This window comes from Lepisma saccharinum, chromosome 12 (genome assembly GCF_977018435.1).
Source record: "Lepisma saccharinum chromosome 12, izLepSacc3.1, whole genome shotgun sequence".
Classification (NCBI taxonomy): Eukaryota; Metazoa; Arthropoda; class Insecta; order Zygentoma; family Lepismatidae; genus Lepisma; species Lepisma saccharinum.
In genome coordinates, this window is record NC_139240.1 from 64,396,277 (window position 1) to 64,468,365 (window position 72,089).

A 72,089-nucleotide genomic window follows, 5' to 3' on the forward strand; every position below is an offset into this window, starting at 1 on the left:
CGATTATAAGAACATTAATGACATAACCCACTAATTGAAACTTACGGGATGACATAACCCACTAATTGAAACTTACGGGAAGGGATTTACGTAATTAATATTGAATAGGGTTTATGAAAGTCGCAACACAGTGATATGTGCATATGTGTCACTTTCGTGTCATGTAGAATTGCTCATTAATGGAGTAAAGGTAGAGTTTTGTCCTGAGAAGTACCTTTCCATTATTCACGTATAATCTGTGACACAGTATACATAAATAAACATATACATATATATAATCTGTGAACTAGTCCGACCGAAGAAGACGATGTTTGTTTATGTCGGGAGTCTGTACCTTTTTGTAGGTTTTTGGGGTTGAAAGAAGTACTTGGTCGGATATCAATATGCATTCCAAAGGGAACGCAAGTGAAGTTTCAAATTATTATGATCTTTGTAGACTTTGCTTAAGTGATAATAGTTTAAAAATAAATTTATTCGACGAAGAAGCCAGAAAACGAGAGTTGATTCTGAAAATTGAGATCATCTTGTCTGTATTTGTAAGTGTTGTTTTTCTACGGTATTTATTATATTATTTTGGACAATTGGCAATTTGCACCTCTTATATATTATTTTAAAGTGTTACGGTGTGATTATTTTGGTACGTATTTTCATTTACTATGTTGATGGGCCAAGTTCCGAATGTTTAATTCCGAAGTAATCATGGGACACTGATATATTTTAAATGGCTCGAATTGTATTTATGCCTGATAACAAATAATTCTGAACCTTATTGAGTACTTTCTGCATTTTGATTGGAGAACGATTGGTAACAGTATGGTATGGTGAAAACACATTTCTTCAAATTTACAGGAGAAACTACTTACGGAACTGAGTTTCTGTAGACTTTTGGAAGCTCGTGGAAGTGTTTTCTCGGTACTACTTGACTATACCTGAGACACCTGGGAATGATTTCTTTCGCACTTTTTTATATTGCTAACAAACTATTCTGCATTCCGGAATACGTATTTAGGTGAAATAATGTAATTTGTAACGAAAATAATCTATATTTCTTACATTTACGAGTACTTACTGTTCTTGTTTATTTCCACACACAACATGGCGATAGCTTACCGTTGATCGTTCGTTGTGCCAGTGTTTTGTCGATTTGGAGTGTGCATGCAGTGTTGCAAGCTCCTTTACCGAAAAATACATACTTTCGGGCCGGATTTCAAAGTATGCTCAAATAAAAAAATAATTTTTTTTAAAAAAAAAACACCTCAGGAACAAACCATTGACGTTATGTTAGGTTAGGTAAGGTAAGCATAGTTTAAATTTTTTTTTAAAAATTGAAAGTACTTTAGGAATTTTAAATGAACTTTTTTACTTACTTACGGGGAATAAGTATGCCTACTAGGTTAGGTTAGGCCTGTTAGGTTAGGTTCCATTAGCACTCCTTTCGTTCAATTTAGCATATACGGACAACATCGGCTTGTAGCAGCAGCAATATCGCGTATTGTGCTCTCGTGCAGAAAGCAAATGACGGCAGCAGCAATAGCACGTCGGAAATAGATTTTCGTAGAAAACCACATGCATTCGCATTAAAATGGATCAAAACTACATTCCCGAACATCAACAACGCTACAGAAAATTATTTGCGTAAGTACTTTCTCCTGTAAATTTGAAGAAATCCGTCTCAGGTGTAGTAAAGTGTTACCGTTTTCTCCCTTCGTTCAACTTATTCGGCTGGTAAATCATGTATTTTTCGACATGAATGTATCTCCGATGCACGATAGCTCTTGCCACCATTACCGTCGACTACGTGAATCAAATGTTCCGTGCGTTCGATTATGTAACCCCCTGTTAGTGCAGCAACCACGCAGTAATAGTAAATTTCGTAAAATTCTGATATTCCCCAGACACCTATAACGGTAAATATGCGATAACGCCCGGACACCTTTCACTCATTTATTTCCTTAATTTTACCACTGGTACTTACTATTTTGCCTTGCGGAACATTCTTTAAGTTGAAGTTATGCCTTTCTCCATAAAATACTGTCTTTCTTGTTCCGCTTCTGTAATAGACAATATGGCGTGCACTCGTAATAGATCGTCGCACGTCTAGACGTGCCAGCTTGTGTTTTGTCGATTTTCAGTGCGCAAGCAGTGTTTCAAAGCTTCATGACGGAAAATTACGAACTACTTCGATTTTTTTTCCATGTTTACCTCCACAAACCATGCACGTTAGCCCCAAAAACCATCCACGGGCAGCCCCACAAACCAATGACGTTAGCCCCAAAATCCATCCATGGGTAGCCCCACAAACCATTCACACAAGGTTAGTTTAGGCCAGTTAGGTTGGGTTCCATTAGCACTCATTTCACCCCTAAATTCATCGAAAAAAGAAAGCACGGCAAAAATAGTTAAAAATAGAAATTTTCGTAAAAAGAAGGCACGTTTGGAAACACTGCAGAGATCGCGTGACTTTCAACGCTCTCGCCATCTGCACGCACACAATGGAAACAACGGCATAATGTGGCAGGCAATGCCAATTTCTTACGTAAAAAGTGATTAATTCTTGTTCAGCAGCATTAAACTACATAGTTTTTACTTTCCGTGAAAGAAAATACCTCCAAGAACGTCCAGAATGCTAAAGAAACTCATTTCAGTAAGTACTTTCTCCTGTAAATTTGAAGAAATCCGTCCGGGCTATATATTTACCCCTATAACTTCTTGGTTTTGTCAATTTTTGACGTTTCTACTTAACTATCTGCTTCATGGAACATTCTTTATGGTGTATTCACGTCAATATTCGTACTTACGTATTCTGCATTGAGAAACATTTTTGAAGGTGGCATTTCGCTTATTTCATGGAAATAAGCTCTATTTGCCTATCGAGTAAGTTTTCTTTTTTTTTTTCTTTTGGTAACATGCAAAATGCCAGTCACAGTTTCACTACCATACTCGGCATGCAGTGTTTCCACCCCACTGCACCCAAAAATACCTATGTAGCCCCACAAACCATTGACGCATAACCCCACGAACCATTTCCGGTAAGATAAGGTTAGGTTAAGTTGGATCACATTTAGGTTAGAATAGTTAAAAATTGGTTTAAGAAATATATGTGTAGCTCCATACGAACCATTCTCGCATAGTCCCACGAACCATTGACACATAGCTCTACAAACCATTTGCGGAAACGTACCTTCTTCAGTTACAAAAACACTTGTTTGAAAACACTGACCGGCATTGACCGTGATTACGTCATCACACACAGGCAACATCAGGCTGGAAGGAAATGGATGCAACAGCTTTCGTGCATCAGTCGCACATTTATAAATATCGAAAAATAGATGATTTACCGGCAAAATTCAATGAACGATGCGAGAAAACACTTCCACAACTGTAAAGAAACTGCATTCAGTAAGTAATTTCTCCTGTAAATTGGAAGAAATCCATCTTGCGGATATAAGAAATTTGCTGCGGTAGTTTTACAAGATGACGTGTGAAGGTTGCATTGTGATATTTATTTTTTTTCCAATTTAATTTTCTAACGTAACCTTCCGTGAATGGTTTGTGGATCAATTTTTGCTTAAAAACCTTCTGTAAATAGTTTGTGCGGCATTTTTCTGTTAATAAGTGAAGGTTGCATTGTGAAATTATTTTTTACCAATCTAATTTTCTATATTTGCCTAACCGGTACTAGTTAGATATAGCGAAAACACATTTAACTCGTTTATTTTCAAATTAATTTCATTTGTACTTACCTCATATGAATAGCAGAACATTTTTCAACTTGAGATTACTTTTTTTTTCAATGAAAAAAGCGTTATTTTTAACATTAAGTATTTATTGGTTGTTGCTAATTGGCGGCCAAATCTTGACTCGCGTTGTCTATCGTCAGCTGATATGCAGTGTCATCAGCTGACATGCAGTGTTACCAAACTTATGAACCGATAAATGCCGCACAAACTATTCACAGAAGGTTAGGTTAGGCAAACATAGAAAATTGAATTGGAAAAAAAAATTGCTCACACGTCATTTTGTAAAACTACCGCGTGGACACTAACACTTATTAACCGAAAAATGATGGTTTTTAGGCTAAAATTGATCCACAAAACATTCACGGAAGGTTATGTTAGGTTCAGTTAGGTTAGGCAAACAGAAAATTAAATTGAAAAAAAACAACTGCTCACACGTCATCTTGTAAAACAACCGCGTGGTTGCTACACTGACAGGGGGTTACATAATCGAACGCATGGAACATTTGATTCACGTAGTCGACGGTAATGGTGGCACGAGCTATCGTGCAACGGAGATACATGAATGTCGAAAATTACATTATTTACCAGCCAAATAAGTTGCACGAATGGAAAAAACACTATTCCCAGCTTCCAAAAGTTCACAGGAACTCAATTCTGTAAGTTCTTTCCCGTCTTTTCTCCTGTAAATTTGAAAAAATGTGTTTTTGCTATATCGAAGTGTTACCGCCTAACCTAACTGAACCTAACCTAACCTTCTGTGAATGGTTAGTGGATCAATTTTAGCTTAAAAACCTTTTGCGAATAATTTGTGCGGCATTTATCGGTTAATAAGTTTGGAAACACTGCACATCAGCTGACGATAGACAAAGTGAGTCAAGATTTGTCCTGCCATATTGTGTGTAATTAAAGCGAATTAGCAACGAACAATAAATACTTGTAATGTGAAAAGTTACGCTTTTTTCAGTGTAAAAAGCAAAATCCCATGTTCAAAAATGTTCCGCTATGCATAACAGGTAAGTAAAAATGTAAATAATTAGGAAATAAACTAGTGAAATGTGTTTTCACTATACCATACTGTTACCGAACTATTGTCCCTACATTTGCTTCTATGTGATTCTTTGCAAACAGTCATTCATTTACTGTTGTCTTGTGCTACCATATACTTCACGTGTGTGGATTGCAAAGGGATATTACGTCACTTAATGCTTCTGTTGTTTGGTTAGATGTGTAAGGTTTAAGGCTCTTAGCATTAATAAATCATCCCTATATGCTTTCATTGTTAGGTATGGTTTAGCCCTCTGAGCATTAAAATAACGTCTGTGAATGCTTCCAACACTTGATCACATAAGATCTGCATTAAACCTCCTTCGAACCATAGCATAAGAATCCGTGTCTGAGACAACCGGAAGCCAAGAATAACTGCTCACTCCAAAGCATTAACGCTTTCATAAGCTATTTTTCAAATCAGAATTTCTCCATTAAATAATACCCAGTGAAGCTTTTAACTGTGTTTCTTCAAGTTTCCAAATTACTTCCACAATTATTTCCTGTATTGTAAAGCACTTGCTAATACTCCTATAAAACTTGTATAAAATCGTCAAACATTCAGAACAGTTACCATTTTGATCTGCTGTTAAATTTTTCAAAAATTTAAACTTTCAATTCGCACGATCACCTGTTCTGTATTGAATGGGACTTGAAGGTGCCCTGGAGAGAGGTTGGTCTGATGCACTGTGCCACCATTTGGGATTGAACCTGGAACCCCCTTGATTACAAGGTTGCATCATTATTTTATGCCATCAGGGAGGCTCATTCTTTTGTATAGCAATGGTTTTAATATGCTTAAGAAAATACTGTATATTTACAAAGTGGCAAATATTTTTACATCATTACAACGGGTAAATGTTCCAATTTAAGAATGAAAGATTCTTTTGGGCTTGCAATAAGACTGTCATCTGTCGAACCTGTTTCTTCAAATTTCTTGATCAACTTTGCGAACTGTACTCTCACTAGGTGCACTTTCACATCCAAGGATTGCATGAAACTTCCTAACAGTCTCTGCATAACACTTGCCATTCTTATAATGAGTGTTCAGTATCAAAACTTGTTGTTCCTTTGTGAAACGCTCCATTTCAACTAAGCTTCAACAATCACTGATAAAGGAACTTGTAGCAACATGTTGCGTAAATCAAACGTGGGATTCTTAGATCGGAGCATTTACCTGTTGTAATGATGTAAAATTATTTGTCATTCTTTTTTAATAAAGTATTCTATTAAGCATATCAAATCTCTTGCTTTTGTTGGGACACCCTTTATATATCCGGCCATCTTCCAACAACAGTACTCGCAATTATAAGTAGTAAATGGGGTATATACGCATGTAGTTCTATGAATAGTAAAGATTTTAATTGACCTGAAACGCACAATAGTTTAACATTTGCTAAAATTTTTGTGGCATCAATGACACAAACATGTGAAAGTTTTTGCGTTCATTTTATGCTCAGTTAGTCTAATCAGAATTGGGCCTACAGTTTTACAATGAAATTAGACTATTTATGCAATATGTGTCCTTTGAGGATCAAACCTAGTATCCATTGGTTACAAGACAACAGTGTTACCACTATGCCACTGTAATAATTAGTTTCTTCAAGTTTTGGGTACAGGGTACCCAAAAAGTCACGCAACCAAGATTTTGACTGTACGTAACATTTGTACAAAAAGCGATAGAGACATGAATCTTACGTTGGGTATTAATTTTGTCCGGTAAATGTCTGTTATATCGGAGACACATTTCTAACGCATATTTTCAGTTTCAAATGGTTCGTACTTACCAACTATGTATTGCGGAACCTATTTCAAGGTGCCATTATGCTTTTTACACGAAAATAACTTCGATTTTTCACATTACGAGTAATTCTTTTGGGTCCTTTCTTCCGTTGCGGAACATAGAATATTTCGCGCACAGCTGTTGATCATCATGCGTCGTGCTTGTGTTTTGTCGATTTGGAGTGGGCATGCAGTGTTGCAAACTCCTTAACCGAAAAGTACCTACTTTCGTGTTCATTATGTCATCACAAACCATTGATGGATAGCTCCAAAAACCATTCACGAGTGCCCCAAAAACCATTCACGGATAGCCCCAAAAACCATTCACGGATAGCCCCAAAAACCATTCACAATAGCCCCAAAAACCATTTACGATAGCCCCAAAAACCATTCACGTTAGCCCTACGAACCATTTCCGGCAAGGTTAGGTTAGGTTAGGTAAGCATAGTTAAAAAAATAAAAATAAAAAAATTCTGGTAAAAAAAAGGCACGTTCGGAAACACTTCTTCCTCTCGCGAGATCGCGTGACTTTCGACACTCGTGCCATCTGCAGGTTCATAATGGAAACAACGGCATAATGTTGTCGCCTCGCACAAGAGGCTACTTTATTACATCAAAAGTGCTTATTTTCTGTTGTGAAGCATTCCATAGTGACAAAATACCTCCACGAAGTTTGATAAATGCAACAGAAACTCATTTCCGTAAGTAGTTTCTCCTGTAAATTTGAAGAAAAGTGTCTCCGATATAACAGACATTTACCTTTTGTCCATGTAGAGATATTTTTTAAACGTTAAACTAGAAAATCACATAAGGTTTTGCACATGAACGTTCAGTATGGAAGTATAGCAACACCTTGTTAATCCGGGCCCCAATAAGCCGGACTTCACTAAATCCGGACAGGCAAAGAAAAAAAAGGGGCAGAATGCAATTTTATAAATGTGGCTAGAAGTCAACAATTGTATTCGTCACATTGCTCCGTAACTGACTCCCCTTGCTTTATGCCAATGTACTTATGCGTGTGCCCTTTAAATGCACCATAATAAACATGTTTTGTTGCTGTAAACGGAGTTTTATTGCACTTTCTACTGTTCTTTTAAGTTATTTCAGTTAATCCTGACTTTCGTTAAACTGGTCAACTTATCCCTCCTCATTAGTCTGGATTAACGAGGTTTTACTGTAAATAAATTTTTGTACGGTAAATTTCAAACAAGTTCTTTCATCTGGTCACTGATTAAATAACATAGCCAGATGTCAGGCACACATGGTACTGCTCTCTGACACGACCAATGTTGCCAGTAGAACTTGTTGTAAAAATCATACTTTTTATTAGGGCTGAACCGATATCGATTCCCACTGATGAAAATTGCAAGAATTAAAATTTGTTCAAAATATTGAACAATATTGGTGTGTAAATATTCTTCGCCAATTATATGCATGAATTTATCAATAAATTTGCTTTAAAATATGTAAGAATTACATCAGAATATTGAGCTAGATGATATGTGGGTACAGGCCATTCAGTTTAGTTTGAGCTCTGGCCTTCAGTTGTGCAGAAGCATGCCGTCAGCGTGATGATGCGAGAGTTCCACTGAGACCAGAGTTGCTGACTGCCTTAACAAATTACCTATATCCATAGTCTGACTTCAGAGCTTATTGGTAGGTGTGTTCGGTACTTACTGCATTTATATATATATATATATATATATATATATATATATATATATATATATATGTATATATATTTAAAAAGCGACAGTTTGAGAAGGTGATAGTTCAAGGAAAAGAATAACAGAGGATTTGTTTTATTCAACGGAAGCTGAGGTGAAAACTGAAATGAATATGGACAAAGCAAAGTGATTCATAGTCAGAGTTGAGAAATTATTTAACGTGCATAAGTTTATGAAGAAAGAAGCTGACAGTGGGCTTGCGTTGAACGTGAAACAAGTGCAAAAGCATGTTCCCGCAGCTACTGATATGTCAGTGAGTACTTTGAAACGAAAATGATTGCTACAAAGTAACCGGGAAGGGATTAGTAACGTCTAACAAACCACGTAGAAAAAATAAATTTAAAAGTGATGTGGACGAATTTGACAAGTGTGTTATTCGTAGAACAATTGACGAATTTCACGATCGTGAAGGACAGCGTGCTACTTTAGATTCGTAAGTATTTTTTTTTTAATGAGACAACAGCTTATTGCCAGTTTTTTGTCTAGTAGAATTGTAACTTTCGCGTATTTCAACACTGCTCCTATGAGTCACGTGACGTCTTCTGCAGACGACGAACCTTTCCCGGTTTGCGCATGCCAGAGCTCAGGCTAAACCGAATGCACTGTAACTGTTCGATCTCCGGTCAATGGATTTCTTCATTTTTACAGAAGAAACTACTTAACGAAAATGAGTTTCTGTATAATTTTCAAAGTTAGTGGACGTATTTTCTTTCATCGTTGAATCTAGTGGACCAGGAATTCATGTATTTTTGAAGAGAAATATATCTCCGACGCACAAATGCTTTTACTTGCTTCCTGTACGTGTTCCGGATGTTGCATACGTTCGATGGCGTAACCCCCTGTCAGTGTTTTCAACCGTGCCGTTGTTTTGCAATAATATGAGAAAACGAAATATACATTCCTGATATTACTACGACCCCAAATTTTAACTATGTTTGCCTAACCTAACCTAACCTTACCATGAATGGTTTGTGGGGCTATGCATGAATGATATTTGGGGCTATGCGGGAATGGTTCGTGGGGCATTTTTCGATTAAGAAGGTTGGAAACACTGCATACCCACTCATGATCCACAGCTGTGCCCGCTTTATTGTGTGTTACGGATGCGAATAAAGCAAGAATAATAATTACTGTTAATGTGAAAAATTGAAATTATTAAACATTCTGTCGCAATGTAAAATTGATAAGTACGAATGTTAAAAATGACGAAATAAACGAGTGAGAGGTTTTGACTGGAGATCGAACGGGTAATGATATGTGGTTATAAAATACAGTTTTTCATGCAAAATTTTTGGAAAATAAAAGGAAGTTTAAATTTTTGCTTCATTTCCAGGGTAATTACACTCCGTGAAAGACCAATATGTCGGAAAAGTATCGGCTAGTATGGGTAGATGAATTCAAACTGATATTTTCCGATACATCGGAATCGGCTCAGCCCTACTTTTTATGAATATGCCAAAATTAACCCCCTGTAATGCATAAAATGCCCAAACATTTATCCTTCTTTTATCAATTCAGTAAATATCCACAGAGACCTTTGATGCATGTTGAAAATTTTTGCAAGCAACTCCACAGCTGTTTTCTATCCATGTTTGTTTTCACTTTGTACAGAAACACTTTAGTAACTTTTTGCCCATACTGAATGTTCATGTACAAAATGATTTTCGGTAACAGTTTCATACATCGGAGACACATTTCTTCAATTTTACACAAGAAACTACTTACGGAAATGAGTTTCTTCAAGGTTTACAACATTCGTCGAGGTATTTTCTTTCATCGTGGAATATATTTGACTGGGAAATCATGTATTTTTCAAGAGAAATATCTCACCGATGCACAATTGCCATTGCTTTAATTTGCTTGCCCTACGACAACTGGATGCTGCGTACGTTTGATGTCGTAAGCTCCTGTCAGTGTTTTTTTACTATGCTTGCCTAACGTAACGAAACCTACCCTAATCTTATCGGAGATGGTTTATGAGGCTATCCGTGAATGGTTCGTGGGGCTATCGGTCAGCTACCGTGCAAAATGGTTTGTGGGGCCATCGGTCAGCTACCATGCAAAATGGTTTGTGGGGCCATCGGTCAGCTACCATGCAAAATGGTTCGTGGGGCCATCAGTCAGCTACCGTGCATAATGGTTCGTGGGGCTATGCGTGAATGGTTTGTGGGGCTATCCGTGAATGGTTTGTGGGGCTATCCGTGTCTGGTTCGTGGTTTGTTATATAATGTATAATTTCCACTGGTGATGAACATGATAGTAGGTATTTTTCACTGAAGAAGGTTGAAACACTGCATACCCACAACGTGATTCACGATGTGCCCGCCATATTGTGTGTTCCGAAAGTGAAGAAAGGAATAAAAAAAGCATGCAGAATGTGAAAAATTGTGTTTGTTTTCGTGTAAAAAGCATAATGGCACCTTGAACTATGTTCCGCAATACACAATTGGTAAGTACAAACCATGCAAAACACAAAATATCCAATTTTAATGTGTCTTCGATCTATGAAACTGGTACCCAATTTTCTAGTTTAATGTTGAAAAAATAATCACATGAACAAAGTTAATACTCGTGGAAGATTTGGGTGTATCATTTTTCGTACAAAAGTTATGTACGTTCAAAGTCTCAGTTGCATGACTTTTTAGACACCCTGTAGAACAAATGGCAAATATGAGTCTTTTGGCTGCTACATGATGTAAAATTATTTAGCTAATTCTAAAATATGACATTACAAACGTCAAACTCTTAACTAACACTGCAAGTGAAATTGGTTCAGCTGCAATTTCCAGGTTTTTTTTCTTAATAAAGCCAGCTTTTTTTAAACTCTAGATCAAATTAGCCCCTACCCTTAGTGGCATGACGTAACAGAAATAACCTTGCTTGCTCTGAGATGCACGTGGCCATAGAAAAGCACTCTTTTACAATTAACATCAGTTGCCCAGACCTGATTTAAGGGATGGATGTTTGACTCAGAGTATGTGATGTTGATAAGCAATCTCGCAGGTATTTCTAACTATTATTCTGCCAATCTCTACTTTTGAATTTCCTGCCCCAGGTATCAATTTGTCTTTAGGTGCTGTTACAAAAACAAAAGACCCAAAGTCAAATACCAGGAATAGTTTCTAAAAATTATTCTGGAACAATTTTAGTGTTTTGCTATACTGTTGGGACTCTGTATTAATCAATTTGTACATTTGCAGGTAAGAGAAGATGATGGTCTTCCAAGATATCTATGTTATGGATGCATTACAAGAATTGAATCTTTCGAAGCATATAGAATCCGCTGTCTAAGAGCTGAGAAGATTTTGAAAACTCTAGCTCCTTCTGTTGTCAGGAAGGCAAGATGTCATAGAGAACATGGGGTAAGTATTCGGAATTGCTTGTTAATACATGCCCAAGTTCCAAGAGTTTAATTCAGAATTAGTCATGGTACATGGGCATTGTTTACACGGTTTAATTTCTATTGTGTCTTTTAACGCATACTTCAGAGTTTTAGTGATTACTTACTGCATCTTGTCTTGAGAATGTTTTTTTTTCCCTCCATACACTCCCATATGATCCTTTGTTTGGAAGCATCTATTCATTTACTCTCGTCTTGGATACAGACTGCTGGTGTCATCTACGAAGAGGTATTACATTGCTAAATGCTTTCATTGTTAGGTTAGGTGAGTGAGCTTTAGCACTCTTAGCATTAATAAAATGTCCGTAAATGTTTCCAATACCTAGTCTCAAGCATGAAACCTCCTTCGAACCTTCATGAAAATCTGCTAAAACTCTGTGTCTTATATAACCGAAAACCAAGAACGGCTGCTCACTGCAAAGCTCAGACGTACGCTGCATTTGAAATCATAACTTCTCCAGTAGATACTACTTAGTGAAGAATTTAACAGTGCTAATTTGTTTCTCCAAACTTCTAACTTACTTCCACAATTGTTTCCAGTATTCCAAAGTACTTTCTCTAACACTTCTGTAAAGCTAGCAAAAAATCATTGAACATTCGGAACCGTTACCCATGCCGACTAACATAAATTATAGTTGTGTTTTGCTGAAGTTCGTTTCTGCTAGGTCCCCGGATTGTGGGAATCAACAGGAATGAAGCAACTGGTGCTGCTGCGAAGTTTGTTGATGCATTTGATAGTGTCCTGGTCCATCAGTGACACAACTTGCAGGAACAGGTTTTATCTTTCTGTTTGTGACATGTAGCAGGACGAGTGTGATGAGGTAACACGGAACATGCTTCATGCTATAGAGCCCACCATTGGTCATGGCATTCCTCGAACCACTCCTCCCGTCAGGAAGAGGTCATTTTAACTCAGCTTTGCATTAAGCAGTCATCTTGCACATTGTCATTGGTACAAGGGCTGGTCCCTCCAATCTGTCATGTATGTAATGTTATTTAAGTGTTCTGAATACTCTTATCAAGTTTGTCGATTTTGATGTCCTCGGACAAATGTTTAACTAACCTTCCCAACTGTTTATCATCCATGTTGGGGAATGATGACATTATTTTAACTAGTTTTTAGTTTTCGAGAAGCACGGACCTTTTACACTCTCCCCGAGATAGTATTTAGTGTCTCCTTACCTTTTTAATGTGTTGTGTATTTCTTGTGCAGGTTCCTTTATAACATTCCACTTTTAGCCATTCTCAGTGGACTTTTTACACCCTTACACCCTTTCGTAAAACTTCCAGGTAAGGAATTTAGATAGATACTTTGATGGGTGTAAAATGGTCATATGTACCAACTAGGGATGGCCACACAATAAGGATAACGGATATCTGGATTTCAAATTATCCGAATATCTGTTACAGATGCAACAGATAATCCGAATATCTGGAGAATTCAGATCTCTGGAAAATCTGAATATGTAGATAATTCAAATATCCGGATAGAGCAGATTTGATTAAGGATTTGTAGAAAATCGGTACAGTTTAATACAAAAATGATGAATAAAAGAATATGTGAATACCCCATAAAATGGATAAATGATAAAGCCGTCCAGATAATTCACACATTCAGATATCCGGACATTTAGGATAATCTTGATATATCCATATAATTCAGATAATCGGAATAATTGATATCTCGATAATCTGAAAAATTTAGATAATCTGGATATTTGAAATCCAGATAGAAAATTATCCGATATCCAGATTTGGTCATTCCTAGTACCAACGCATCCAAGAATTTTAAGTTTTTCTTTATTTTTACCTGATATGTCTTTTTTAGGCTTAGCATTCATAAATTGCAAGATGCAAATGTAACATTAGATTTGACCCCCAGCTCAATCAATCACTTTGCCAATTTTGAAAAGTACATAATTTGACATGCATGCAAAGGTGATAAAATATAATAAGACGTTAATAAATTAACATTAAAAACTGTACTTACGTATGCGAGTATGTTGTTCCTATTTTCCTTTCTTTACAACTACGTTTCGGAGACTAACTATCCCCTTCTTCAGGTTCGTATGAAAAAACCTAGGTATTTAACATAGTACCACGTCGAAATGTAATAAAATGATTGTGGACAAGGGTTGGTGTGGATACATTTAAGATATTATATCCCCAGACTTATATAAAAAGCTCGACAGTCAAGCAGGAAAGGCGTACCTGCAAATTGTATATTGTGATACACACAGGTTTTTTAGTTTTTTAACGTTTTTTAACATGAGAATAGGTTAATTGTGCAAGATATTTTAGTGAACGACAAGCTTTTTATATACGTCTGGGGCGGGGATATAATATCTTAAATGTATCCACACCAACCCTTGTTCACAATCATTTTATTACATTTCAACGTGGTACTATGTTAAGTACCTAGTTTTTTCATATGAACCTGAAGAAGGGGATAGTTAGTCTCCGAAACGTAGTTCTAAAGAAAGGAAAATAGGAACAACATACTCGCATACATAAGTACAGTTTTCAACGTTAATTTTTTAACGTATTTTTTATATTCTGGAATTGTGAGTAATACGCACCAAACCTACAAAATGCCAAAGGTGATAAAAATTTGCATTTCATCTTGTATACTATTAATTCAGGAACCAGATAATGAATAGTTTCATTTTCATTTTGTTTGGACAATTAATTTGACCTGCACTGGATTGTATATTTGGATTTTGGATTTGAACCCAGCCACCTGGTGGTACAAGGTTTGAACTCAAACTTTGATATGTACTTAGGAATCGTTTTGTATCCAGTATAACAAAGGTTTGTAAAATTGTGTAAACAAAAATATTGATAATTTATCTACATATTTTAGGACGAACAATGTAAGATTGATAGAATCTAGATTTTTTTAAAGAGCATTTCTTCACTTTTGCTGTCCCACACATCTTGCAAGGTGATTTTTTTACAAAACGTCAAATGCAAATTAGTTATTTCTTTAGTTTTGGGAATTATTTGCATCATTGTCAAAGGTATACTTCTTGAATATCCTTCAGAAATATGAACCAAAAAAAGTAGTTGAAAATAAATTAATAGTGTTAGTTAATAATGTTGACTTACATGGACTGAAATATGTGTTAGATTATTGTACTGGCATACAGATCATTGAAACGTTACTGAAAATTTGAGCCTTGCCTGTGTGACCTTTCTATCTAACTTCTGTCCATACTTGTTTCTCTAAAGGTACCCACTTATTTAAAAAAAAATACATGAACATTTTTCCCTTCTGCCAAATATCTTCCCCCTCATAGCTCACTTGAGGCATAATTCCAGAAGTGGAGGAGCAAATAGAAAATTTGATTTGATGTTCTAAGAATCATAATATTGGGTTTCATGCATTGTTTTGGCATTTCAAATTGAAGCCAATTTGGCTCAAGTTAGGGGACACACACACCTGCACAGTAGGTCACTCAGAATTTTCTTTCATCTAATTTGTTTACAGAAAGTTTTGTGAAAAAATGTTTTTACCGATGTTTTGTTGTTTACAAGTAGTTGAGAGATTTTGTCCTAGAACTTGAAGATAGTCATGAGTTGGTTGGTACGCCTGTATTTCCTGGATAGTCATGAGTTGGTTGGTAGGCCTGTATTTGCTCAACCTCGCCCAGCAATAAAGCCAAGTAGATTGAAACAAAAGTTTTTGAAGCTACTCACTCACTTTCAACATTTTCATTTTGATATATTCTTATACGAGGGCTGGAGCATAAGTCATTGCAACTACATCTATATTTTCCTCAAAGTTAAATGGTAGTACCACAATATGATCGTATGTCCCAGAGAACATGCACCCTGTAGTATGGGGACACATCACTAGATGGCAGTGTGATGAACGGTTATTGTACAGAGGGCAGCTGTGTTCTTCATTGTTGAGTCAACTACCGTGCCATGGCATGTACAGCATTCATGTATTAAAATAGCCATTCTTATGGGGAGAAATGTCTGAGAATGCCCCAGGGAGCTGGAAAACACATGTGGCACGATGCTGTCTTTAAGGATGTTTGTTCGCTTCCCTATCCTACACCTGGTACACACGATCTGCATTGTTCATGCACTCCACGCTACAATACACTGCCCCCTTCCATTTGTTGTTGCCCTCATATATATCTCTACAAAGTATTGAAATCTCCATCCCTGCAATGTAAAAATGAGAAAAAACACAGAAAAACTTAAGTCTACCAATTAAAAATTGGGATCCTATTACATGTAATAGTAATAATAATAACTGACTGAGCCACAGTGTATTAGATTAAAGAAATACACTGTGTATCATGAAAGTCGCTTGTTGAATGATACAACAATGAGACATGGGATCATACCACAAAGCATCTCTCAAAGCTTCATTTGCATGGCATGAAACAGCATTATTTTCATACGAGGTTTAAGAATGATCCACCAGAGGGGAAGAGTATTCAGCAATGGTATGACAAAGTTGTGTATTAGCAAATCTCCTGGTGTCATTGTCAGAAGAGACAGTTGAGAACATGGCAAGCTTCTAGAGAAGCCCACAGAAGTCTACGTTCCAAGGTGGCACTTATGGGATTAGTAGACAAACTTTTGAAATGTGTGCACATTTTTTTTTCTGAACATATTATTGCCAAACAGACGGTCAGAGCATGAGTGGAACAACAGTCAACACCGTCTGTTCTGGCCTCCAGGTTCCCCAGACTTAACGCCATGTGATATTTACCTGTAATGTTTGGTGTAGATGTAATGAATATTTTAAGTTGCAAATAGTGAAAACAAACAAGCACAAAATGGAATATCACCTATATACTGTTAGTAGTTTGCAGCATAACCATTTGTATACATAGTATATATACACTGAGGTGCAAAAAAAACGCAACACTTGAAAATTTTATAGACAAGGTGATATATTTAATCCAAACTCTTTATGACATGCTTGTAATTATAAGTTTTGCAGAAAATTGTGTATTTTCTTCTTGCTACAATATTTCTAACACAGAAAGAGTAATTTCTTTAACCAACTCGCCATGAATAACGTAATGTAATGTAACGTAAACTGTACAGTCATTGTGTGCACTGAACATTTCCCATGATTTTGTGAAATTTTTCTTCCACTTTGATCTCAGGCATATTTTTCTGACTCCCTGTAGCACTTCACGAGATTATTTTTACTACTCCATTCATATTCAATAACGTGTGTTGTTCCCTCTGGCATCAATTACAGCATGCAACCTGTGAGGCATACTCCTTACGATGGTAGCGATGTCCTGCTGGTTGATTCGCTCCCATTCCTGTCTGAGGACTTCTCGCAGGTCTTGCAGGGTCTCTGGGGCACGATGGCGAACATTTCTCCCTAAAATGTCCCAAACGTGCTCGATAGGGTTGAGATCTGGACTACGTGCTGGCCACTGCATAACTTCAATTCCAACATCATTCAGGTAACAATTGACACATTGTGCTACATGAGGACGTGCATTGTCATGCATGAGCATGAAATTCTCACCAATGTAGTGAGCAATGGGAATAACATGATCTCCAAGGATTTCTTCAATGTAGCGGTGTGCCGTGAGTGATCCACCATCCACAAGAACCAGGTCTGTTCGTGCAGTCGAGCATATCCCTGCCCAAACCATCACAGAGCTACCGTTGAATGCTGTTCTTGACGAAAATGTGCACGGTAAATACCTTTCTCCTGTCCTTCTCCAAACCTTTTCTCTTCCATCTGGAGAACTAAGGCTAAATTGAGACTCATCAGAGAAGAGAACTGCTCGTCATTCCAGTCACTATGGTGTCTTGCAAAACGCAAGTGATCCTTTCGATGTTTTCTTGTCAGTTCTGGGCCAGTAGCAGGTCTCCTGGATAAGAGTTTGGCATCATGCAACCTTCTTCTCACAGTCCACTTGCTGACATTCACACCTCTCACATGTTCAAGCTTATTTCTGACTTCAACTGCAGTCATGTGGCGATTACGGAGAACCTTAAGGCGCAAAAACTGGTCATCTCTTGCAGATGTTGACCGCCGCCATCCAGAACCTGGCCGTCTAGAATATGTACCAAGCTCTCTGTATCTCTGGATGGTACGTGAAATTGTGGATGGTGTGGTACGCAATACTTGAGCAACATAACGCAAACTGCGCCCATCCTCTACCAATGCAACTGCTTTGGCAGCGTCCTCTGTACTTAATGGCATCTTACGTCCTTCAAGTGATGGATTTCACATGCAAAGAAAGAAGACACAATCAGTGTGTGGCAATAATGGCTTATTTGCTTTTGTTGTTGAAACAAACAAATTTTATTGCACAAGAATGCAGCTTAACATGTATGTCATTGTGCTTGCTTATACACTTTGTTACCATTGTTGGCCATTGTTGAGCTTATTCTGCTGATGAATTGTCTCTGTATACATTGTTGTCAATTAGAGTTATAAAAAACCTACATAGAAGCACAAAGTAACGGTTAAAATTGGCATGTCATCATATATATCAATATTTTTGAGGTGTTGCATTTTTTTTTGCACCTCAGTATATAATCTTCAAAATTCTATTTTTGTCTTTTCGCTCGAAAGCCAGGGAGGGTCACATGAACCGCTGAACCAATGGGCGTGGTGCAGTTGTTGTGGTGAGGGAAAGCTATCATGGTATTCTGCATTGCCAAATTTTATGTTTCGAGTCGTTTTCGAAACAGGTGGCACCCTGAACAAGGTCAAGGACGGCGAAGCCTAATGGATTGCAGCCACGTAGCAAGAGAATGCATCTCCAATTCCTTGCCTCTCCTTGAAATGTGAGCGAAGGGTTCATCTGGACTGCAAAAGGTCTCGTGTATGATTGGACAAAAATCAGGCATGTAGTAACACTGCTTTACCCCCCCCCCCCTTGAAACTACCACAACTGGCAGTGAGAAAGTCTGGGTTTCCTGAAGTTTATTCTGTGGCCAGTCCGGCTTTAGTTTTTTCTTTTACTTCCAATACTGATTAAAAAAGCAAGGAATCCAACTAACATAAAGTTACATATTATGAACTGTGACTAAAATATCTACTTAATTAATAAAATACTACTACTCCTATTAATTAATAAAATATTGTGTTAAAAATAATTAATTCATGCACTGGAGCAGCCTTCCTGAAGAAGGCGCAACTGATAACAGCATGAATAACTATGCAATACTGGGTGTCCCAAAAGTCTTTCCCTGATTACAAACTTTATTCATATCCGCTATATGCAATGTAGAGATGTGAAAGTGGTTCCAAAATGTTGGAAAACTAACCAAGTTTATTTGTTGCAGGTTTCAGTAATGTGGCTGTAGTGTAGCAGTGTCAGTGCCAAAGAATCCGGAATTAATGCTCTTGACATCTGGTGACATCTTTCCATACAATGTTTCTTGGACTTGACAGGATTTGGGAATGAAGATAAATTCCATTTTTTAAATACCAACTTATTGATGACAGATATTCTAGACGAAAGAATTCTGTACATTTGAAAGTTCCTCTGCACTGTTATTGGTGACCGGGTCTCGTGATACCAGAGGACATGCTGAGCTTTTTCCTGATTTGTGAACATTACCGGTTTTCTGGGCACTGACACTGCTACACTACAGCAACGTTACTGAAACCTGCAACAAATGAATTTGGTTAGTTTTCCAACATTTTGGCACCACTTTCACATCTCTACCTTGCGTATAGCGGATATGAATAAAGTTTGTAATCAGGGAAAGACATCTGGGACACCCAGTATATTCTAATAAATGTCTGACTCTACCATATCTGCAGATTTTAAAATTTAGCTAGCAACAGTGCAAAAATTAATGGCATGTTTATTATTCTGATTTAATGATACACATGATAATGAAAACCCATAAACATTCAAAAAATGCATACTTTATTCTTTATTTTTAAAAAAAAATGTAATGAAAATTTTCGTAAGCCAACTCGAAATATTTAAAAAGAAGGAAATTTAAAACTGAATTTAAAAATTCAGTCACCATGGTGACTATTTTTCTACCCGTGCGTAGTATCTATGTCTGTATTTTGGGGGGGGGGGGTTAGAAATAATATTTGTTGTTACAACAAAATTCATCTCATTATATTCTTCTGTAACATGAAAGTGTATGTAAGAGACATTGTTTTTTCAATGCAGAATCTTTTATTAATGCTATACCATGAGCACTATGGCCATTCGGTCTAAGGCATCATGCTTTGGACTCTCACTACGGGACGCGTGCAGGTTCGAGTCTCCTGAAGGAAGCGTAACAACTTTCCTCCTTGAGATTTTGGCCTGTGTATGGGACCAATGGCCACCCACCATCATGAGGAAATTGAGGAGCTACGAATTAGTAGCGTAACCTGGTCATAGAAACCTACAACATCGACTGGCTGTTGTGCAAGAGGTTATTTTACATGTACCGTGAGACAAGTGATAAGCAAAGTGGGTGGAGGACCCTGAGAAAAAAGTGCAGGATGTGAGCAAGGGTTGATAGTGTATATATATTGGATATAGTAGTGGCAATAAAACAGGTTACACACTTTCGTTGTCAACTTATTTGCTTAACAAAAGACAGTTTTAAGGAAAACTGCACACTGGTATTCCCTCTCTTTAGCTCCCTCTTCACTACACCCTTGGGCCTCCCCCATGGCGCAGTGGTAGCGTCTTTGCCTTGTAATCAAGGGGTCCTGGGTTCGATAACCGGTGGAGGCACAAGTGGTTCGGATCCCACTTTAAACTGTAGGTCCAGTCCCGATTAGCCTTACTGTGCATAAAGTGGACTTAAAACAGCAACTCAAATCACAAATTCACTACACCCTTAAACGGTATAGACAGACGCATGGGTACCCAGCCGATTTTTAAATAAATTTTCTCATCACTTCCGATTACCCTTCTCAGTACCTTTCCAGTGAACGCTTCCGAGTGTCGAGACCTTGAATCTGGAGTTAGTTCATTGGTTCCACTCACAGCAACACTGCCTAGGTAAAGTTCGCCCAATGCATGTTCATACATTTCAGTTTTGTATTTCAACGTGTTCTTTTGTTTTCATTGTTATCAATTGTGTGATTCAATGTAAATGTTCAAAAATAATTAAATAAAATTAATCAGTGAAGATATTATTACTTACATGCTTTAAAGCAATTAAAATTCAGACTTAAGAAGCAATTTTCCTTGTGGGTATTTTTTACGCAGCATGCATTCTTACGATATGGCAGAGAGCACTCGTCTTACCATCTTTTCCTTTCACAATTTTTCTCAACTTTATCTGAGCATAATGAAATAAAAACATTCTAATAAAATTAGATTAATCAATGAAGGTATTATCATAGCAATTTTGTGTGTGGGTATTTTTTATCCAACATGCACCCTTACGTCGTAGTGGAGAGTGCACATCCTGCCGGGTTAAAAATTTAGGTGGGATGGAGACAGGAAACAGGAGGGTGGGAATACATATTTTGTCATATCCTGCCAAAATTCAGCTTCTCATAATTTTTACTGGGCTACAGAAGCACCAATATCTGATTCAAAGAGCTTCAGATGCTAGATGCATGGACAACATGCTCGATAACTGGTCCTTATTCTCGTTATGTTCTGAAGTATACATTCTGCTTAGCTCTGTGGTCTGCAGACAACTGTAGTGAGATTAAGTTGATGACAAGTTTAAATGTTTCTACATTGTCTGTGTAGTCTCATTCATAGTAGAACTAGTGCTTGTAGTGACTAAACTTTTTAAATATTTAATATTTTTTTTAAAAAAAATCTTTATGTAAATCTTTAAAAAGACACATGTCAAATGCCCAAGCATTGAGCATTGAAGTCACTCTCCCCCTGATTTTAGCTTATAAAAAAATCATACTATTGGTCATAATGTAATCAAATTTCCTGCAGGCATATATCGGTATATGAGAAGCATGGCAATGTCAATATAGATGGTGCCACAGTCTCTCTAATCCTTGCATGGGCATGTCTTGGCGATTCTGGCATTAATGCCAAAATGGTGTCCACCTGTAAAGGCATGCTAGTGACAAATTTATTGCACAGTTTGGGGTCCGGAAACCACCTGCAAAGTCTTCAATTCAATATTTGGTGAAGAAACTGGAAATAATGGGAACGTAGTTGAATATACATTAAGGAGGATGTCCAAAACAGATTGTTGGCCTCACGAAAGAAGTCGTTGCATAGACTGCCGCAGGAAATGGGAGTTTCCTCAAGCACATGTCAACGAGCTGCCAAAAAAAGTAAAGCTGTATACATATTGTGTTACTGTTGTGCAATAATTGCAACCTCCTGACAAAGTAAAAGAGTTAATTAAGAGACTACTTCCAACACTCGCTGTGACGTTACCATGCTTCTCATACACCAAGGCATGTCCGTAGCAAATTTCATTACATTATGACCAACAGTTTGATTTTATAAGTGAAAATCAGGGGCCAAGAGTGAGTGAAACACCCTGTATGTCCAGAAAGTAGTACCCATTTGGTAATTAATTCTGCAGAGGCACCCATAGCAATGAGGCACTTATCATACCGAGAGGCAAGTACTAACCACATAATTGTTATTAGTTCTTCTGACAACAAATCTTCAAGAATTTCATTGTACTTTTTGCTTAACCAGACTATATTTTTCTCATTACAGGATAACCCGTCACAATTTTTCCCAGTGTCAAAGAGAGTGCTCTACCTGAGGTATTGTGAAGGCAGGGGACTGTGTGATATTTGTATACATTCTGCTGCCAACATTGAAGTTGATGGTGTGCAAACAGGAAAAGATCAACATGACGTTGAATCGAGAAATCTTCCTTCACAACATCCTGTTATGGAAGAGGCACCCAGTGACAAGCTAGAGAGAATAGCATCAGATGTTTTGAGAGATAGTGAGGAATCTTCTTCTCCAGTAGTGTGGATCCCGAATGATGCCATCAATCGTCTTACAGCAAGACAAGATCCACCTCTTCAGAGAGCCACACTTGAGGATGTGTTATTTGGAGAGTACGACATATTAGAGGCATGTGAGTTATCACATCGAAATGATTGTCAGCCTGTTGTTGATCTCCATGATGGTTTGGATCCAACTGATAACACAGTAAGGAATGTAGTTTCTACAGAAAATGAAGCGTCAGCAGTTGCATCAGAAGAAGTCATATTAGGGACCGACCGTGTTCAACCAGAGAAAGATTTGATCAAGATACAAAAGTCTGACCTGTTCATTGACAGTAATCTGAAAGATGGCACTGTTCAAATACATGATGAATGTGTAACAAAGGACACGCTAAATTTAAATACTGGTATTGAGGGCTATATCACACCTGGTCAGAATGTTGATGGAAATTCAAGAGACTTGAGAGAGATAATTCAATCAGAAAGTGAATTGACACTCAACACAAAAGATCCACAAAAACCAAGATTTACTATGATGATAAGAAGTAGAAGAAAGAAAAGAACGATATGTAGCTGCGATGGAAATCATTTAGAAGAAACAAAATGTGTTAAAGCAAAAAAAAATGATTCTAGGAAGGAAAATGATAGCTCTAGCCACAACAGTGAAAGAAATTTAGGAAGAAGCAAATCCAAAAGAAGGAAAAACCTTAGAGATGTGGGTAAAGATGATCATATGAAAAGAAGCATTATGGATGGAGACAAATATATTGCAGAAGGAAACATGGTTACAAGAGAGGAGAATACTAATGTTGAAATAGCAGTTCAAGAAAATTCAGAAAATTATCATGGTTCTACATATTTAAATGAACATGCCTATTCCAGACTTAGTGACGATACCAGTATTATTGATCAATTAAATGCTAATGAAAAAAATATGGAAAAATCCCATCTGAATACTGATAAATGTAAACCATCAGTCAGAATTCAGAAAGAACATGAGAGAAATGATCTACTGAATTTAGTTGAGAGTAGTATTGTGACACTTCCTTGTCAGGTAAGTGCACATGAGGAAGAACATGAAACCGAAACAAATTGCAATGTTCAGAAGAATAATGATAAAGAAGGAAGTAATAAATATGAACTTCATGAAATGTACAGTAGCAGTAATTCTTTCGATACTGATCTGATAAGCATATTCAATAAGAACCTGTCAGATGATGCTAGTTTTCCCAGTGCCAAGAAACCAGAAGCAAATTGTACTAATTCTCCAAGTGTGATGGAACTGGATGCAAGTGATACTAGTTCGCCAAGTGTGAAGAAACCGGAAGTAAATTGTACTAGTTTTTCAAGTGTGAAGGAACCAGAAGTAAATTGTACTAGTTCTTCAAGTGTGATGGAACTGGAAGCAAGTGACACTAGTTCACCAAGTGTGAAGAAACCGGAAGTAAATTGTAGTAGTTCTTCAGGTGTGAAGGAACCAGAAGTACATTGTGTTAGTTCTCCAAGTATGAAAGAACCGGAAGTAAATTGTACTAAGTCTACAAGTGTGGAGAAACCGGAAGTAAATTGTACTAGTTCACCAAATGTGAAGGAACTGGAAGTAAATTGTACTGCTTCTCCAAGCATGAAGGAACCAGAAGAAAGTGTTACTAGTTCTCTAAGTGTAAAGGAACTGGAAGTAAATGGCGAAGTAGATTCCCTCACTGGTTCAGCTTTAAGTGAAATGGAATATAGGGAGATCATATTCAATGACGAAAGTGACGATGCAGTAGAATATTTTGAAGTGGATATCGCCACTGATGATGAGCAAATGATGCTTGAATGTGGCACAACACAATGTAGCTTGCTTAGTGAAGAAACGTCACCAAATCCATGTTGCATTCCAAGGAGTCCGATGCATGAGGTGGTGTTAAATAAAGATGTACCACTTGCTGTAAATGTGAAAGATTTTGTAAAGAGTAACAACCTCAATAGCAAAGAGTACGCTGTAGGGAAAGAATATCAGGTAGAAGTCATAAATGAGGAAAGTGAGCTTGTTGGGCAAGACGATCACAATGACCAGGAAACTCATGCAAAAGAATTACCCAATGAGATATCTTGTTTTGAGGCAAACAATGTAGAAGCACACGTAGACAGTATGGAGTATGCTGAAGACAATGTATGTACAAAAGAAACCAATAATCCTGAAATAATTAGTGCATCCACAGAAGAAAGCAGAGTTTCACCAGAGATGAACGATACGTCTGTAATTGGCACCTGTATGAAAGATGCTGTAGTTTCGAATTTGACACCAAAATCTAGAAGCCCACAACAGTCAGGTGCTTCAGAGTCTATGTTTACCACTGAAACTAACATCGAGCAGAGAACCTACTCTCTTCAGGATCAGAGAACTGTTTACAGAACAAACAAAACAATGAATTGCCTCAACCGTGTCCTTCCTTCGAGATTAAAATTCAATATGCTTGAGATGTTTGGTTTCTTTGACGAACAGGACAACCATAACCGAGCGTTAGAACATTCCGGTGGATCAAGTGACATTTGCTTACCCAACTTTGAAAAATCTGCATTTGAAGATAGTATTTGCATGGTACCTACTCGGGGAAGTTTCACTCCACAGCGTAAAACCACATGCTCAGCAGTTGTTGAAGGAACTGGTAGCGGAAGTTACAAAGAAGATGAAATAATACCAGGTGCAGAAAGAAGAGATGGAAGAAAGCCTTTCAAGTCAAAATCTAGAAAGGAAATACTGCAATTACAGAGAGAAGAAATGAAGGATCGAAATAAAGCAATGGAGAAAATTGCAGCAGCCAATAGGAATCTGCTTAGAAGCCAAAAACCTAAGGGTGTGAAAGATTTGATGAACAGCACAGATGTAGGAATAGATAAAGATGCATCTAATCCTGTTAAATCCAACATTGCTGTAATTCAGAGACTGAATGAAAGTGTAGTAGCTGATAGTGAAGGTGATGTAACACGTGGCCCTTTGGCATCTGTAGAAAAGTGTCAAGTAAAGCCCAAAGTAGCACGCTTTGAAAGCAAACAAAGAAAATTGTTGATTGATCGAGTGACGAAGAGAGAGAACATTTCAACAGGTAGTTGTTCGAAATTTGTAAAGGCTTCATCTCCTTCAGTGTCCCCGGAACTAGCTTCAAAAACGATTGGTACAAAGTACATTGAGGATGAAAACGATACATCTTCTAGAAGAGCCCCGAATGCAGGGGTTAAAAGAGAAGTTGCAAAAGTGGAGGGTGTTGTCAAAGTTAAAAAGCGACATAAGAAATGCATGAACAGTGATGATGTTTCTGTTCAAAGTAAACAGTCTAGGATGGGAAAGAAGTTTGCTCTGAAGAAGATCGAAACCAGCCAGAAGGAAGTTTTTACAAATGAGAAGTTTGTGTCAGATTCTGTTAGTACGGAGAAAGGACAGACGTGTGCGTTCGCTCAGGTTGAACAGACAGATAGAGGAGACTCAGTAGCTGAAAGCGTACAGGATGCGAAAATAAATTTGGGCGTGGAAGCTGAAAATGAAATATCTAGGAATAAATTATCTACTATCGCATCAGAAGGGTCTTCATTGCAGTCAGATGTAGATGGAATTGTTCTAGATTCCTCACTAGAAAGTCAATGTGAAATAGACGAATTTGCGAGTATTGAAGTAATGCTTCCAGTGTTAAGTGATTCCATGTTGGAATGCAATCAAAATGAACTTATACACAAAGATCATAATCAAGATAATTCTGATGTTCAGGACAATATGATGTTTCAAGTTATCATAGATGTTAATGATCAACCCAGTATTAAGAGTAGGACAGAATTGGAAATTGAAAATGACGACAGCGATGAACAGAGTGTTAAAAGTGAATTAGAACAGTGTGTTTTTACTTGCGAGACGGAGCTAGATAGTGTTATCCATGAACCACATAGTACTGAATGCCAGAACTGCAGCTCAGACAGTGAATTAGTTTCTTCATCTCAAGCTCATGCCTCATCGGAAGACAATTCAGATGCAAACAACTTAGGTGATACTCAAATACGTGCTGCGCGTATTCCAGAAAGGTAAGCTGTATTGTTATGTAAGCACTGTTTATGTTACTCTTGTGAATTTTGTTTAGGGACTAGTGTCAGTTTGTTCTATTGATATATTAATTAAATTTGTTAACTCAGTCATTGTTCTTATTGAGATTAGCTTGAACATCCAATAAGAAGGTCCCGCAATGTGATCTAATGTGTAAGCATAGGGCCATTCCACGTGCAATCAACAAATGAGGAGGCACTTTTCAACCTCGCATATTTTGATTCATTTGAAATTTTGGTTACTGGAAGTGCCACCTGAGGTAGGAAAATATGCAAAGTTGTAGATCCATATCTTTTGTATTTCCGGAATTACAATGTTCCAAACTGTGCCATTTTGACCATTTTGTATAACAACTTCTTAACTTTAAATTGCAATATTTCGGCAATCATGGCACCTATAGAAGTGATTCTAATGGTGCTGGAAAGGTCTTGAAGAGATATTTCACATGAAATATAGCATGCTTATGGCAGCATAAAAAAAACAGTAGAAGATGGTGTCAAGAAAACTTTGGTAGCCATTTTCTCAAAAACAGGTTTTTTAATTTTTTTCAAAAAAAATGTATGTCATATATATACTATAACTCAATAACTCTACAGAATTTCAAAATGGGATGCCAATGGGATCTGGAGTTATGTTAGATTTAAATTAGGTTAGGTTAGGTAATGCATGATAAGAGATTTTAATAGACAAATTACTATAATTCAAAAGTAAAAGTCTAACAGAAATTAAATACAATATATTTTAATTTAACCTACATGAAGCTATGTTTACATTCCCAGTTATTAGAAATACAGGGTGATTCAAAAAGTCCAGTCCCATTTTGAAATTTTGTAGAGTTATTGAGTAGTATATGTATGACATATTTTTTTTAAAAAAAAATTAAAAGACCTATTTTTGAGAAAATGGCTACCAAAGTTTTCTTGACACCATTTTCTATTGTTTTTTTATGCTGACATAAGCAAGCTATATTTCGTGTGAAAGACCCCTTCAAGACCTTTCAAACCCCATTAGAATCACTTCTATAGGTGCCACGATTACCGAAATATTTCAATTTAAAGTTAACAAGATGTTATAATAAATGGTCAAAATGGCACAGTTTGCAACACCTTAATTCCAGAAATACAAAAAATATGGATCTACAACTTCGCATATTTTCCTACCTCAGGTGGCCCTTCCAGTATGCAATATTTCAAATGAATTAAAGAATGTAAGGTTGAGGACCTTGTTGATTTGACATGGAATGACCCCATAACAACTTTTCTCCTGATATTTCGGTCTGTGTGGAGCCGGTGGCCACCCACCATCGTGAGGAAATTGGGGAGCTACGAATGAGTGGTGTAACCCGGTCATAGAAAATGGGCAGATACTAGGTGTTCGTTGTACTGAGCACACGTCACCCTGTAATTGGTTGGATTATCTCCCACCTCTGGTGGGAGTGAGGTCAGTAGGTAGGCATTGCCCCTCATGGGCTATTAATTATTATTATTCAATAAGAAGAATATGGATGGAATCAATCAGTATGTGGTGCTACTAGTAGGAAGCAGCAAGGTGTTTAGGTTAGGTTTTGTGTTTGATTAGCCTAGTGTTGTCTAGAAATATAACATAACACCAAGCAAATTGAGACACTCATCATGCCAGATGCACAAGATTAGGAATGCTTTTGTCCAAGAGTAGACAAATACAAGGTACCTGGTCTCCATGGCACCCAAAAATGTTCACCTAGTGCCTGTATTTTTAAATTCAATCCTGAAAAAAAATTAAATGTTTTCAGTTCACTTATGGACATTTTGTTGCCTTTTTTTAAAATTACGATTACAGCATATTTTTTTTATGTTTGTGTTTTCTGTACCACGTGTATCATAAAATCAGATTAATAAACATGCCATTGTAAATTTTTTTCACTGTTCCTGCCAAATTTTAAAATCTAGTTATTCTTTAGGGTGATTACTCACCGGGAATTCTGCATGAATTAGTGGCTCCGGGAATTGTGGGTGAATTCCACTTGAATTTTTCTCCATAGACGTGAAAAATTGCAACTTTTATTAATCCAAATCCCATTGAATTTATATATATATTTAGTTTTCAAGTTTAGCTTTTATTTTTAACAGGGAAGGAAAAGAAAGCTACTTAAAAAAGTATTGCAGAATTCTCTCAATCCGTTTCCATTGTTAGTCTGCTTTGCAGAACAATCTATCTGACAGATGGAAGATTATTGCAAGATGTCTTCATTTAATGATGTTTATTAAGCTCTAAGGAAGGAAAGAAAATATATGTACTGTTAGGGTGAAGCTCATTCGAAAGGAAATCTAATATGTAAACTCTAAACACGCTTAAATTTTTCTTGATTGAAAATTCAATAACTTTTATAGGCAAAAATAGCAAACATTTTGTGTAAACCGTAAATTGTGTAATTATCATTAAAGTGTAAACTATCATTAAAAAATTGCCAAAATTCAGCTACAAAGACTAAAAAAAATATTTTGTTACAATTACGAGGGTTAAGTCATACTTAGAGCCCGGATTTTAGGCAAAATGCCTATTCGTTTCCGACGCTGGCAGGCAAAAATTGAACACAAAAGTACACTGATCTGAAGGTTCTTAACATTCTGAACAATACTTTATGTTGCCTTTTTTTTTGCCTATTTCACCTTATGCTGCCTTTTTCAAACATTTTTGCCTTTTTTGCCTCTTTTGTCATTCCAACAAGGCATTTTTTAAAATTATATTTCTCTTCTTCTATTTGATTTCGTTTTTCAGTAACCCTTGTTATTCAAATTATTATTTGTAAATACATTTTTAAAGACTTAAGAACAATTTAAGTCCTTCTCTTCAATTTTTAATGCCTCTTCTTCAATTTTCACTGCCTCTTTCTGAAACTTGACTGCCTTTTTTTCAACATACACTGCCTTTTTTAAATTTTTTGTTGCCTTTTTGCCTGCCATTTTTAATACTTTTTAGTGCCTGAACATCCGGGCTCTAGTCATAAGTCATGGCAACTATTTTTTTTTCTCTCGCAAACAGGGGACAAGATGAAAAATCTAAGATGTATGTTTGAAAGTGTATGGAATGTACCTTCAAATGAAGTCACCTGATGAAGTCTGGATGCAGAAGACTGTCGTAGGGAAGAGACAGAACACAGGATATTGGACAACAGTGTTTTATTATGAGGCAGATCGGCAGTTGACACACTGCCCCGTTTGAAGGCCTCCACCCACCTCGCCACTGTTCGATAGGGCATGGCATGCACACCCAGAGCTTCCCGTAGCTCTGTATGGCATTCCCGTGCATTTGTGCCATGGAGAACTACTATTTTAATGTACGAACGTTGCTCCTGCTTCATGTCCTCCATTTTCAAACGTTGTCACTCACAGACTGAACTTGGGTGCATGCTTACTACCCCACCGTTGTTCACATACACCATCTGGTGGCTTCTTTCGAAGATACATTCCATACACTTTCAAACGTATATCTTAGATTTTTCGTATTGTTCCCTGTTTGCGAGAAATAAATAGTTGCCATGACTTATGACTTAACCCACGTATATAGTATATCCAGAATGTCTTATTTTAATTGGAATAAAAGTTACTGAAGTTTTTATAGTTTCATTAACACACTCAAACATTTTCATAGTAGATCAGATTAATGTATATGTATATTTACACATATTATTTTATTTATTTTAATCAAACTGTTCAAATATTTTAGAGTACCATTTACCATAAAAAGCCTTTCTATAAAAAAAAACATTTATCTTTATGTATGGTGCCGAAAACCATACAAGCATTTTTAAATGTTTTTTTTAATCGATTTAAATAAAAAATATAATCAAATTATTTTTGGAATATAAATTATGATTTTTATCCACTCTGTTTTAAATATATATACCGTTAAGTTGAATTGAATTTGAATTTTTGGATACATTGGAATCCCACAGACCCCTTTATAATGTTAATATATTTGTGTGTGTGTGTGTGTGGGTGGTAGGAGGCGATAATACTTAAGGTTGAAATGGGGAATCCATGTGCATGTAGCCTTGAATTTTTTGGAAAATTCACCTTGAAAACCTGGAATTATATTTGAATTTTATCATGGTCCTAGAGTGGCCATCCTGTTTGTGCTGTTGCCGGTTGAGCATTCTTTAGGAAGTCCACTCCGATGCTAAAATTAATTACTTTTAATCCAATCTTATATGTTTTAAGATCACATTTCAAAATGTATAGTTTTAGCTTACATTCATGACTTTCGTAGCCCATATTTGGAAGGGAAAGGAAAAAATTGATTGATTGATTTTGTGTTTAAAGTCCACTTTATGCACAGTAATTGGGACTGGACCTACAGTTTAAAGTGGGATCTGAACCACTATGTGCCTCCACGGGTATCGAACCCGGGACCCCTTGCTTACAAGGCAACGATACTACCACTGCACCATTGGGGAGGCCAAGAAAGAAAGAAGCAATGACTAATAAGGAAAGGGTCTGCTGCCTGAATTATTTTTAGTTTCGTCTACCCCTGCTCTTGTCAGAGAAAGTTACCTTGTCAGTTCCTTGTTGAAATGTTCGTCACTCATGTAATTGAAACCATCCATACACAATAGAGAGTGAATGGCAGCCATATTTCTCTACTAGCTATGAGCAACAACACTGATGAAATGAAAAAGCAATTAATTCTTGCGCCGAAGTGGCCTTCCCTGCCATATAGCCACAGATTTTGAAATTTGGCTAGCAACATTGCATACATTTGTAATGGCTTGTTTATTATTCTGATTGAATGATAGATATTAATATTATTTGTTATTTAAAGAAAGGTAATAAAAATTTTGGAAAGCAAACTTGAAATATTAAAAATACATAAATACATATATATATATATATATATATATATATATATATATATATTTAGACCTTGATTTGAAACTTCAGGTGGCATGGCGACCAGGTACCCTGCATTTTTCTGCCCCTGGTCATGTGTGTGTGATACCATTACATCTCATATGATCTACCTGGGCCTCCCCGATGGCGCAGTGGTAGCGTTGTTGCCTTGTAATCAAAGAGTCCCGGGTTCGATACCCGGTGGAGGCACAAGTGGTTCGGATCCCACTTTAAACTGTAGGTCCAGTCCCGATTAGCCTTACTGTGCATAAAGTGGACTTAAAACAATAAATCAATCAATCAATCAATCATATGATCTACCATTCATCTTCATTGTTGCAATTAGCCAAAAGTGGTAGAAAAGTGATGCAAAACAACCAAATCCAACAATACAAGGTTGCCAAGAACTTTTAAGACAAGCATCCAAAAGCTTGTGCATCTGTTTGACAAATGTCTCAATTTGCGTGGTAATCATGTTAAGAAATAGTGTAGATATACATGAAAGGTAATGTAAAGTTCCCTGGGCATGTTGCACTGTGCCATAGGGACACATAGGGGATGTGATGGTAGATTCTACACATTCTTGATCCCGGTACATATACAGGATGGTCCAAAAAGGACTTTACAAATTTGTAATTGTATAAAAAATTTATTTGGAAACGTTATAGAACCGGTTGTGGTGTCAATTTGTAAGGAAATCCATCAAGTTTGACTGGCATTGCGGAATTGTACCAAATTCCGCCACTGCAAGGGCCAGCAGCAGATCCATTAAAAATGGCTGCTTTCAAAGATCAAAAATGAGCTCGCTGTGTGTTTCAACAAGATGGCGCACCACCTCACATAAGTCCAGGATATCCTCAATAACCGAATTCCAGGTCAATGGAATGGAACTCCCAAAAGTAAAAGTCGAAGAGGTGTCAGAGGTGGCCATGCAATTGGCCTACCTCAACCTATCCATCCACCTTTAAATCTGAGCCTTCTCTTGACCTGTGAAAGGGGCCATTTTTAATGGAACTACAGCTGGTACTTGTGGTGGTGGAATTTTGTATTATACCACGATGCCAGTCAAACTTGTTGATGCATTTCCTTACAAAATGACACCACAACCAGTTCTGTAATGTTTCTGAATAAATTTTTAGAAACTTACAAAGTTGTAAAGTTCTTTTCCGACAACATTTTATAGTAAATATATATACAGTGTGTTTCAAAATGATCTGAATGATAAAAATACATTCAATGAGCAATACAACATAATCACTGTTCGAATATCCTGTGAAATACATTTGAACACATACTTAAGTTTTTTTGGAACAGTCCCAGTAGTTCTAAAACCTGTCACCAGCTGGCAGGCTGACCAGTTGTAAAATAGCTGCCAGTGGTGAAGAGAAATCATTTTGCGAGAGTACAATGGTCGTGAGTATGCAACGTCAGTTTCGTACACGATTGCATGAAGATAATTAGTAGATCCACCACATTAATGTTGCTGTGCAAATTATTGATGAGAAGATTCTGAAACATGGTGAAATGTGTCTGGATGGAGCTAGATTACAGCATTGATGTATGCAGAGTAACGAAGGGTGCTCACATTGAGCATTTCTGAGTTAACTTCGTGATATCCATTGGCACTTGAACTTGGGCAGTTATATTACATATGTGTAAATTGTATCCTATTTTGACAATTTATGAATAAAATAAATGTTGAAATCATTCACATCATTTTGAAACATGGTGTACATCGTTTTTGCTTTATTTTACAAGTTCACTGGGGATTGATTTCCAGATAACCTTTATATAAACCCCATTGCCTTGAATATGTTACATATGTGAAATATAGGTGGAAAAGTAAACAGTGAGAAATTCAAAAGAACAGTACTATTCCCATCCTTCAAAATTACTGGTCATTCCGCAAACTTACCTCAAATTTCTTAATTATTGTGTTCCAACAGAGAAATTTCAATAATGAGATTCAGTATAGCAAATCATTTCAGTTTATTTCTAAATGTGCAATTTTTTTCAACACCAAGCAGATTTTTTACCCATGGACAGTTTCTTTCAAAATATCGAAACAGATACATATTTGAACATGATGTTCAGGAACCGTTCTTTGATTATCATCTGAATTTCATAACTGTGAGCGAATGATATACCATTGCATCGTTCCAATGATAGGTATGTCAGTGGATTATCTGATTCAAGAAGGGCTCTCACGTGACGCATATGTAGAGACTTGCAGTTGAAGACCAAAAACTTCTCTATTGTCTTCCAGTAGCCATTTGCTGTTACCGTGTCCAAAATACTTTGTGAAACCTCAACATTATACAGCTCAATCACTACCAGGGATTTGCAGAGAAGGAGGTTGCCTAGAGGTGTTGTTCCAAAGACAAAGTCACTTGCCAGCCTCAATTCTGATAGTCTCTTTGGAAACTCGTCTGCTGTCTGAGGTGCAGCGTATCCCCTGAGCGTCCTGTCGAACAGATGGAGACACTCTAGGTTGAAGCAGGTCATGAAGATATGTGCGAGGTCTAATCCTTTGAATGTATCCATTGTGAGGGAACGAAGCCGCTGTCCATGCTTTCGAAGTACGTTGCAGAATCCTTGACTGAAAGTCTGCTTCTCCTTCGTAGTTGCCATCCGCAAGGCTTCCAAGTGACTTAAACAGAGAAGTGCCTCGAATATACCCTCCAGGGTCATGTTGTTACCGACGGCGAAACACACGACTGTAGCATCTGGACATAGCTGTACACTAAGCCTCATAGCTCTTATGATGTCCCTGGAAAATTTCAAAGGCGGTTCCGCGTGCATGTCCAAATTTCTAAGATGGTACCGAGCTTTATTCTGACGAGCCTCGTGCAACATATACAAAGCCGCCACCAACATCGGATGCCTCAGAACCCTTACTTCGGGACAGACGGTTAGTATTCCAGCTACGTCGCGTTCCGTCATTGGCACATCCATCAGGTAGAATTCCATAGTGTTGGACATGATTAGTAATTGTGGCGGCATACTCAGGATGCATTGATTTAAATAGTTGTACGCTTCACTGTATATTGTAGGTGTGCGACCAATAGCAGAGTGGTGCAAGGTGTAATTGACCAAGAACTTCGAAGGCATCAGGGAAATTCTTTTCACTGGGAACTTTTTCAGAAAATTTTGCATTTCGCAAGTAAAGTACCAAGCAGGATATTCCCTACTGAAGAATATCAGTTCGGTCACCTTGGCACATCTGGCTCTAAGAATCTTGAAATCTTTCGGACACCAAAACAAGATTGCCTTTCTGACGTTCGGTGTGAAAAGCACATGTTTGTTTGTTTGATCTCCCTCCGGGCACCACAGTATCCTTGCCTCCATGAGGTCAGTTATAATGGGAGATGGGATATTATGAAGGGGCCATTGATTTGCAGGAATGCATTCAGGGTTTGTTATAAAAGGAAGGATCTTGTTAGCAAATATTTCCAAGGAGTAGTAGTACAATGAGGGTACTTTCAGTTGTGTTGGCATCATGGCATTTCTCGTCACCTGTTGAATACAAAGAGATCTTTGAATGTATTTTAACCTGCCTAACAAGCAAATTACCTTATGAAAATATTCTTCAACTCTTCATGGCACTGGCGCCTCTCCGATGGCGTAGAAGTAATGTTGTTCCCTTGTAATCAAAGGGTCCCAGGTTTGATACCCAGTGGAGGCACATTGCACTGTGATTTAGATTCCACTTTAAACTGTAGGTCCAGTCCCAATTAGCCTATCTGTGCATAAAGTGAACTTTATGATTTAAATAGATACGTTTTTTAACATTCCTGACTGTGTGAAAAGCATGGATCGCAAGATGATTGTCAGTTGTGATGAGAATGAGTGATGATATGATGAAATTGATGAAGGGACACTCACAAAGAACACCCAGGCCAGGATTCAAACCCAGGACCCCTTTTTGGCAGTCTTTTTGTTGGAGGTTCAAACTGAAAACTGTAATATGACAACAAAATTCATATGTTGGCTGGAAACAAGTGTTTTCCGTCACTTTTGACTAATTGCATAGATGACACAACATGAAAATTGTCCTCCTGAAAGACAGAAGCATCCATATGATATGCATCATGGATATACAGTCAAACCTGTCTAAACCGAGCAAAATTTTCCATCTTAACAGTTTTCCTTCTTATACAGGGTTGACTTTAAATACAGGAAATAATGGAAAGACAGATTTACATTTCGCATTACTTACAATGTAGAGTACTAATGCATGTATGTACATGAATAAAAATGCGATAAGTATAGCAGAGATTGCAATTATGTAACTACACAAGATGTTGGTACACTTTTTACAGTATTGTAAGAACGTACGGTATGTACTTATGTATCTTTTCGAACCTGGAACCCCTGGCATCGTAGCGGGATGTGCATAGAGGGAAAGAGAAAGATTGAAAGATGGAATAAGAGAGGTAAAGAAAGATTGAGATAAAAGTGAAAAAAAAGAAAGAAACAAAGAGAGATAACAAGAAAAATAGAAAGATGACGAAAGAACAGAGGAGAAATAGACAAAGAAAGGTGGAGAAAGAGGGTAAGAGATGAAAGAAAGAAACTGAATCGTAACAGCTATGACGATCGACAATGTTACCGAATAGGGAGTGGCAACAGGGGCATGTTCCACGTACAGTATTGCATTGTTTTCTTGCGAGCGAAAAAATAAAGGAAGAAATTTCCGTCTTACTGAGAATAAAAACCTCTCGTTGGTCTTTAAATGGTGTTCAGTTTCCGCCCTAAGCAGGTCATTTTCAGATATAAAATCGGTCCGTTTTGGGGACCTTTTTTTCCATATTTACAGGCTTCCTTGTTATAGAGGTTCCGGGATATGCAGTTTTTACTGTATTTCCTAACTCCATCACCTTGTAATCAAGGGGTCCTGGGTTTTCAATACCCGGTGAAGTCACATAGTGGTTCAGGTCCACTTTAAACTGTGGGTAGAGTCCCAATTAGCCGACCTGTTCTTAAAACAAAATTCAAATAACCTTGTATGAAAGGGCTTGGCTCATGGCATGAAAATCACCACAAAAACATCCAGATTGAACAACACCTCCACACACAGTCCAGATTAAAGGCTTCATTTGTGCACAAAGAAAAACAAGATACAATGTTATACATTTCCCATCCTCCAGAGTGAAATCTTTGTGACACTGAACCCATGCCACACATGCTGCTTTGTGAACTACTGTTAACTCATCTGTCTTATTCTGCAGTTCCATTCTTGATGTCCTATCCAAAATTTGTTGGGATGGGTCTAGAGTAATTCCTGTCAGGTTGGAAACTGATTTGTGTAAAACACAGCAGCAGTCCATGTCGGTGTTCATCTTTTTCTACCCACCGATATGAGGTTGCTGGTGAGGTACACCACTCCTACATCCTTTGGACATTCTGCTGTGTGTCACACCCTCAAACTGGCCACTACTTCCACTTTATGTCCATAGGCCACAACACACATGATGTTCTACTCTGTCATATCTGTAAAGTGACCCAATACTGCTTTTCCAGTTCTGTACAGGACATTTGGTAGAGGTTGCTGTTCATCGTCATGCAGTATTACTATCAGAATACCATCTCTTGAGCCGGAAAAAAAAACTGCTGAATGTTCTACCAGGAATTACTAATTTTGTCCACAGAGCAAATTGAGGATTATATGAATAAGTCACGTAATTCACTTTTAAACATGATCATAAATTTACTTCCAATATAGAACTTATACATTGTCAAGGCATGTTTTAACATTTAATTTCATATTTCTTTTTACCTTTTTACTGCATATTTGCAACATTTTATGAGAGCTGTCAATGAATGCATCCACTAGTGATAACCTTTTTGTCCCTTGCAGGTAATATTTATGCACAGTGAATGAAAAATGGACAAAATAATTGTTCCAAAGAACTACACAAAATACGACTTATGTTAACTTATTAACAAGAATGCCAGGTTTTAACTCAGGGTAAGCAGTAAATTAATGAACTAGAGAGTTGCTTGATGTGTAAGAAATACCATTATATGAAGTATAGTTCTCCAAGTGATAGAGCAGCCACAGGCTGAACTTCGGCCATGAATAAAGAATTTCTAATTCTAATACAGTTGCATTGAGGAACAAACTTTGGTAAAGATCAAGTGAAATTCCACTGATTGTGAGACCAACAATTTTTTTTTTACCTGAAATCTGTAGTACAAATTCAATACTTAAAAAAGCACCTAACCCTACTGATGAGAATAGTCATGAAACTAGCAGAATAGAATAAGTAACAGGACATTTCACAACTTATCGGGATCCCATAAACTTGGGCATTATGTTTACTGTCGGATTTAGAATTATAGATACTCAAGTTTGGACTCCAATTAGAAATGAACCAGTAGTTATATCAGAATTTAGCTTATTCACTTCCGCATCATTCTAACCAAAATTAGTTTTGCAAACAATCGCTCTCCTTGAAATTCTATAAATAAAAAATAAATAAAAAATGGTTGTCCAATCATGATGAAATTTTAGTATGATGCGAACAGAATTTGCAGATTTGTAAAATTTGTCAAGAAACTGTACTTATCAATTTTGCGAAACAACTTTTTCTTGGTTGTGGATAGACCTACAAATGCAATATTGTTCTTGTTTTGAAGCTTTTTGCGTCTGTTTTCGAAATTCATTATCATTGTCAATTCACATTGCGAAACTGATATTATACAGATTTTTTTTCAACGGAGTAAAGATGTACGTGGAACATGGCAACACTTCACGCAGTGACAGCCCACAGTTTCCAGGGTTCAACGGACAGTGAGCAGTGATTCTATTCTGCAAGTTTCATGGTCATTCTCATCAGAAGGCTTGAGAGCTTACCTTTTTAGAATGAAGTAACACACTACTATTCGATGGTGATAACTTTTATGTGTAAGCAGAGAGCAAAACGATGATATACTGTAAATTGTGATATTGAAATTCAACTTGATAGGCAGTAACCCAGGGTGGGTACTTAACGCGAATTCCAAGAATTAAGCATGAATTATTGGCTCCTGGAATTATGTGTGAATTCTACGTGAATTTTCCTATGTAGATGTGAAAAAATGCAACTTGTATTAATCCAAATGAATTATTACATATTTATAAATGCCCTGAGGCAAGTTTTTCGCAGTTTAGCTTTTATTTGTATTAGTGTCCTTTGCAGAACAATCTATCTGACAGGCAGAAGATAAGATACCTTGAAGTTGAGTAGGTAAATTTTAGTTTGAAATTCTTACACAATTAACAAATTTTCGTACATTAGCATATTCTGTAACATTTGCTGTTAAAATATTTTTCAAGGCAGCTAAAGAGATAGGTTTGGAAGTTAGCAAAGAGAAAACTAAATATATGCTTACAGGCTAAGACCAAATGTTAGGTAATAATTAAAATCTTATTGATAACAACTCATTTGAACCAGTTTCCATTGATTGATTGATTTGGTGTTTTAAGTCCACTTTATGCACAGTAAGGCTAATCGGGACTGGGCCTGCAGTTTAAAGTGGGGTCCGGACCACTTGTGCCTCCACTGGGTATCAAACCCGGGATCCCTTGATTACAAGGTGACGATGCTACCACTGTGCCATCAGGTAGGTCGAACCAGTTTCCAAATTCAAGTACTTAGGAGTAATACTAACAAATGAAAATGATATTAAAGAGGAAATAAAAACCAGGCTTAATTCAGGAAATGCATGTTACTTTTCTGTACATAAACTTTTGTCTTCTCGTTTAATATCTAAGAAACTAAAAGATAATGCGAAACTTGGTCCCTTACATTGAAAGAGGAACATAAATTGAGAGTATTTGAAAATAAGATCCTTAGGAAAATATTTGGACCTAAAAGGGATGAGGCAACAGGTGAGTGCAGAAGGTTACATAATTTAGAACTGCATAATTTGTATTCATGTCCAGATATTATTAGAATGATTAAATCAAGAAGACTTAGGTGGACAGGCCACTTGTCACGAATGGGAGAGGAAAGAAGAGTTTACAGGATTCTTGTTGGGAAACCTGATGGTAAGAGACCTGTAGGAAGGCCAAACGAAGATAGAGGGATAACGTTGAGATGGACCTAAAGGAAATTGGTATGGATGGAAAAGAGTATATAGATCTTGCTCAGGATAGGGACAGATGGAAGGCCTGTGTTGCTGCAGCCATGAACCTTCGGGTTTAAGAAGGCTAGAGAGTTAGTTAGTTGTAACATTTGTAACTTGTGTGTTATGTATATCAAGTCTGAGGATGTGAAATGGCAAATCGTCCACTGAGAATGTAATTTGTCTATGTTCAGTTTTTCATTTTTTCAGGAGAGCCCTTTAAAGTTTCACATATTCATTGAACCTTTGCCATCATTGTGCTCACAGTTTGTATCATTGCAAAGGCTGATATATGGAAGCCTCTCTAAAAAAGTAGTAGTTGTGTAGTTAGGTATTTATTAATTATTGAAATTTCAGAGAGAACAATTGCACGTAACGATTTGAGAGTGCCAATGTTCTATCTACCAAATATAACACTGCATTCTGGAAATAAGATGGAGATAAAACAATTTCATTATAAATTTGTCGTTCAGTAGCAAAGTAAAATAAATTGTTTATATTTTAGGAAATCAATCAATTACTTTGATTCCACTATTATTCTAAATTTTTGTCTGTTAACTACAAAAGTAAGAACCGAAGACCACTACACAAGTTACTGAGGTTAGAATGCAATTCGTTTATCTCTCACTTGGATCGTGCTTGTAGTTGGTTGGGGAAATTGTCATAAGGTTTCATTGGCTGTTGGAGTTTGCATTCACGTGCGTGCTTCCAAATTCTGTACATGGACCAAAAAGATGCTCAATATATCAATATTGGTTGTATGTAGGCATCAGACGAACAACAGAGATTAAACAATTGCATCCTAAATAGACTACAGCCAAAATATCTCTTTTTGTTTACAATTTGGAGATAGAACATTTGCATTCTAAATGGACAAAATGTAAACCCCACACCTTAAATTGAATATTTTAAATAGCATTTATACTGTTTAATTGAATTGAATTAGAATTTTTAGATACATTGGAATCACACAAGCCCTTTATGTTGTTAATATATTTGTGTGTGTGTGGATTGTGAGAGGCGGTAATACGTAAAGTTGAAATAGAGAAAACATCTGCTTGGACCTTTAAATTTGTGGAATGTACACCTTGAAAACCGGGGATTATATTTGAATTTTTTTCATTGTGGCCTCCCTGTAAACCCTGTACAAAAGAAAGTTAGTACTGACTCCTTGTTATGTTCAGAAGAGCCTGTTCTCATTAAGAAACCAAATTATTACTATTGCACTCACAGAATTCTTTCTTAAACTTTCATAATTTAACTGGCAGTAATACATGAATAAATTTTGCTTAACTTTCATAGTTACATGCTATTTTCTAGAGGTTACTTACTCATAAATTCCGAATTGTGTGATGCGAATAAGACAAGCTCTGAGAGAACAAGATCAGTTGCATTTGTATTGAGAAAACTTGAGCAAGATTCATTTACCACACAATGTAGGAATGACACTGCATCACATAACAAGACAGTGCGTTGTTAAGCAACTGCAATGCTCTTTTATTGTTCATTGTTCCTTAAAAATTATGTAAAGATTTCAGGAAAAAGGAGGGAGGAGCAGCAAGTGATGATACCACTTTGTTGTCTGCATGATATCAGTAATCGGTGTATAAAATTCATATGCGAACATAGCAACCAATAGGAAATGAACAGTGGTTCAATATGCAAATATTAAAAGCCTGAATAAATGGAGAAACAACTACGAGGGAGAATCAAATGAAAATAGCCATTATTTTTTTTCCACTATTTTAATGCAGGGATAATGTTTGATTGTACATTATTTTTCTATATACTTGTAGTCCCTCCCAGTTCAATGCACTTACACCATCGGATAGGTAGTGCTTCGATACCGCGTGAGAAAAATTATTTCCGTTGACTGTGTAGCCACTTGTGCACCGCCGATTGGACGTCTTCATCAGACTTGAACCTCTGTCCTCCAAGGTGCTCCTATAATGGACCAAAGATGTGGAAATCAGATGGTGCCAAATCTGGTGAGTATGGCGGATGTGGTAGACACTTGAAGCGTAGGTCATCGATGGTTTTCATGGTTGCATGAGCAGAATGAGGAAGGGTGTTGTCATATTGAAGCAAAACACCTGCACTCAGCAATCCCCTTCGCTTTGTGTGTATGGCTGGGTTCTTGAGAAGGTCGGTGTAGGTGGCACTAGTCACTGTCGTACGTGGGGGCATGTAGTGTTCCAGAATAGGACCTTTCTTATCCCAGAATAAAGTCAACATGACTTTCCCTGCAGGGGGCTGGGTGCGAAACTTCTTTGGTTTCGACGAATGTCGCCATTCTTTACTTCCACGTTTCGTTTCTGGTTGAAAATGCTGCACCCAACTTTCATCCCCGGTGACAATGTGAGCTAGAAAATCCTCGCCCTCCTCTTCAAAATGCCTCAGCAGCTCTTGACATGCGTCAACCCAATGGACTTTCAGTTCCTGCGTCAGCTGTCGAGGAACCCACCTGGTGGACACTTTTCTGTAGCGGAGTTCGTCATGCACCATGTGTTGTACTGAACCGAAGCTCATATTCAGCAAGGAAGCCATTTCAGCCAGGGTGACATGCCAGTTTTCCTGAATAAGCTGATCTGCTGCGGCTATGGACTCCTCTGTCATAACTCGATGAGCCTGACCCGAATGGGGAGCATCAGTCAATAAAGTCGTACCTTCTGCAAATTTCTTGCACAAATCGTAGACTTGCCGCTGTGACAGATGGACGTCTCCATACTTCGTCTGCATTCTTCGATGAATATCAACCGGTTTCACACCTTCACTCCATAAAAATCTAATAACTCCACGCTGTTCCTGCTTGGTGCAACTGCGTAGTGGTGCCGCCATCTTGAATCAGTTGTTACTCACATCCAACCCCACCTACAGGCACTGCTTCGTACTACCAGCTCGGAAAGATGTCGAGGACTGTGTCTGCAAATTTCCAAATGCCTAGAAAGAAAAAAATATTTTTGATGGCACTTTTGAGGTTTTCATTTGATTTTCGCTCATATATTGAAACACGTACATAATGTTAGAATTTATTATTAATATTATTTTAAGTGAGGTTATGTAAATGAGTTCATTGAACAGGACAAAGTGCATTACACTAAAATCGTTTCGGCCGATATAGGCATATCAGTGTAATGGTTTATCGGTAAAATTACCGATCCATTATAACCATTAATATCTTATTATTTAGTGCAAAATTCTGCCATTTGTTATAATTTTTATGGATAATCTTCATTCCCTACTTTTTGAAAGTGTCTAAATGTGCAACATCTTTTTTACTGCAGTCACCTGGAAAAACATATTTATTTAGGAAGTCAATTAACCATTCAGGTTCTTCAAGTACCATTTGGAATTTTATATCAGGTCGGTAGAATATTGGTTATAGGTAAATTTTCGATCGGTATCCCTAATTTTAAGCGAGGTTATGTAAATGAGTTCATTGAATATGACAAAGAGAGCAACTTAGACAATGAGCATTTCCTATGCAACTTCATGTGTTACGTTGTGACATAGTTTGTACTGCAACACACTATGTGTGTGGTTGTGTTAGGTGGATTAAAATGTCTCCTTCCCACACATACATATAGAGCGTGCCAAAAGTAATGCTTTTGTGAAACTTATCTGTTTACCTTGGTACTGTTTTGGCTTGTTTATTTTATGTTATACTTTTTTTGTGTGTTTTCAATCTTAGTCTATTGTTTTACTGTTGTTTCTTTCTGTGCTTCTGCTGTACTGGAAATTTCAATAAATAAATAAAAAGTGTGTTTACACTTTTTGAATGTTGATAACTGAGACACTATTAAAGACAACTTGACTGGACTTTTTGTATGTGAAGCTGCAATATCTACATTGAGTGTGTGTGTGTGAGCGTGTTTTTAGTTCCATCACAACCCACCAGGTGTAACCAAAGTGGCACAGGTGAGCAATTTTTCTTTTGAGCAATGTAAGAAGTGTCAAATAACCACCCACATCTCCCAATTTTACACCGTTAGATTTCTACCTCTGGGAAACTGAAGAATGATGTGTACCCCACCAGGGGCGCCGACTTGTCAAAATCATTGGGGGGGCTCTGATCACTGAAATAAATTAATGAATGACTCACTCCCTCCCTCCCTCCCTTTTTAAAGTTTTGGCCTCAGTGTTCGGAATCTCCTAGAAACCCATGAATTCCTCAAAAATATTAAAATTTTCATTTACAGTTTGAATCAGAATGTCAATTGTTCACAGATGGATATGTCACAAGTTTTGTCAACCATAATAGCAAAATATTCCCAACTTTTAATATCTGCTACCACGGAGGGCAAAACAGATCTCCCTAATATATCTAAGATCTCGTTCTGAATGTCATGTGAGAGCCATTTGTAGCCCGAACGTCCCATCCACTCGCCTAGTTCATGCACATCGTCTTTTGAAACTCTTTTTAGTTAAAATTTTAACAATACTCACAATTGCATACTTAGTATATAGTAATAAGTCATCTGTTTTGCTGTCTGGTCATACGCCCCCCCAAGTTGATGGTCTAGAACATTTCAAATGTGTTTTTAAAGTTAAGTTCATGTGACACAATTCAGAGTAAACTGTACAAGAGAAGCAAAATAATACATTACATTCTCTTAAGTAAAATTATTTGGGGGCTATTCCCCCACATTGTTAACATTGAGGGGGCTCAAGCCCCCCCAAGTCCCATGGAGTCAGCACCTATGTGCCCCACAAATCCATGGTCACAGGATGACATATTTGCTGTTATTAGTGTTCCCATTATTAACGTTCAAAGAGTGTAAACATTATTTTGGGACACACTGTATATACAGGGTGCCTGAAAAGTCACATAACTGCGATTTGGAAACATATACATACCGTTAAGATTTATTTTATACAAGAAGCAATATAGACATGATACTTATAATGTATAATGACTTTTTCTATGTGGATATTTTTTAATCATTAAACAAGAAAACATGCTCTATATGAACTTGTGGTACTAAGTTACTAAGGTGTAAAAAAGTTTTTGTATGAAGTAAAAACTAACATAGGAAAAAGGCAGCTGTGGAGTAACTTGCAATGATTTTCAATGTGTACTGATTGTCTGTGTGGGTATTTATCAAACTGATAAAAAAAACGATGAATTTTACACATGTCATTCATTACAAGTGTTTTATAAGGTTAATTTTCACATATTCACAAAAAAGTATGTTTTTTTTTCAAAGTCACCAACATTGAACATGTCAGAGGACAGTACCACGTGTGCCCAACATCTTGTTATGTTATTGAATCAGCGCCCAGATGAAATAAAAGATTTGAAAAAACCTAACCAGTCCATCTTGTGGAAAAAAGGATCAAAAAATGGGTTACAAAAAGTAGAATTAATTCAAACTACATACCATGAAAGAACCAATTAAATGGATTCCTATCAACTGGTTCAGTTAATCAATGTTATTTTGTTACTTGCCATCAATAATTTTCATGGTGGTATTTGTTTTATATTTATTGTGTAATAATAAGCACGAAGAGGCCCAAAAATCAACCTCACTTCCATGTCGTACACTCCGGTAACTGTAATGTTGCAAATCAACGAGACACTGGTGTCTAAACCTACAGTCAGTATAGCCCTCTGTAGGTTGTCCTATGTTTGTCCTTGTGTGTGCTGAGTGACCCTTTACAGCCTCAGCTTTTAATATAAGTACGGAGATTTTAGTTCTTGTTTAGTGCTGAATGAATGTGTTAGTTTTAACAATTAACCCCTTCCCTGTGAAATTTTCTGACAAAATTGATTCCCGTTCTGTGTAATTTTTTTCTTCTGAGTTTGCGTAGTAATACTTTTAAGTAGCTACTGCTTGAGCACAATTCATCCAAGTATCATGGTTCATATGTCTTTCTCTTCAAGTATGAGGAAAGAGAAATCGGAGATAATTCGGTAAATTTCCCTCCGAAAAATCCCTTTTGGTAACTTTGGGGTCCTCTAGACCGGCCCTGGATATAGGTATCTGATTATAATCTACCTTGAAAAATACTATGTCTATATTAAAAATGACCGCGAAGTTTCATTGCAATATCTTCAATAGGTATGAGGGATAAAATATTTTGCAATCCTGTTTGACAATACTAATACAGGGTCCGTTCTGAAAGTATCCGAACTGTCCGCAGCGCGGCGCAAGAATCGGTCGAAGTTTCGGGTAAGCTGCGCCAGGTGGCAGTGGGGACCTTAACCTTCAAAACAAGGCCTCGCACAGTTGCCTGCGAGGAGTGGTTAAGTTGCAAATGCTCGTGTTGTGTACAAGGAAAAAAACGTTGCGTCGAGAATTTGCAGTTGGTGGATTTGGTGAAAATGGAGACTTTATGGAGACTTAACCATGCTACGGGAGGCTTACGGCGAGGAAGTGATGTCCGCACGCAAGTTTACACATGGCACACGGCGTTCAAGGAAGGACGGGAGGTGGTGGAGGACAAACAAAGCTCTATGTCAAAAACGAGGAAAATGTGGCCCGTGTGAAAGCTCTGTTAGACAAAGACAGGCGTTTAAGTCTCCAGATGATTGCAGAGGAAGTGGGACTGGCGAAAATGCAAGTTTTTGAAATTGTTACCCAGAACTTGAACATGCGCAAAATCTGTGCAAAAATGGTTCCGAAGATTTTGACGGACGATCAAATGCAGTGTCATGTGCGAATTGCCCGCAAAATTGTGGAACGTGTGGACGGTGACGAAACGTTTCTCGGCCGAGTGATAACCAGGGATGAAACCTGGCTATTCGAGTATGACCCCGAAATCAAGAGACAAAGTTCAGAATGGCACATCCCCGTGTCCCCTTGTCAAAAGAAGGCCCGGATGTCAAAATCAAAGGTGAAGACAATGCTCCTTGTCTTTTTCGACGCGAAAGGGGTTGTGCACAAAGAGTTTGTACCTGCTGGGACCACCGTGAATGCAGCTTACTACAAAACAGTGCTTCAGCATCTCCGACAGAGGGTCCAGCGCATCCGGTCTGACATTGCCATTTTTGGCCAACATACACGTGGCAATGCTGCCTCATCACCCTTACAGCCCGGACTTGGCACCAGCTGACTTCTTTTTGTTTCCCAAGGTCAAAAAGGTGCTCAAGGGGAAGAGTTTTGCATCAATTGAAGAGGTTCAAGCTGCCACGACCGCAGCAGCATTGAAGAGGGTGTCAGTCAAGGACTTCCAGGACTGCTGTGAACAGTGGAAAAGTCGCTATACTCGCTGTATTGAGGCTGAAGTTGCCTACATTGAAGAATATTGACAGCAGTTGTAATTGTCATCAATAAATTGTTTGCAAATAAATAAGTTCGGATACTTTCAGAATGAACCCTGTAAATACTAATGGGTGATAATTTGGGAAATTTCCCTCCGAAAAATCCCTTTTGGTAACGTTGGGGCCCTCTGGACCGGTCCTGGATATAGGTACCCGATTATAATCTACCTTGAAAAATACTATCGTCTATACGTAATGCATTCGCGAAGTTTCATTGCAATATCTTCAATAGGTATGAGGGAAAAAATATTTCGCAATCTTGTTTGACAATACTATTAGAAACTCACAAACTCAAAAACCAAAAATAAATCACCAACAGTTCAAATAATGCAACACCAAAGAAAATATATATAAGGCAACTGACTAAACGCAGCACACAAACAAACTCACGTTTGCACTTTGTCAGCTTAACACAAAAACGGTTTACTTTCCTCTGAACTACTACTTCATTTTCTTCTTCTTTGTCGGCACTGAAATTCGTGACTAAATAAAAGATCGTTGTTTCTTCGATAGCAAAACATATGTTTCACCAACAAAAAACTTATTATTCCGTTCAACACAGGTTACTTCAGTCAGATATATTCGCAGGCGTAATATTACGCCCAACACAGAATAAGTTAAAGTGACCAAGGGCGTAATATTGCGCCGAACACAGGGAAGGGGTTAAGTAACAAAGTTTTTTTACGGACATTTTATTTTCTTGTTTGGGACCTGCCCTCTATTTTCGTTTAAGGGGTTTATCCCCATATTACGTGATGGGGGGGGGGGGAAATAGCCCATGTATTGAAGTGTCCATAAAATAAAAATCAATGATGATGTGTGTAATGGTATGCATCTGCTACTGGACTCTAAAGGGAGCTTTGCTTTATCAATCCAATATGTTGTATCTAGATCAATTGTGGTCTACTTGGTAGGACATCTGACTGCTACTTGGGAGACCTGGGTTCGATTCCCAGGGTGGGAGGTCTAAGGTAGGAATTTTTCCAGTCTTGTCCCCACACAAAGATGCTCCGGAGCTCACCCAGCCTCAAATCAATGGGTACCTGGGGGTAAAGGTGGCCAGAGCATGGTGCTGATCACATGGGGAATTTTACATTTTACCTATATATGTTGTATCTTTCCATTATCTACTCTATCACTGCATTCCTGTATTTTGGCACAGGTTGTTATCAACACGACAAATAAATAAATAGTAATCACACATTATAGAGCTTTTTGACGTAACATACTCATAATATTTTGTTTTTCAGACCGGAGGAGCACCAGTTTGAATGTAACGTGTGTGGAAAGATATTTAATATTAAATCTCATTTTGATGACCATGCAAAACTTCATAGTGGGAAAAATTTGTCATGTGATTCAAGTAATCAGAAAGATGCAGACAGTTCTGTTAGTGAATCGGATCCCCACATTGCTGGAAAATGGGAACCACTTACGTACGTTGAGCAGAATATGAAATTAGCAAACTTGAAATTTAACAGGAAGAAGAAAACATTCACTTGTAACATGTGCCATGCCAAGTTTTGTGATAGAAGTGCCTTAATCAATCACGCTCGCACCCATCCGGGGGGTAAATTGTACATTTGCCACATATGCAATCGCGGGTTTATGAACAACGAGGACCCAGTGCTTCACGTTCAGTCTCATCTACGGAAGCAAGAAAACTACAGGGACTTCAATGTGAAATATACTGTGTTGAATGAGGAGGCCAAACATGTCAAGGCTAATCAAGAAAAGGATTATTTTTCGTGTGCTCATTGTGCAAAGACATTTCAGTATAAGCAATCGCTCTTGTATCATTTCCGTTTCGATATGAAGAGGAAACCGAAGCGATGCTCTGATTGTGGAAAATATTTTTTGTACAAAGGTTGTCTGAAGACTCATGCAAAAGTGCATAGAAAGAAGTCACGACCTTGTAAGTAATGACCTGTAAAATGTTTATTTTTTGTTCATGTACGAATGTCATTTTCAAGTAAACATTGAATTCATGTAAATATTTACTTTGAGTTTTGTAAAGCAGTGCATTGAATGTATGTTCTGTCAAAGTGCATTGAATTAGAAGATGAATGAGTGCAATATTGTATGTTCTCACACTACAGTATGATCATAAAGTTATTGAAGGGGATGAAGCAACTGTATTATTTCCATTCATATAGTATAGATGTCAAATTAAGAAGCATGTTGCAGGTTCCAGTATAGCATTGTAAAGAACTCGTCACAGTATAGTGCTCTTATCGCATCCCTCTTCTAGCCGAAACCATAGTGCGTGACACAATTGACAGTTGAAAGCATTGCCACATCTTTATCCTTTACTTGTCTGTCAGCAGCCAGCCCTCCTCTGGGTATGGTCACTGCATTGCCCAGCGGCATGTATACGAGGGAGGGATGAAGATGTGAACGTTAAAAATGAAGGGACTGAACCGAATCTTCCGTGTCTAAGGAAGCAAGGGAAGAACATTCACCTGCACCACCCTCTCCCTGTCCTGTTTTAGGGGTGGGGGTGGAAGTGGCAAGACCCTTGGCAACTCCAAACTAGCCCTCCTTTGTTGGTATGCAGTACACCCCTAGATTGATGGCTGTTTTTTTTCCTTGGATTGGGGAAACAAAGGGACATTATACCTATACCTTGGTGAAGCCTGTTCACATCTTGGTGATATAGGTGGTAGGAAAAGTACCATTTTTTCTTCGGGTTCTTACAAAATGTTGTTTCAATGTCCTAGGTTTGAGGCACTTTACATTGGGCCAGCTTTCTCAAATGCCCTAAACATACATACTAAAAATACTACAAATAGTATATCCAGTCTCTTTTAACTTTTTATCTCACAATGCTTCATGTGTTCCACATTAACTGATTCTAATTTTGTGAGCTACTCTTATATGCTGAATCTTCAACAGCATGCTTATTAACTTGACAAATGGGATTATAGCTAGCTCAAACTATTATAGTTTCCTCTAACCCACCAAGAACTTCGAGAGTTGCTTTTGAACTTGTCAATTTTGTTTCACATCAATATCACTGCCGTTTCACCCCCTGCAGTGCTTTTGTGAACATGTTGTATTGTTGTGATAATGTTTTCTTAATTATAAACTTTTCTATATTTCTTGATTTATTTTTCTATATTTCTTGATTTATTTATTGGAGCTTCTTTTGATTTTCATTCACACTTTTATACATATTATGTTTATCATTTTCAGCATACTACATGGAAACTCATAAGTCTTGTTCTTGAATTTTGCCTATTTAACTCTACACACCAAAGATAGAAAATACAGAGTGAATTAATTTACTTATTTTTTGTAAGAAGATGCGTATGATTATTTTAACGTCATAGAGCAAACTGTATTGTTTAAAATATTTATTCCAAAACAAATCAGCTTTATATGGTATTAATTTGTATTGTTTTCTGCTCCTAGAATGAACACTTATAGTTTATAGTAACTATACACTGATTACACTATTTTTTTTATAATTTAATTTGCAAGTCATTGTGTACTTTGGATATATCTTCCATGTGTGTACAGATTGAGTATACATACAAAGGAAGAATTAATTATATTGCATGGATATAATAACAGGACCAGGAAAATGTATCCAAAGTATGTCATGCCATATAAAACTTATATCAGTTAAGTATACGTAGTAACAAATTTTTTTGCAACTCACCTCTGTAAAAATATACAGATTCTGTCCTGCATTTAAATATTTAATTATGCACTTTACAATTGGTTGTTGATATATCACACAATTTGAGAAACATTAAATGATAAGTATTGTGTATTTCTTGTGTTAGGAATTGAAGGATCAAAACGAGAACCAAGCAAGATAGTGTAAATTGCACCATTAGGTATTGTATATACTTTTCTTATGTCATTTCATACCTGATAATATAATTTGCATTATTGTCTACCAGTTATAAATGTGTGTGTGTGTGCCAGTTGTGTACCTGATCTCAAACCCTATTTGAAATTGTGATATAAATGTTAAATATCATATTGAATTTCTGATACCTTATTGAAGACACAAATGTAATAATTCTTCATACTGGAAAATTTTAGGATTACATTTTGTGCATTTATACTTTTGCATAAGAGGTTTCTGTACAAATTTGTATGAATGTATCATTTGTTGTCATGAGTCAGCTCTTATTAAAAGCTTTAAGAATTTTTTTCGGAGACAACAAACATGCTTTGTTTGCCAGTATATGTGAGTAAATAGGTATTATTTAAGATAAAATTACAGAATGCTAATTCACAACAATGCTATTTTTTTATTCCTGTACAAACTTGTAAAGTTCTTCTTCCACCTGTTTTGAACTACAGTTCTTCCATATATGTACTGCTTGCATTATAAAACTAATTTGCATTTATTTACCTGTGGTTTATATGAATGGAAGAGACGCAGTTTTGATAACATTTCAAGTCATATATCTTCATCATACACTTGAATGAAGATATGTAAAAGAAAGTAATCCAGATAAACACACTATCGCTGTACTTCTCTTACAAGTTTTTGTCCGTAAACATAATTAACTTTTAACATAGTTTCATTCAGACTCACCCATGTTCCCCTTTTATCAAACAAGAACTTGTATTAACTTTCGAGTACAGCTAGAGAAATTTAAGGTTTTAATTTTGTGGAGATCAACATTTTTGTTGAACTTCAGATTTTAAATTGGTTTTGTTCAATGAATCAATATTGTATGGGGAAAACGTCCTTATGTTGTACACCTTCCATGACTCAAATAAGTCACATGGTGAAAATATTAGGGATCTAAAATTCAATGGAAATAGTTTGGTGTTCTAGTATATTAATTCTAATAATTCTAAACAACTTATAATTCCAATTGAGAAGAGTTATTTTCAAAAGATTTGAAATATGGAAAGAACAATTAACAAATAATTAATATGTACGATGTTATAAATTCTGAGAATGTCCATGATTTTTTTATTCTTGCGTAAATTAGTGTATAAGGTCACAGGCTGTAATAAGACCCATTTTCAAAACATATGGTCCATACTCTTTATATGCCATTGGTAGAGAAAACCCTTCAAATAAAGAGTGTTATTTGATAAGTGTTCTTCATAATAAGCAATGAAATAACTGTAATACTATCTGTTATAGACACAGAGAGAAATTACACAACTGTAGCAAGTGGGCATTAATTTCTGCACTAACATATAAGCAGTGGTCGGAAGTAGCACGCTACTTGTAGCATCGCTACTGTAGCTAGCTACAAAATTTGTAGCGGTAGCTGTAGCGGCACTACATTTTTTAAATTGTAGTTGTAGCGGTAGCGAAGCTACATCGCTACAGCTACATTTTTTCTCAGCATTTTGAGGCAATTTTTGAATGTGGCAACGGCATTAAAAATAAATGACAATATTGCTTACTTTTGCAAGAGACTCAAAAAGACAAGGTCCATTACATGCAAATACAGATAATAAATATCTTTATATCGCAGATTATAAATATCTGCGTAATTTATTTCATTAGCATCTGAATAATTCTAATATCCAGATAACTAACTGGCATATATGAATATATTCAGGCTAATAGCCATTTATTTTAGCTGCATCGCTACTTTGGGGAGAATCATGCTGCATTTGCTACACCGTCAGGAAAAAATGCCCCATTTGTGCAACCCCTGGAACAAATCCTGTGGATATCGATGGCGTAACAGACAGCAAAATATCGATAATTACTGTGTAAAACACAACTTACAGTGCAAAAACAGGCGATCCATTTTCTACTAATCTGACAAAGCAATAGTGCCAGCAATCAATGGTTCAGTACGTTAACAGCATTGATCATTGTCAGTGTATAGGATCACACTGGCAAGAAATTATTGTTACAAGAACGATAGTGTTTCTGGAATTACAATTATTTTGGTCATGGTGTTTGTTCGCAAATTTTAAAATTACAATATGTTTAGAAAACTCGGGTTTACACATCAGTTTCCTCAATATATTTTATCATATTGTTAAAAGAAATGTACAAGTTATTGACTTTCCTGCAGAAATGACATTTTTTTGTTCATTAAAATACAGTTTTCAAATTTATGTATTTTTCCTACTTTTGCGTCCCTTTTCTGTAACTTTTTCTAATCATGTCAATGAGGATGCATTGTTTATTTAGTTATTTTCTTATCTATGGCCGTTTTCTGCCACTTTTGGCTAATTGTGAGAATGGGGAAGAATGATGAGCAGAGTGGGGAATGGAGGAGCAGGAGGATCCCATCTTCCCAACTAGGAGTCTTTCCTAGTGTTTGTTTTGAGTCCACTTTATGCACAAATCAGCTGATCAAGACTGATACGAACCAGCATGTGCCCCCTGCTGGATATCGAACCTGGGACCCTTTGAATGCAAGGTGACAATTACAATTTCCACTGTGTCTTCGGGGAAGCATTTCCAACAGAAAAACTTACGTAAAGCATTGTTCCACCTGTTTCTCATTTATACCATTAGAAGCATCCCCCAGCTATCCTCAAGGTTCGAGCAAATATCCGCCATCCCCCAAATAACATTCTGTTTAAGTTAATAAGATTTAAGTGCTAAATATCACATTTTTATCCTATTCCCATTTTGTGCAACACGTTCTAGTTAATTTCGATACATGTGATATTCTTCCAATTAATTTTAAAAAGAAGTCTTGTCACAACAATATTTTTCAAATGACAGTAAGAACATCACGGATACGTGTAAGACCTAGTTTTTTGAATTGATATGCCACTTACAAAGGTACTTTATTCTCAAACACTTTATTAAAAATATGTAACTGAAGTAACACTGCTATAAAAAATTATAGAATGAAGGGAATCATGGTAATAAATAACAGAATCTATTTTTCAGTACTTACAACTATCATACTAGGGCTTGTTTTGAATAGCCATATAGTTGTTTAAGTTTTTAATACAGAAGTAGCGCAAAAGTAGCGAGTAGCGAACAGGAGTAGCGTAGCGAGCTACTTTTTGGTAAATGTAGTTGTAGCTGTAGCGAAGCTACATTTTGGAAGAGTAGCTGTAGTTGTAGCAAAGCTACTTATAAAATGTAGTGTTCTGATCACTGCATATAAGTACAATAATGCCCATAGCTAAAGTGTACCTGAATTCCACCTCAATGGAGAAGAATTTCGTCATACGTAAGAAATGACTTCTGGCTTCTAGATAACAACACGAATAAACATTTTATTGATAAGAAATAAGGTATAAGAAAGTAAAATATAGCAAATTCTTTTCAAAATTCAACATTCAAAATCTTTCATGCAACACACATCTAGAAACTTTGAGAAACCATCTTTTTTCACAATATGAAATGACTCTTTTAAAACCTGTATTGTTCTGTAAAAATTTGAATTTTGATTTGAATATAAGGGAGTCCTTGTTTTCTTTTTTATTTTCGTGGACCTTGTTCCCTGCAACAACAACGTGGTTATGCAAACCTTGTTCTTCTTTCCTGTCATCATATTGAATTTAATTTCCATTATTTCATCTCCTAGCATGTCCTCTTACTGATTGACAATCAGTTCCTGTGTAAAGCATAAGCAACAACATGGTCAGGTTTTGCTGTTAGAAAAATTGCATCGGATCTAGAGAAACGGCTCCATTTCTCTGTTCTGCACCTGGTTCAGTAGGTTACCTATTCTTGGTATCCTCCAACTTTGCTTATCACAAGATAATGCACTACAGAAGCATTGTTACATGCCTGTTCCTCTTTAGCTGCGCTGAAGGTTCACACACTTTTTGGGAGTTTCCCCTCTTCTAAAATACTTTTTCTGGCCATACAAAAAAGATGTAAAGTTCAGGGTGCACATAGTCACCCTGACGTGCCCTCTACGCAAGAAAGGGCTACCCCTAAAATGAAGACTACTCAAGGTCCAAGCAAAGGACCTTGGGACCATGTTTACTGTAAGTATCCTTGCAGTCAACACTGTCTCATGAGCACATGTGACTACCACCTTAGTTACAGGGAGTCAACTGATACGTTCCTATGGGAGAGGAAAATTGTTGGTATGTAGTGAGGTTGTTTCTGTCTGGTCCCAAAATTTCATACTTATCATCACGGAAGCAGTAGCCCATGTTGGGCCACTGTCTTTGGCAAAAAGCGAGCACTGAAGATCTCACAAAGTTGAATGCTGCTGAAAATTTCGTTCCAGTTACGTTCATTTAATTTAAAATGATCAAAATTATGCCACATTCTCATGCATGTATAATCTGCAACACATTGCTGTTTGTAGGAAATGAACCCTTGCTCAAAAGGATGGGAGCTAACCGGATAGAAGACTCTGAAAATGACACGCTGGTAAGTACAATACGACATATTGCTGCTTGAATTGTGTGCAACCTCATTAGTAGGAACTCTTTCCATTGTGATGGCAACGTCACAAAATCTTTCATTGTTCCCTCTCACTTACAAAGGACTCTGATAATTCTTCAATCTAGCAGAGCGAGGTTGAATTCTCAACGAGTTGATTCAAAGTTCTGCGAACATTTGTACAAATCTGCGGAAGGCTGATTTGTTTGAGCTCGGCGCACTGACAGAGGCAAAATTTTAGATGTGTGTAATATGTGTGAAAGTAAATTTTGACCTAACAAGCAACAACCAAACCTTCGTTACTAGCAACCCATTACTTCCAAAAACCTTCGTTACAATAACCATTTACTTCCAAGAACCTTCGATACTATAGTAACCCATTACTTCGAAAAACCTTCATTACTAGTAACTAGGGGTGTGCAGGATTTTTTTTCAAATCCCGACATTCGGGGATTCATTAGTATTGCCAGAAATGTTTATTGCAGGTCAACCCAATGATAAAACTTTAATAATAATAATTAGTAGTAGTAGTAGTAGTATAAGTATGCTTATAATTATTATTATAAACGAATAATCTCATTTATTATAAATGCATTGGTAACACTTCCCTATAGGGGAAAGGGATTTCTTCATTTTTACAGAAGAAACTACTTACAAAATCACTTTCTGTATCATCGTTGAAGTTCCTCAATGTGTTTTCTTGTGCCATGTAATATTTTTTAGCATGAAATATTTTTCTTTCCTATAAAAAAATATCTCCGACACGCAATTCCTGTTGCTTCCATTTGCTTCTATATGTCAAGGATGTTCCGTGTGATGATGTAACCCCCTGTCAATGTTTCCAAGATTTTTTATTTTCGGAAAATTAGAACTATGTTTGCTTAACCTAACCAAACCTTACCGGAAATGGTTTGTGGGGCTAACGTTAATGGTTTGTGTGGTTAACGTCAATGGTGTGTGGGGCTAACGAGGTATTAGCATAATTTCAAATCTGGCCACGAAATTAGGTATTTTTCGGTGAACAAGGTTGAAACACTGCAAACACACTCCAAATCGACAAAACACTGCCACAACGCACGATGACCCAGTATGCTATTGCCATATTGCGTGTTACAGGACCGAGAAAAGGGAGACCAGTAAGTACTCGTAAATTTAAGAAATAGACATTATTTCAGTTAGAAATTCATTATTACACTTGAAGAAATCTTCTGCAATGCAGAATTGTACGTTATCAATGTAAAAAAGTGCGAAATAATGATTTCTAGGTGTTTCCCCTACACGGAAGTAGTACCAATGTATTATCAGTAGGGCTCGGAAGTTGAAGACCTAAAAAGAAAAAAAAAGAACCTAAAAACAAGAAAAAGGACGTATAAATGTGATCCAAAGTAATTAACTTCAGTTTTAATTACATATTTAATGAATACAAAAATACAATTCTGGTGGTAAGGAACACACAGTGCAAAAAAAATATAGACCGTGTTAAAAATGTAAACATACACATTGGTGAGGTCTTGCCCGGTCCCCCCGGAACTTCAGGTTTAGGCCAGTCCCCGTTGTTGCCAGTGCAAATTCACCGGCACACGAAGTAAGAAATGAGCACTTGTTTTCATCAGTTGTGCGACGATAGTCAAGAAAGGTATTTGTTAAAGTTCTACTATGAAGGAGTGGACGTCTAGAATCTGTCGGATGATCAACTGCAGAGCAGATTATTAAAATATGACGTGTCTTTGTGGCCGCCAGTTGTATAGCACAATACGTACATACAAGTATCTCGTGTACACGCACGACGAACGTTTAGATATATTGAATTATTTTGTAAATGGAAAAGTGAGGGAAAGATAATTCTATAAAACTAGTTATATTATTATATTATAAAGTATGCTTAAGTGAATTTTCAGACTGAAGTGACAAGCGATATCGGGATTTCGCACAGAAGCATTCAATCTAAAGCAAACCATTCACCAGTCACGCTTGCGCAAATAACAGGCTGGGGCAACACAATGCACTGTATTGATAAAACGGCCCAGTCCAAGCGACAAGCAACACCTGCAATTTCTCGTTCGGAAGGTGTTGTTTATTTTTTAATGTTGGTTTCGAAGAGAGACGTATCGCTGCAGTCTGAAACCTTCCTTTCGAACCAATTCACCCGAGAAAATGCACGTGTAGCTTGGACTGGACTGTTGTTTTCTCAGTACCATACATCGTGTCGCCTCGCTCTGTTGTACTCGTATGCAAGGTGAATTGTTTCCTTTAGAGTATAGGGGTTGTTGCTTGTCGCTTCGGGGTGTAATCTCCGTGCCACTTAAAAATCCTCAGTGATCAATAACATTTTTCGAACCGAAGCGACACGACAAGCTGCACGTGTCGCTCAGATTCCCAATGGCGTGTATTGTGCCGCCTGAGACTTGATTTCCCGTGAGCGGTAAATGCTTATTTATAGACTAAATGGGCCTGTGTCGCTTGTTACTTAGGTGCAAACCACTGCTGTCGCGTGTCGCTTCAGTTTGAAACCTCACTAAGAGGCATGCTTTTCACCACAACACAATACGCAGATAAACGATCAACATGCTTGTAACAAAATGCAAATCATAAAAATCCTTTCCGGGTACCAATCCTTTCTCGTTCTGCTTGTATCAACAGGTTTCGTCTCTCTACGTCCTTCGGAAACCTACGAAGTGATACTTGACTCAATAAATTTGTTCCCGATTGAACTGTGCAACCATATGCTACACAGCTGACACCATATTTTCTTGTAAAAGAATCTCCACTTTGCCCTTTCATATTAACGTCCATAGCACCGTAACCGGATGTTCGAAGGGGACCAGACGAGTGTGCATGCTCCGCAGTAGCTCCGCCTTTAACACCGTCTATATGAATGAAATGCATCTTCTTTCAGACATTATATAATCCCCCCCTCTGCGCAGCACCTCCTTATGTGACTTGAGATCTTTGCAGGCACGTGCTTTCTGGTCATGTACACCGTGCTGAAGGGTCTCACTTATTGCACAACACTTTAGCAACCTTGTGTACTGACGTCACGGGATAAGGCTTTAATTTTAGGGTACATGCCTACATTGTTAGGCTAAGCTAGCTAGGTTTAGTTCTCTTAGCCTAAATAATAATTTTTAATTGTATTTAAGCTAATGGAATCTAACCTAACATTGTAGGCATTCCTCATCTGACGTCAGAACACAAGTTTGCAGAAATGAAGTGCGAACGGCAGAGCCCGTACTGAAATCTTCAAAACAAGGGAAAGTTGCCACTTACAGCGCGACCTTCCAGACAAATTATGGTTTAAGGACCTTGTACCCATGGACGTCTGCAGGATTTTTTTCCAGGGAGGGGCAAGGAAAGTATTTTTTCCAGTGGGGGAACAAGTCACATTTCCCCCAAAAAGAGTGTAGTTCCCTAAAAAAAAACATTGCTTAAATTTGAATTTATGGTGTTAATGTAATAATTTACACATATTATTGTGGTTAAAATGAAATTATATGTGTGAAATTGATAATTTTTGGTTGACTTTCATTTTCCAGGAGGGGCCACCTTCCGGACGCCCATGCTGTACCGTACCTGCTTCAGTCGTCCAAAAATGTTTTTTCTCTTGTTTCAGGGATGGTTCAAATATATTTATTTCTTTACTACAGAAAGGATGTTTAAGAGGTGATGAAGTGATGATGATTCGAATTGAGAATGGGCAGTAAAAACGTAGTCAAAAGAAGGTGAAGTTGCAAAAAAAGCCTTTAAGACCTAAAAAAGGACCAATTAGCCAAAAAACGCCGAAAAAGGCTAAAAAGGACAAATAAAACCTACATTTTTCTGGCCTACAATGACCCAAAATGAACATATATTATGTTTGGCCTCCAAGGCATCTCTCGGTGGCCGCGGTGGCTCAGTCGGTAACGCGTCTGACTACCATGCTAAAGGTCCCGGGTTCGATCCCCGGCCGGTTCAAATCCGGGAACTTTTCTAATGATGGAAGGGGCCCCGGCGCCCACCCAGCATCAAATAACATGGGTACCTGGGGGTAAAGGTGGTCAGGGGCGTGATGCTGATCACATCACCCCCACTCATGATCGGATCAAGAAAGTGTGGGGCGTTACCCCCACACCCCTTATACACCTTCATGGCGTGGTGCTAAGCACAGGGGAACACTTTACTTTGTTTTCACTTTTACCTTCGTCTTCGGACACTAGGGAAAAAAAGGATTTTTCCTCAACTTACGAGCCCTAATTATCAGTATTATTGCTATGGAAGACTTTTCAAATCCATCCACCACAGGAATGTTTTTGTTTTTTTAATGTATTTTTTGGGACATTTTCATCATCGGGAAATGCCAGAACTACGGATTATTCATCTTCCTTGGGAAAAGATTGGATATGTCCATCTTAAAAGCGTGATTTTAATATATTTGATTTCAGCGTTATGACAATCAGTTTTTGCCTCTTGAAGCTTGGGTAGAGAAACACCACTTTTCTGAACCTTTTGTGTTTGTCTGCTTTTGTCGACTTTTCCCCCGTTCGGTCAGAGGAGCTGGGAACTACAACAGTGTGCTGATAAATCTTTCACTGAGCGACTTTTGTGCATTTGGCGACGGGAAGTTCCACTTGGGAGGCCAATTAGTGGAGGAACATGTTACGTACCGGATGAGGGTCCAGGCGCTAGAACTATTCTTTTCACCCCATTCTAACGCAACACGTGTGCCTGAAGAAACTGGACCAAGCAAAAAAGGGACGCTTGACCACCAACGACGCAACTTCAGATTTCCCCGCCTAAAAGTCAGTGTGTTAGAATTCGAAATTTCAAGTTGTCTTTAAATAGTGAAAGAACAGACGAACAGTACACAGTAGACCGCCAGTTTTCGATCCGAGAACACCTCTGTGACAGTCGGAGTAAGATTCGGGACTTCGTCTTTTTCTACCGCGCCGTGTGTTTTATTCTGCGTGAGTGACAGTGACTAGTGACAGTTAATTGGTGACCTGTGCACTGGATTTGTGTTATTCTTTTTGTGACGAGGAACAGTAATACGACTATGGCGGGCTAAAGCAGAAGAGAGGGGGGCCACGGGTCTTCCCAGATGATAGCCTGCATGAAGCCGACGCAGCAGATCACCACCGCTCAGCGTCCCGACGCCACACTGCTAAAACGCCGCCATAAACGCCTCGCCGCCACAAATGACGTCCACAGTCCGATATGAAGCCGTGAAGCGATACCGCCGAATCAGCATCCTTGAGTACTTCGACACCCGACAAAAATTCTACAGAGAGTGAGTGGAATGGGAAGATGAAGCGACAGCACCCCTCGCTTATACATACCATCTAGAAGAATAGATGAAGCGACACTTACTGCGTCTTGAGACGACGCCAACGTCCCGCGTAAGACTAGCGGTGAGAAGCCACGAGTGCCCCCGGTACAGCAACTTCGCCCATTCTCGCCGTCCCCCGAGTAGAGAGAGACACGATATCGAAGCAATTAATCGCTCCACCACGAAGCAGACAGATGGCAGAGAGGCAGTTTTCCATCATCTATGTCGCAGTGATGTCGAAGCGTAGAGGGAAGGTGTGTCCAAGAAGTTTGCGAAGTGCCGCTACAAAGAAGTAACGTGGGGAAGTGTTAGTGTCGCGAGGAGGACCGCGGATTGACGTCACGCCGCCGTCTAAAGGACTACGGTAAACGTCGCTGGAATGTTAGAACGCCGAGATGGTGCAGTATAAAAGTGTTAATTTTCTATATGCGTGAGTGATCATCGACCCAGGACTCCAAAATCGGCCGTCAGAAAAAAAATATACCAGTCTTTAAATTAAAAGTCGCAAAGGTATTGATTAAATTTTTGACCAACATAATCTAAATTTCGCGACAATTTCTAATTCGGAAGATCGATTCACGGCATACTGTTGTTTTCCCACGCTCTGCGCCGAGCTGTTTAGTAGTAATTTTTATTTATGTCACTATATGTTTTACTCGGTAAATATTTGATCAAAAATGCGTAACTTGTCTCCCGTCCGGAGAAATCGTGTATCTCTTGCAGAGAACACCTCTCAAGTTTGTTAAATAAGGAAGTAAATTAACTTCGTGCTATTTTTAATATATTTATACACCAGTGTCTTCATTCTTCATTCTGTAAACATGTATGTGCTTTGCATTTGATATCTAACGTTATGTTGCACAAGTTACGTGCCTGCCTAATGTTATTGAAGTTCCAAGGCGCATTTGTGAAAATTCTACAATAATTATTAAATGTTTTAATAAATTGCGAAATATAAAAGATTACGTGTTATGCTCGTTGGCAGAATTTAATGAGCGTGCGCATATGGAAAACTAAGTATCTTGCATTCTAAACAAATTAACGTCTGCAGGCGCAGATTAAGATGCATCCCGGCTCATAAGAAAACTAAATATTGCTTGGTATTTAAAAAAGGGACAATGTATTCATCTTAATGTAATTTTTTCCCCTGCAGTATGAGTGAGAGTGTGAATGCTTGAGTGATAGTGAGGGGTTGTGTAATGTGTCTATTTTTGTGTTATACAGGGTGGCTCAATAAGTCACCCCCAGTACAAGGCCACTGCAGCATGGAACGTGAAAATGGCGATGACCAATCGTTGCCTGGCCAAGGGGAAACCACATTGACGTCACCCGCATGGTCGGCAGCCATCTTGAATTCAACTTCAGAAATTTAAATGGGAAGGGGGTCGTGCGACATATCAAAATGGGCTAGAATTTCACCAGGAAAACAACTGTGACTTTTTTTTTCACCTAACTTTAATTGTTGCAGAGTTAACAATACCACAAAGTTATAACACATGCTCAATATGACGTCCCTCTTGCGCAACACACACGTGTAATCGTCTCTCCCATGACCTTACCACATTCTGTAGAACCTCAGGAGTTATTGCAGTACAGACATCCACATGCGTGTGCGCAAATGGGCCAGATCCCTGATTTTCGTAGCATACACCATGGCTTTCAGGTGTCCCCAGAGGTAAAAGTCCAATGGTGTCAGGTCAGGTGAGCGTGCAGGCCATTCCACAGTCCCTCTGCGACCAATCCAGTGGTGAGGGAATTGTTGATTCAGGTACTGACGGACTATTATCCCATAGTGTGGTGGAGCACCATCTTGCTGGAACCATTCAGGATAGCTCCCATCCTCGGACAGTAAGGATGGTAAGATCTTCTCCCGTAGCAGAAGCAAGTAGCCCTCTGCATTTAAGTTGCCCTCAATGAAAAATGGACCAACAAGTCGGAAACCCCAAGTACCACACCACACCACACCATTAGCTTCCTGCCACCTTGCTGGGATCTGTCCAATGTGGATTTTCGGGTGACCAGTACCGTAGATTTTGCTTATTCACCTCCCCCAACACATACAATTTAGCCTTATCACTGAACAGAATTTGCTACCGACGGCAGGGTCACGTTGCAGTTGTGCTATAGCCCACTCACAAAACTGCAAACGCCTGTCTGGATCGTCCTCACTAAGGTGCTGCTGCAGCTGTATCTTATACGGATGCCAGTGGTGGTCACGTACAATCCTTTGAATTGAACCCCTGCTGACACCGCTTTCCAGCGCCAGTCTCCGTGTACTACGGGTTGGGGACTTTGCAAATGATGCCAGCACCGTTACATCAGTACCCTCATCCGTGGTTGTTTTCGGACGTCCATGTCGCGGCTTGTCGTCCACAGATCCAGTATCTTGAAACTTTGCCAGCAACTGGCTGACGGCCACATGTGACACCGGTTGTCTTGCAGGATTGCGGTTATTGAAGTCTGTGGCAATGTCACGCGTACTTCTCTCCCCTGACATCAATATGATGGCAATCCGTTCCTCACGTGTTAATGGCATTTTCGTTCAGATCAGTAAAAAAGGAAATGTGCTACTCTTGACACATCAATTCACATCATCACTCTTTTAAACTTTTATGTAAAGCAGTAGCGGCTCGTGCCTAAAATAACAGGTGAAGAAGTACATTTATAGGCAATGAAAAACAAATAGTAAGTGTCAGTGGGACCCCCACAATTTAAAACGTCTTTTTTGTCTTCATCCGTCCATCTGGAAAATGGTGTCTGCAACAAATTACACACTAAGTCATTTACTGAGTTCATTGTACAAACCACAGCTCAACACATGAACACAACACATGATAGGAAACGCGAGGCACACACGCGGAACAAGATCTCGCGAGAACGCAACGATTTTGCCACAACCACTGGATGCAATGTTTTCTGTCGACGAGAGAACTGCTGCACCTAGATGGCGACACCCGTTCAATTCCAACGCTAGGTGACGTCACCGTTGCCATGACATCCGGCTAAAGTCTTCCGCAACCTGGCGGCTTCTGCTCTTGGTTTGTTTATGCTACGACGAACTCTGCACGTGCGTAGCGCCGAGCGGCGAATTATTTGAGTATTATCGTGTGGGTTCTGCTGGGAAATAGTTTAATTTAACAAGCAAATGAAAAATGTCAATATTAATTTGAAAATTAGGTGAAAACATCTGCACTTGTTCCACTTGGCCAGCCGCCACTGATGTAAAGACAAAACACAATCGTAATTCCCATGTCAACCAATACTACAAGATATGTACATACCGGTAAGTCAATATCCGGACGTTTTCAGTGATTGGTCTAAACAATAAATACCACATAATCACATACTAACGATAATTTGAACAATAAACATTTAAGCAAAAAGGAAAGGACGTGTCACTCTCCCATGTGGGAATCGCCCTTAAATTTAAAGTTAGGTAAAAACAAATGTCACAGTTGTTTTCCTGGTGAAATTCAAGCCCATTTTGATATGTCGCACGACCCCCTTCCCATTTAAATTTCTGAAGTTGAATTCAAGATGGCTGCCGACCATGCGGGTGACGTCAATGTGGTTCACCCTTGGCCAGGCAACGATTGGTCATCGCTATTTCCACGTTCCATGCCGCAGTGGCCTTGTACTGGGGGTGTTAAGTGACTTATTGAGCCACAACTTTGTGGTATTGTTAACTCTGAAACAATTAAAGGTAAGTGAAAACAAATGTCACAGTTGTTTTCCTGGTGAAATTCTAGCCCATTTTGATATGTCGCACGAACCCCTTCCCATTTAAATTTCTGAAGTTGAATTCAAGATGGCGGACATCAAGATGGCTGCCGACCATGCGGGTGACGTCAATGTGGTTCCCCCTTGGCCAGGCAACGATTGGTCATCGCCATTTTTACGTTCCATGCCGCAGTAGCCTTGTACTGGGAGTGTTAAGTGACTTATTGAGCCACCCTGTATAATATACATTTTTGTTATCTATGATTTGACTATGATTTGTGTTTATACATATAATATACATATCCTCATAACTATTGGTATTAATATTTTGTTCAACGTTAAGTCAGCAAAGCATTTCCTCTGGACTTTAGGGCTAACATCAATTATTATTATTATCTACGTTGTTATTATTATTATTATTATTATTGATCATTATTATTAATTATTCAACATCACTTATGCATGAGTCGGCTGTGCGCCGGGGGTGGAAACCGATCCGGTCACACGTACCCTGGAATCGAACCGTTTAGATTGGCACCTAGGAAGGGGACTTTGGTCTCCGGACTAAGGTAAAGTTTCCGAATGAGATTTGGCGCCCAAGACAAGGTCTTCACGGGAAATGCCGGGTGAGAGCGTCATCATCGTAAAATGGCTGAACTGAACTACATATTTACCTCCCTTTGGAAAAGATTGGATTCCTTCGTGATTTTAATATAGTTAATTTCAGCTCCATCGTCTTGAAATAGCTGAACTTAGGAAAAGATTGGATACTTCAATTTTAAGAACTTAGGAAAAGATACTTCAATTTTAAAAGCGTATTTTAATATGTTTGATTCCAGCGCCATCATCGAGAAATGGTTGAAGTACAGATTATTTACCTCTGGGAAAGATTGGACACTCCATGGTAAAGGCGAGATTTTAGTTTATTTGATTTCAGCGCCATCAGCGTGAAATAGCTGAACTACACATTACTCACCTCCCTTTGGAAAAGATTGAATACCTCAATGTTCAAAGCGTGATTTTAATATATTTGATTCCAGTGCCATCATCTGCAAATGACTGAACTAGAGATTATTTAAGTCTTACGGGCAAAGATTGGATACTTCCGTGTTAAATCCATGATTTTAGTATATCTGATTCCAGCGCCATCATTGGGAAACGGTTGAAGTACAGATTTACGTCCCATGGGGAAAGATTGGATACCACATGTTAAAAACGTGATTTTAATATATTTGATTCCAGTGCCATCATCGGCAAATGGCTGAAGTAGAGATTATTTAAGTCCTATGGGCAAAGATAGGATTCCTCCATATTAAAAGTGTAATTTTAATATATTTGATTCCAGCGCCATCATCGGGAAATTGTTGAACTACACATAATTTACCTCCTCTTGGAAAAGATTGGATACTCAATGTTTAAACCGTGATTTTAAAACAGTTGATTCCAGCGCCATCATCGGGAATTGGCTTAACTATACATTATTTACGTCCCATGGGGAAAGATGGGATACCTCTATGATAATAGCGTAATTTTAATATATTTGATTTCAGCGTCATCATCGGGAAGTAACCGAACTACAAACCATTTTCATCCCTTTGGAGTTTTCCTTTCCCAGAGGGAGGAAAATAATCGATAGTTCAGCCATTTCCTGATGATGGCGCTGGAATCAAATATATTAAAATCACCTTTTAACATCCAATCTTTTCTCATGAGACGTAAATCTGTAGTTCAACCATTTTGCCATAATGGCACTGAGATTACATATATTGATATAATGGTTTGCATATGGTTGTATCCAATCTTTTCCCAACGGAGGTATTGTGTAGTTCAGCAATTTCACGATGTTAGCGCTGGAATCAACTGTTAAAATCACGGTTTAAACATGGAGTATCCAATCTTTCCCAAGGAGAGGTAGATTATCTGTAGTTCAACAATTTCCCGATGATGGCGCTGGAATCAAATATATTAAAATTACACTTTTAACATGGAGGTTTCCAATCTTTCCCCATAGGACTTAAATAATCTTTAGTTCAGCAATTTTCCGATGATGGCACTGCAATCAAATATATTAAAATCATACTTTTAAAATTGAGTTATCGAATCTTTCTCCATGGAACGTAAATCTGTAGTTCAACCGTTTCCCGATGATGGCGCTGGAATCAGATATATTAACATCATGGATTTACCATGGAAAAATCCAATCTTTTCCAAAGGGAGGTAATTAATCTGTAGTTCAGCCATTTCACGACAATAGCGCTGGAATCAAATATATTAAAATCACGTTTTTAACATGGAGTTATCCAATCTTTTCCCAAGAGAGGTAAGTAATGTATAGTTCAACAATTTCCCGGTTATGGCGCTGAAATATATTTTTAAAAAAATATGCTTTTAACATGAAAGTATCCAATATTTTCCCATGGGATGTATACCTGTAGTTCGACCATTTCTAGATGACGGCGCTAGAGTCGAATGATTTAAATCACTCTTTGGGACCCATTCTTTCCCCCAAGGGAGGTAAATAATCTGTAGTTCACTAGCAACGGATTACATACAAAAACCTTCGTTACTATAGTAAGTTACCTCGTATTGTGTGTGTGGAAGATATAAGTGTATTACACATACGCTTTTGTTAGTCTACTGTCTAAGAACAGTGTTAACGTTTTACTTCCAAAGACTATTGGTTCTAGTAATATTTTGCTTCGTTACTGACGTTTTACGTTCGTAATTTTTCCATGCAATTTAAACTTAAGGTATCAGGATCAGAGATGGCAGAATTTGTTTTTTTTATAAAAGAAACAAAACAAACATGTTAATAAAACGTTTAAAAGATAATGCCAAGAAGAATTATATTCAAAGAATAATGATTAGTAATCAATCTGTTAATTTCACGAAAAAAAGTATTGCACCCTTTGGATCCTTGCACCACAGTTGGGTGCAACAGCCACTGTGGTATTCCTACAATTCGGAGAACGTGGTATTTTTTAAGAGTACAAGAAGAATTTGGAAGAAACACTGTGCTGGTAATGTTTGGTGGACATTTTAATGAACATTTAATTCCCGTTTGGCAAAGAGTAAACTTTATTGAGGATATGGTCCATGCCCCTTATGTTTTTCACATAGGAGAAAAATCCGGGTCCGATTCCCGTGAGAGCGGGAGGCAAAATTATCCGATATGACATTTGGTGAGATTTTCAGGAACTCCTACTGTATGTAGGAGTATGTGTTGAAGTCGTTCAAACGGTGGTGAATTTACGAAAGAATTACATCTACTGTTCAGTTCTTTGCTCTAACTTGTTTATGGGTCCAAAAGTTTCCATATCTTTAAATCCCGTGGAATCAAAAATATGAAATTTGTAAATAAATCAGCGAAAACAGAATTGATTTGACAAAAGAATATCACCGAGTAGACCACCGTGGATCCATTATTATTTTATTAAAATATCACTAAATATTACAAACTTAATTGACACAGTAGGTCTATAAACAACACAACTCCAAAATGTCAATAATATCACCTTCGATAAACGCATTTATTACGAAGTAGGACGTCTTCGAGTTTTATTTTTTGTCACGTTTTGAACCATTTTTATACTTGATACGGGCTTTTCATTATTGTAATATGATGAATTTGATGACATTACATCAATGCTGGCAATCTGGGTTTCCGAGTACCCCAGCCCATCTACGCTCCTGTGTTGGGGTGTGGATAAATCACTGGTAAGCTCTTCCTTGTTGTAACAACAGATACGACTTAAAATGAATCAAATGGATGGGATGTCCGAATAATTGTGTGAACCTGCCCAGCCCATGTATCTTACTTTTCTTTCTTTTGGTAGAGTGCCACACACATAAATTTGCCGTTGCGTAGAAACGAATTTTCGTTTCGTCTCCCTCTCTCTTAGCATCACGTGTTCTACCCTGCTCGAAAACCTTCGCTATTGTTGCCATATTGTCATTCCATTCCTGGACACACTCGCGCAAACATCATTGAAAACAATTGAATAGCGCTCCAGCTCGCGGTTCCCACCGTTCGGCAGGGACGGTAATGTGGCAATATAGCACGGCGTAGTGGTTGCTTGTTTTATGCAGTGCATGTTCATTGGCTAGCTAGTAACTAGTGTTGCCAACTGTAATAATGAAGCACTATTTCTGTCACGGAAGGGGAAAGCAGGTAAAGTGGCGGTGAGTTTTGTTGGATTGGAAGCACCATATTTTTATTTTATACTAAGTATTTGACCGGTTTGACGTTGTGTGCGTGTATTGCGTGTGTGTATGTAAAAGTGTGTGTTTGCTAATGAACGTTAAATTCCATAATGCCTCCAGTTCTGTCGAAGTTGAAATCAAAAACCTTGCATAGCCAAGCTCGGGAAATTCTAAGCAATTCAACTCTGGCTCCGGCAGGTGTTCTTGTAGAAATTGCAAAGAGGAGGCTGTCATTTTTGCTGCTTAATGCGATACATATTGTTTTCTGTGTTAAAATTGCCATGCTTTGATGGGTGACCAAGTTCATAGCAGGGCCGGCGGAAGGGGAAACAGAGCGGCAAAATTTGAAGAGAAGAAAAAAATAAGCCTATTGAAAACTGTGATCGAGCGAGATATTCTTTTGCGCTGAATAGTATTGAAATAGCATAAGAAGTCTCATTATTTATTTTATATTTTGATGTTTTAGTTAGGAATATATTGATTTTCAATTTTCCGTTGCTGCGTAATGACCGGGGGGGGGGTCGAAATAGAGCGGCATCTGCCGCCACCTCCCAGGGAGGCAAAATGACTAGCGCCGGCCCTGGTTCATAACAAAAGAAAAAGCCGCGCAGCTTATCGTCTAGTGGCAGTATATGTACTTGTTATTGTTGTCGAAGCCGGCATCCTTTGTAAATGTACAACAAAGGCAACCGACTGTCGCCGATCTCAGAGAGGAAATAATAATACTGTTTGAGGAGTGTTATGGTGCAATTATAGCGGTTTAACACGTTGGCATGTTATTATCTGCCGTTGCAGTTCCATACCAGTGTATACGGGTTTTGGGAGTGAAAAGTTAGAACGCCACCAGTGCATTAATGCAATGAAAAATAATATATATATATTTTTTATTTTGTTTGAAATCACTCAAATAAGGAATCGTATGAAGAAGTCTTCTTTTCAGCATTTTTGGTAATTTTACTTATGTGTTAGTTCATATTTTGCGAATTTTTAGTCCATACTCGGATGCACTATAAGCAGTGACATGAGCTGCAACCAAGAAGTGAAAATGAGAATCGCAATAGCAAAAGAAGCTTTCAATAGAAGAAAAAATGTTTTTTGTGGACCCATGGACATAGGTCTAAGGAAGAGATTAGTGAAATGTTTTGTGTGGAGTGTAGTACTATATGGTGCAGAAACCTGGACGTTGAGAAGAAATGAAGAGAAACGACTCGAAGCTTTTGAAATGTGGACATGGCGAAAAATGGAGCGTGTAAAATGGACAGACAAGGTAAGAAACGAAGCCGTACTGAAAAGAGTTGGTGAAAAAAGATCTATACTGGAGACCATCAAGAAGAGGAAAAGAAACTGGTTAGGACACTGTCTAAGAAGAAACTGCCTGCTAAGAGATGCCTTGGAGGGAATGGTTGAAGGAAGAAAAGTCCGTGGAAGAAAGAGATATCAGCTTATGGATGATATTAAATTAACTGGGTCGTATGCTATTACGAAGCGTAAGGCAGAGAACAGGGAAAGCTGGAGATTGCAGTGAAAAACCTGCCAATTAGGCAGAAAACAATGAATGAATGAATGTATGTAGCTACATACAAAGCCACTTGTTAGTACATATTAATGCTAGTCCTGGCATAATGCATGACGTTTAAAACTCAACGTTAGATAGACCTGAATTCTCTAATTTTATTGTTGTACGTAACAGCTGTGCATCGGCGCACTGCAGCGATTTTTCTATCTGCTCCATTAGCAACACTGCTTCTTTAGTTGTTTCGCGCATCGCACGGCAGAAATAACTGCGCTGGACTCTAGGTGTGTGCCGGACAGATTTTTTTGGAAATTTCTTAAATCCCGACCTTCGGGACGGGAAGTGTTAAAAATACCCCGATGCTTTGGAAATCTCGAATTCTACACGTCATTTTCCCTTAAGTTATGGTTTTCTGGATTTCTGAAATGAAAACTAACAATTTCAGAGAAGTGTCAGACATTTACAATGCAGAAAACATCGAAACTGAGCACTTTTTAAAATGACCATTTGGAATTTCCCGACTGTTCGGGATCATGAAAAGTTGGGACATAATTTCCCAAAGTCGGGATCGGGACGGGAAATTTTATGTAAAGAACTGGGTATATCGAGGACGTCCACCTGGCAACTGCGATGGAAGCAAAACAAATAAGAGGACCGTGGTTACAAATGTGTGTGTACAAAATACAAATTGCATAATGTTAAGAAACAGTTCATGTAATAATTTATTATATACAGGTATGGGGAAAATTTAAGTATCCCCGAAACGTATTTCTTCAATTTTACAGGAGAAAGTACAAGGTAACCAAAAAAGTTCTTGTCGTTCTAGAACAGTGATAAACAAAGAGCAATACAGTGGACGGTACGTTCCTTTAGGTTTCGAAGTAATCTCCATCAGCATCCAACACCTTTTGCCAACGTTCCTGCAGCTGCACAATACCCTGGTGATAAAACTCGGTTGGCTTGGTTGCAAAGAAATCCGTCAGTGCGTTCCGCAGGTTTCCCTCATTTGCGAAGGATCTCCCACGGAGGTGGTTGTCCAGGGAATGAAGCAGATGGTAATCTGTTGGTGCAAGGTCCGGTGAATATGGTGGATGGCACAGTGTCTCCCAGTCAAGTTGCTGAAGGGTCTCCCGGGTCCTCTTTGCCATGTGTGGCTTGTCATTGTCGTGCAGGAACAGCACAGCCTTGCGATTCACCAATGCTGGTTCCTTCTGCCGCAATGCACGGTGCATCCTTTGCAACTGCTGAGAGTAGAGGTCAGCAGTGATAGCCTGACCAGGTGGAAGGAGCTCGTAATGCACCACTTGCCGACAATTCCACCATACAGAGAGCATAACCTTGCGTGTGTGCAGAGGTGGTCTTGAGGTGTGAGGAACAGGGTTACGTGGCGACAACCAATTTCTGGTACGCTTGGGAGTGTCATAGAGGACCCACTTTTCGTCACCAGTGACCAAGCGATCAAATATGGGTGTGTTCAGGTGCCGAGTGAGCATGGATAACCAGGATGTCACTCGTTGTGCATTGGTGGCTGCCGACAATGTGTGGGGTACCCACTTCCTTAACTTGTATGACTTCCCTATCCCATTCAGGTGCAGTCTGACTGTTTCAGGGGAAACATGGAACCTTTCTGCAAGTTCATCACACGTTAGACCACTGTCCTCCTCGATGGCTGCTTTCAGTGCCTCGTCATTCAACACATGTGGTTGTCCACTGCGAGGTTCATCCGAAAGGCTCACATCTCCCGAACGGAATTTCTGGAACCAATTCCTGGCAGTGCGTTCGTTCACGGCATTCTCCCCAAATGCCTGGCAAATGCGGCGACTTGATGCGGCATCTGACAGGCCCACTTTAAAGTCATACAATAAACACACGCGAACAAGCTGCTTCGATACCTCCATTTCTCTTCGACACTGGACGAGCTATGACTGCTGTGTGTGCGCAACGTACCTGTATTACTGACAGTCGATGGTGAGACTAACTCGCGATCGCTTGGCAGGCACGTGCGTAATTTCGTTTCCTCTCTGTGAGCGTATGATTAATGGTACGTCAAAAACGGAAATAACTTTTTTGGTTACCTTATACTTACAGAACTGACTTTCATTACACTTTTGAAGGGTCGTGGAAGTTTTTTTTCCAGCGCTTAATTTATTTCGCCGATAAATCA

General features: G+C 38.1%; 2 protein-coding genes across 3 annotated transcripts; one reads left to right on the forward strand and one right to left on the reverse strand.

Annotated features, from left to right (window-relative positions):
• The first annotated feature begins 311 nt into the window (after window positions 1-311).
• On the forward strand, window positions 312-51,664 carry LOC145996167 (uncharacterized). 2 transcript variants are annotated; one of them, XR_014442755.1, is made up of 5 exons: window positions 312-536; window positions 11,494-11,655; window positions 22,316-26,613; window positions 37,361-37,471; window positions 48,127-48,245. XR_014442755.1 is itself a non-coding variant. In XM_083132518.1 (4 exons), the coding sequence occupies exons 1-4, from the start codon at window positions 384-386 to the stop codon at window positions 48,797-48,799; spliced, it is 5,286 nt and encodes a 1,761-aa protein (XP_082988644.1). In that variant the 5' UTR covers window positions 312-383; the 3' UTR covers window positions 48,800-51,664. The 2 variants fall into 2 exon arrangements, 1 of the variants encoding a protein (XP_082988644.1); XM_083132518.1 differs by lacking the exon at window positions 37,361-37,471 and having other exon boundaries at window positions 48,127-51,664.
• LOC145996168 (uncharacterized) lies at window positions 33,530-41,071 on the reverse strand. Its single transcript, XM_083132519.1, has 2 exons — window positions 40,944-41,071; window positions 33,530-35,016 (listed from the first exon to the last, which is right to left on the reverse strand). Exon 2 carries the CDS (start codon window positions 34,999-35,001, stop codon window positions 33,553-33,555), a length of 1,449 nt encoding a protein of 482 aa, XP_082988645.1. The 5' UTR covers window positions 35,002-35,016; window positions 40,944-41,071; the 3' UTR covers window positions 33,530-33,552.
• Window positions 51,665-72,089: the final 20,425 nt, after the last annotated feature.

Bases quoted from the DNA above. Each gene is read 5' to 3' on its own strand.
- LOC145996167 (XM_083132518.1), top strand. From the start codon at position 384: ATGCATTCCAAAGGGAACGCAAGTGAAGTTTCAAATTATTATGATCTT. The intron at 11,656-22,315 runs GTAAGTATTCGG...TTCTCATTACAG, and splicing joins GATGTCATAGAGAACATGGG to GATAACCCGTCACAATTTTT. The intron at 26,614-48,126 runs GTAAGCTGTATT...TTTGTTTTTCAG, and splicing joins GCTGCGCGTATTCCAGAAAG to ACCGGAGGAGCACCAGTTTG.
- LOC145996168 (XM_083132519.1), bottom strand. From the start codon at position 35,001: ATGATGCCAACACAACTGAAAGTACCCTCATTGTACTACTACTCCTTG.